This window comes from Ranitomeya imitator, chromosome 2, assembly GCF_032444005.1.
Source record: "Ranitomeya imitator isolate aRanImi1 chromosome 2, aRanImi1.pri, whole genome shotgun sequence".
Lineage (NCBI taxonomy): Eukaryota > Metazoa > Chordata > Amphibia > Anura > Dendrobatidae > Ranitomeya > Ranitomeya imitator.
In genome coordinates, this window is record NC_091283.1 from 340,211,012 (window position 1) to 340,283,100 (window position 72,089).

The window sequence follows — 72,089 nt, forward strand, 5'->3', positions numbered from 1 at the left end:
CCTCTTTAAAAAAAAACCTATCTATCCTAGACCTACTGCTACCCCTATGAAAGGTGAAACCCCCGTGACCTGGGGTGTGCCGAATATGGACATCCTCCAGGCGAGCTTCACTAGCTAAACTATTTAGGGATATACTATCATAAGGCAGGCGGCCTCCGGGACCCCCCCTATCACAGGATCTTGTAATGGTGTTGAAATCCCCAACGAAGACCACCTGCCGGCTTGTAAAAAGAAAGGGCTTGATCTTCATGAAGAGACATTTGCGGTCCCACCTAGATTGTGGGCCATAGATGTTTATGAGCCGAAGCTCCTGTCCCCTCATGAAGACGTCTAATACCAGGCACCTCCCCATTTCTATCTCAATAACCCATCGGCATTCCACCTCAGCGGTCTTAAAAAGGACCGCCACCCCGCTATACTGCTCGGCCGCAAGAGACCAGTATGAGGGCCACACCTCCACTCCTTTTTAGCCTTGTGTATGACCCCCATGTCCGTTAGTCTGGTCTCCTGCAAAAACAAAATTTCAGCCTCAATCCGGGTGAAAAAATCAAAGGCCACAAATCTAGCCGCATCAGACTTTATGCTGGCGACATTAATCGACGCCAGAGTCAACGGGGTGAGTTCAGCCATCATGGGTGATTAAGTTAGACGGCCTTCTTCTTCCCCACCCCGTCATCCTCACTTTTCCCCTCCGGAGAGGGGTCTGGTTCCGACACATTTTTCCTCTTTAAAGATGACAAGGTGTCCATTTTGGTGGTGTCCTCGCCTCTGGGTTCCGGGTCAGTCCCCCCCCCCCAGAGGAGACGTCCTCCAGAGGACAGACTGCGCCGCCCCCCGAAAGCCCCCCAGGTGCCGCCCCCGGCCCTTCACCCTCGACCTCCGACTCAGCAGAGTCGTCGAGGGCCTGGAACCGGTTGGAGAGGGCAATCAGAGGGGAGCCAGTGAGCCCTTCCGTTGGCACACCTACGGTCAAGGGAGAGGGCGAAGGACCAGAAGGATTAGTAACCTTCCTTTTCCTCCTCCCCTTTTTCTTGGTACGCTGCTTTTCACCCTGTTTAACTGTCAGCTGATCCGTGACCTCCTCATCCACACTTTCATATTGGGAGGAGTTGTCGGAGTCAGCCCTGTTGTCCTCCTTCTCCATCCTCCTGATCTCCTCACACACTTCCGCCTCTCCCGGGGCCTCAGTGACAACAGCCGATGCCCCAGAGGGGGGAGCAGACATTACCCCAGTTGCCTGAGGCTCTCCCTGCCCCCCATCCTCATGGCGCACTCCCTGCCTCCTCTGGTAGGCAGGACCACGGGCTGTCTCTCCTCACTGGCCCCTCAGCCCCTCCCCCGCCACCACCACGGCAGAGGTCGAACCGCCAGAGGTTCCCCCCTCACGGCCTCCCCCCGCCCGGCCAGCAGCAGCATTCGAGAAAGAGCGAGGGCAGCGGCTGTACGGGTGACCCAAATCACCACACAGGTTACACCTTATGTCCTTACAGGATGCAGCGAGATGACCTACCCCGCCACACAAGGCACATTTCTGCACCTTGCGCTGAAGTGGCGGGAATCAACGCACCTGTGACAGACCTTCGGCTGCCCCTGGTAGAAGATCAGGATCCGGTCCCTTCCTATAAACGCTGAGGAAGGGATGTGGGTGACAGTACCCCCTGAGACCTTCAACTTCATCATGAAGGTCCAGATCCCTGACCAAATGCTGAACTCGTCCCGATTTTTTTGGGGACGTCCGTGACTTCCCCATAGCGGGAAAGCCACGTTAGGATGTCTACACCAGAAAGTGACTCGTTACAATTCACCACGGTCACTTTCTTCATGCCATTTTGGCGAGACACCGCTTGCACAGCGAAGTCTCGCCAGCCGGGCTCCCCCTTCACCAGCTCGTGATTGGACCAGAAGAGCTCAAGCCCCTCTGGCCGCATGAAACTGATGTCGAAGAAGAGGGTGGCCGCAGGATGAATCAGGGCAAAGATGTCAACCACCCCAAAGCCCATCTTCAAGAGGAGCTCTACCACCCTACTCCTGGGTGGGCAAGCTTCACTGCCCCTCCAGCGAAGACGGACTACATTCCTCCTCGCCACCCCCTGCCCGGCTGTCGGGAGGGACCATACGGTTTCCCCCTCCCTTCTATCTTGGAAGGCGGCTAGGCCGTGTCTCTCCAGCCAGAAAGACAGGTCCACCTCTCTTCCCTCTACCAAGATCGACCTCTCTCCGTTTTTAAGGGCCTCCAGGAAATGGCGCTGCAAAACGCCGTCCCCGGAACCCAGAGGTGAGGAGACCCCCGAGGAACCCCCTGAGCACCCCTCGAATCCCCTGGAGCCCCAGCCACCACAAAAGGGGGAGGGGCGGCTGGGGGGGGCAGATGGGCCAGCCTCCCCCTCACCCCCCACACTGCCTACATCCATGCCACCGTCCGTGCCACCGACATCCGTACCACCATCCGCAACATTTGTGACGCCACTCGTACCCTCCCCCACATCCCCAACACACAGCACACCATCCATACCATCATTCATATCCTCATTCGCCCCGGCCACATTCACACGGGTGTTATCTTTATTACTGTTTTTATTATTTTCAACGTTTTTTTCTTTCTTTTGCACTTTCTCTCCTGCTGGGGGCCCCTGCTGCACAGTGCTCTGTGCAGCAGCACTATTCTTCTTGCCCAGGAGTGCTGCCGCCCCTTTAAGAGCCCCAGAGCAGAGCCCTGTCAGTATGCTCTGCCTGGGCTCAGGAGCAGCAGCACCTCCTGAGCTCTCTGCGGCAGCCAACTCCATTTTTTTTCCTCCTCTATCACATGGAGCAGGGCCGGACCTTGCCACCGGACCCTGCTTCACACTGGAACCACGGGCAGCCTTACTCTCCCGGAGCACCACCAGATGAAGGTAAGTGGGCAGGGGACCCCGGCACCCCCTTGCCGGCTTTTACCCTCGTATTTGGCTGAACTTTCATTTTCGCGGTGGGCGGAGCCACCTGCAGCAGACCCGCCGAGGCCACGCCCCCTCCGCCAGCCGCGATCACAGCGGGGGGTCCCACGACCACCGAGGCTGCTCCCCCCCGCCGGCCACAAACACAGCGGGCGGGACAACAACTGAGGAGGGCACGCCCCCCCCGCATGCCACAACCACGGCGGGCTGGGCAACACTCGGGGAAGCCACGCCCACCTCACGGGCCACAGGCATGGAGGGGACAACCGGGGCCGCAGCTGGGGAAGCCACGCCCCCCAACGCCATCCGCACCGGAGACCCCGGGGTTCGCCCAGGGCCCCCCACGGTACTAACGCCAAGGGGCATAGCTCCCGCACCAGCCGCCACCACCGCCGACCCCTTCAGCACAGGCACATCCATCGCTGGCTCTGCGCACATGGGCACCCGACCTGGCCACAGACATCGCCAGGGGAGCGATCAGTACCTTGCACTGTGCCTTTAACTTTAACGCACCCTTTCCTAGTCCCCGGACAACCCAGTTCTCACCGCCGCAGATGCGGCCCGAGCTGCCTGCACACCAGGTGCCAGGCCAGCCCCCCCTGCCACAGGGGACTTGGCCCGAGCACCTCCACCACGAACACCACCACCGGCATTGCCGGCACCGCACTCCATATCACTGCCCGAATCTGAACTACCACCACCAGGCATGGCATTCCGATCCGGGCAGACTTTCCTCTCCCCGCTCCCTCGCTGCAGACCCACCACAGGGCCTGAGCCGGGGTGGGTAGCGGGTTCCGCACAACGGGACAGGGGAGCCCCGGGAAGGGGGACATAGACATATTTGTCTACCACAGACTCCTTCGCCTTCTTCTGTTTTTTCACCCTCCCGGTTGCCCCATCCTTGCAGACCTCGTCCCCAAACAGTTCGCCAAACCGTGTTGGGGACTCGATCTGCCGCACTTGCAGCAGAATGAGGCAGCCCCCCTGACTGCTGGTGCCACCACCATCCTCCCCCTCACACCCGCTTTCCTCCGAGTTACTGGAGTCTGACGGGAGGGCCACTTGCTCAGGGGCTATCCCGCTATACGATACCTGGGCGCTCTTGCTCACCAGGTCCTCAGGTGGATATGGCGCAGATGGACCACCATCTTCCTCCTCCTCCACCTGGCAGGGGTCTCCTGACCCCTCAGGAGACCCACCGGTCATGGCCCTAAACCGGTCGTCGTTCCTAAGTTTCTCCTCAAAGGGGCCGCTTCCCGCCAGGATCTCCGCTCTGCGTTTCTCCAGGGAGATTATGGACCCCTTCAGCCTCTCCACCGTGGCGGAGACCTCTGCTCTCTTTGAGGTAAGGAGCCTGCATTTTGCAGCTGCCCTGGCTCCCTTCAACCCCTCCCGAAGTAACCTCAGCCTCTTGGCGGCCTCCTCGTATTCGTAGAGGTGCGCGTGTATCCGGGAGCCGTAGTTGGTAATCAGCTCCCCTGCCACCTTAGAGCCCCATATCAGGGGGCCCACCGCCGCACCTCTACTGTCCGCCTCAACTCCTCTGGGAGGAGGAACCGCCACGGCCTCGGCATTAGGGGTCCCGGTCTTCTGGGGCCTGCGGCCCCCCAAGCTCTTACTGTTTTTTCCCATGGCTTATTGCTCCTGGGACTAGCTGGATGACACACGGGCCCTCCCAATGGTATGCAAGGCCTCCCACCCCCAGCCGGCTTTGACCGGGGGGTGGGAGCCAGGGGCCCAGCCCCGGAGCTCAGTCCCAGGAACAGTCCACTCTCCCTGGGAAGGGGTCAGGCAAGAGTCCCAGATATGAAAAACCTCCCTTCCCAGGAGCACACGGTCCACAGCCAAGCACACAGCCACGACACGGCCAGCAGCCACGGCTCTTCCTGGGTTGAGCTCAGAAGATGATGGACTGCACCAGTGTGTCTTGGTACTCCTGCATTTTACGCTCCCGGTTTAACGGTGTTATGAGGATCTAGGAGGCTGTACACCCAATAATCAGCCGTGTTGAGAATGTGGGTGATGCGGCGGTCGTTTCTCAGGCACTGCAACATGAAATCAACCATGTGCCACAGACTGCCAACTGGCCACGAAACGCTGTCCCCTGCTAGAGGCGTGATCTCTGCCTGCTCAGCATCACCCCACCCTCGCACTACACACTACTGGAGAATTGTGTAACTCCCTCCTCTGGCCAGATGTCTTCCTCCTCCATTAACTCCTCCTCATCCTCCTCACAAGGTGTCCCCTGCCTAGGCCTTTGTGAGGAACCATGTTGCGCAGACTGTCCAGAAGCAGATGGCATTTGTGACTCCTCATCCTCCACCTCTTCCACAACATCATCCCTAAGCTCTTGCAGTGTTCTTTCAAGCAGGCAGATAAGGGGGATAGTCATAGTAACATAGTAACATAGTTAGTAAGGCCGAAAAAAGACATTTGTCCATCCAGTTCAGCCTATATTCCATCATAATAAATCCCCAGATCTACGTCCTTCTACAGAACCTAATAATTGTATGATACAATATTGTTCTGCTCTAGGAAGACATCCAGGCCTCTCTTGAACCCCTCGACTGAGTTCGCCATCACCACCTCCTCAGGCAAGCAATTCCAGATTCTCACCGCTCTAACAGTAACGAATCCTCTTCCATGTTGGTGGAAAAACCTCTCTCCTCCAGACGCAAAGAATGCCCCCTTGTGCCCGTCACTTTCCTTGGTATAAACAGATCATCAGCGAGATATTTGTATTGTCCCCTTATATACCTATACATGGTCATTAGATCGCCCCTCAGTCATCTTTTTTCTAGACTAAATAATCCCAATTTCGCTAATCTATCTGGGTATTGTAGTTCTCTCATCCCCTTTATTAATTTTGTTGCCCTCCTTTGTACTCTCTCTAGTTCCATTATATCCTTCCTGAGCACCGGTGCCAATGCTGACTAGTGTATCATCTACACTCGCCATCCACGTGGAATCATCGAAGGCACGCAAAACCTGGCAGATGTCCTTCATAGTGACCCACTCACTAGTTGTGAAGTCTGAACGGCGCGCAGTGCGACTTCTTTGTGCCTGATGCAGCTGGTACTCCATTACTGCTGCTCACACAACCGCTCCAACATATGTAACGTTGAATTCCACCTGGTGGGTAGGTCTCATATGACGCGATGTTCCGGAAGGCGGAATCGGCGCTGCAGAGCTGCAATGCGCGATATTGCCATGCTGGAACGCCGCAAGTGAGCACACTCTAGGTGGACCTTGTGCAGCAGTGCATCAAGATCCGGATAGTCCCTCAAAAAACTCTGCACGACCAAGTTGAGGACATGTGCCAGACATGGGATGTGAGTGAGGTTGCCTAGGCCCAGAGCTGCCACCAGATTTCGGCCATTGTCATAAGCTACCATGCCTGGCTGGAGATTCGCTGGCACAAACCACACGTTGCTCTCCTGCTTGATGGCATTCCAGAGCTCCTGCACTGTGTGGCTTAGATTCCCCAAAGAACTTAATTTCAATATGGTCTGTTGACGTTTGGCCACGGCTGTGCTCATATCGGTCGTAACAGGTAAACGTTCACAGGTCCATGTGGAGGTGGACTGTGACGGCTCCTGCAGCGCTGATTCAGAGGAACTTGAGTATGAGGAAGAGTCAATGTGTACAGACTGGATTCCTGCAATCCTTGGAGTTGGCAGAACACGTCCAGCACCACTCGCACGATCTTTACCCGGTTCCACAACATTTACCCAATGGGCAGTGAGGGAAAGGTATCGCCCCTGCCCATGGGGACTGGTCCACGCATTGGTGGTGAGGTGGACCTTGCTACTGACGGCATTCAGTAGCGCGTTTAATGTTTCCCTCCACATGCTTTTGCAGGGCAGGGACGGCTTGCCTGCTGAAATAAAAGCGGGTGGGCACATTGTATTGTGGGACTGCCAATGCCATCAAGTTATGGAAGGTGTCAGTCACCACCAGCCTGAATGAGAGCATTTCAAGGGACAGTAGTTTTGCAATGCCAGCATTCAGAGCCTGTGCTCGGGGGTGGTTTGTCAAGAATGGCCACCTTTTCTCCCATGCCTGTGCTACCGATGGCTGTAGACTGGGCAGGGAGTGTTAGGATAACTGGGAACATGGTGCTGTGGGTGGAATTACACTGGGTCTCTGGACAACAGTGCCAGAGGTTCTTTCATGGCGATCCTGTGAGGAAGCCGAAGCAGCTGTGTGTGAGCAGGAGGAAGAGGCTACAACACGAGCTGTAGAGGTGGTAGGTGCTGCTGTTGGTTGGCCTAGGTCTTCAGTGTGTTTTTGTAACTCCACCACGTGCTTGGTCCGCACATGTTTCCACATATTTGTGGTATTGAGGTTGCTGACACTTTTCCCTCTTTTGACTTTCTGATGACACAACTTGCATTTTACAAAGCAATCATCATCTGCAACTGTGTCAAAAATCGACCAGGCACTGCAAGTCTTGGGAGCGCCCGTTTTGGCTTTTGGAAGAGGCATGCTCCTAATGGGTGCCGAAGTGGAGGCTACAGGCACCGCAGTCTTCCCCCTCCCTCTCTGGGAATCTCTTCCTCAGAGCTGCTCCCAACACTTTCCTGTACCTCACGCCATGAAGGGTCTAGGACCTCATCATCTACACTACCCTCTTCCACCAACTGCTTCTCCTGGGTAGTCTTGGCATCACAGTACGCACCTGAAAGTGGCACCAGAGTCTCATCATCAGATGCGTACTGAGGTGTGCTGACCGGAGGCACTGGCCCACCCATCTCTTCAGATTCAGAGGGACAAAGCTGTTGGGCATCACTGCATACTGCCTCTTCTTCCATTTCTCCAATGCTACTTGGCTGGCCCCTTCATTCCAAGCCAAGAGATTCAGAGAACAGAAGTAGAGATGGCTCCTGTCCTGGGCTCTCTGACTGCCTGGGAAATCTGGCAGGTGGTGAAGAGACAGATGGGTGCTCTTCAGTGCTCTGTGCCCGAGAGGATGTGGCACTAATTGAAGTCGATGCGTTAGCTGCCATCCATCCAACAACAGCTTCAATTTGTTCGTCCCGCAGCAGCGGGGTACAGCGAGCTCCTACAAAGCTGAGCATGAAGGACTGTTCTCTGCTAAAACTGGGGGATGATGAGTCACCGATGCCCGCAGTAGGCACAGAATCCCCACGTCCTCTCCCTGCTCCACCTCCACGCCCACAACCATGGGCCTTACTCCCTGCCTTCTTCATCTTGGTAGACTGATAAAGATAGGCAGAAAAGTACTAAGGGCTTAGTGTGCTTATTCCTGAACAGCTGCTAACAGGTATAAGGAACACTAATTTTATCAAGTGTGGACTAGACTTTAATATGAGCTAATGTGGCCTACACAACTGTAAAGTGGAGTGTTTGGTGAACTTTATAAACTTTTTTTTTGCAGAACAGACTACAGAGTGAGCTGCACTCACACACAGACCGTGCAGACAGCCGTGAACGGTGCTGCAAGGCCAAAAAAAGCTCCTTTATGTAATCCAATATAGTGTTTTTCCACAATCTAGCAGGATACGGATGGAAAGCCACTAATAGGATAAATTTGAAAAAATGTGCAGCAGGCTGCACTAATTGAGAAACGGACAATGGAACGGTATGAGGCAGTGACGCACCCTGAGCTGACTACCACCGGCTGTGGCGGCAGAATAGACTACAGAGTGAGCTGCACTCACACATAGACCGTGCAGACTGCCGTGAACTGCGCTGCAAGGCCAAAAAAAACTCCTCTATGCAATGCTATATAGTGTTTTTCCACAATCTAGCTGGATACAGATGGAAAGCCACTAATAGGACAAATTTGAAAAAATGTACAGCTGGATGCACTAATTGAAAAATGGACAATGGAACGGTATGAGGCAGTGATGCACCCTGAGCTGACTACAACCAGCGGTGGCTGCAGACCAGACTACAGAGTGAGCTGCACTCACACAGACACCTTGCAGACACCTGTGAACACCGCTGCAAGACAAAAACAAGGTTCTCACACAGCGGTTTCTAAATTAGCCTGGGTAAAGCACAATGAAGCAAATTGCTATCTCAAAACTGGCCCTCAGTCAGAACACAGCGTCCTGTCCTTAACTGAATTCACAGCAGAGTGAACCCAAAATGGCGGCGGCGACATTTATAGTGCATCATGACTTCATTTCAGCAGCCAATCACAGCGATGCCAGTAGTTACATGCCTAACATGCAGAACAGGATGTGCCCACACTTCTAAGGATTCCTCTTTGGCTGAATTCTGGCTCTTTGAATTATGGGAACTTCCGATTCCGGTATCCGATATACTGAATGTATCGGAACTCTGTAACGGAATTCCGATACCGCAAATATCGGCCAATACCCGATACTTGCGGTATCGGAATGCTCAACACTATTAGAGACTTCTTCATTCTTTGTGGCAGGAAAAACTTACAAAATAGGCATACTATCAAATACTTATTTTCCCCATTGCATATATTTTCTCCAGGTCAGAGCTATTTTTCACAGTCAACAAAATATAATTTTCAAGTAATTAATTCTTTGCACTCTAGGTATGATAATGACTTCTCGCTGTGTGGAATTTTGTTAATGTTTAAAAGGGTTGTTCTTTACTTGGACAATCCCTTCTCAATCATTATGTTTGGTCCTGTTAAAATAAAAATAATTATTCACACCTTCCATGCCAATGAGGTTCCAGCCGTGTCAGCACTTGCGTTCACGAAGCTCATGTGAGTTTGTTACGTCATGTGAGCCCTGCGCTCAATACAAAAATTCCTCCAACAATAGGGGGAAGTCAGAGAGCAGCCGCAGCTCTGGTTCCCTGTCTATGTTCAATACTTCCAAAGGCCGGTACAGTGAAGCCGTCACCGATTGTTACAGTATACAAGCCCTGCGCACAACCTCACGAGTCACCACTGAATTGGCCCTGGCAAGGGAGCCGAGTATGAGTATTTTTGTTTTAACGAGGCCAAACATAAGGAATGACAAGGTGTTGTCCTAGTAGTAGACAACAGTTTTAAGAAGTTACAACTTTTGGTTAAAATATTTCCAACATTCTGAACATGAAAATGGCTTCTCCAACGTGCCTCTGAGGTTTATTAAAGAGTTGAATTCCATGTAAAACATTCCCACATTAGGAACAGGAAAAAGGCTTCTCCCTTGTGTGGATTCTCTGGTGCCTATCAAGATGCGCTTTCCATACAAAACATTTCCCACATTCTGAACAAGAAAAAGGCTTCTCCCCTGTGTGGATTCTCTGGTGGCTATCAAGATGCACTTTCCAGTGAAAACATTTCCCACATTCTAAACAAGAAAAAGGCTTCTCACCTGTGTGGGTTCTCTGGTGTTTAACAAGAATTGATTTCCATAAAAAACATTTCCCACATTCAGAACATGAAAAAAGCTTCTCCCCTGTGTGGATTCTCTGGTGGTTAACAAAATTTGATTTGAGTGTAAAATATTTCCCACATTCTGAACATGAAAATGGCTTCTCCCCTGTGTGAATTCTCTGGTGACTAAGAAGATGCACTTTCTGGATAAAACATTTTCCACATTCTAAACAGGAAAAAGGCTTCTCCCCTGTGTGAGTTCTCTGATGCTTAACAAAATTTGATTTATGGTTAAAACATTTCCCACATTCTGAACATGAAAAGCTATTCTCTGCTGTGTGAATTTTTTGATGCTTAAGAAAAGATTCTTTGAGGGGAAAACTATTTCCATATTGTAAAAGTGAAAATGTCTTCTTTACTTCAGGAGCAATTATTTTTTTAATGCTTATTTTGTGACTTTGATTTTCCTTAGTAGTCAGTAATGAATCAGAAGACAGGACCTGTTTCAAAAGATCATATGATAGATCTTTGCTGTGAAGGGATGATGGTTTATCTGGAGTAATGGCATTGACTTCAATTGTATCCTGTGGGATCTCAAGATTATCTGATTTAAAAACTGAAGATGTCAGCTGTCCCTCTGATCTCCTTGTGCAGTCATCTGTTAAAAATAAAGCCAATTAGTTTTCATAAAAAATCCTTGAAAGTTAACATTTCTACGTAAACTGTCAAACATGACAAGTTATGTTACATACGTAATTATTCACAAAGACAATGACAGTTCACAGTCTAATAGAAAACCTCATAGGATGAACCAGTCACTCCCCTTGAGAAAGCACATGGATGAAACACGCACCAAGGCGTTTTTTTGCGGTGGCGTTTGTGAATTGGCACAACATACTATGGGTAAGCAATTGAGCTGTCATTAGCGATGCATGTTGTGACATGAGGAATAGACTCCATTGTTCACATTGAGAGAGAATAGGATGGTTGTATCTACAGGTTTACTGAGTGAAATTCACTAAGGTCCCATGTGATCCACTTTTACCCTAAAGTACTTCTTATGACTTATCACCACTGTTTTTCTTTTGTTTGGCACATCCTCATTATATACAGTACAACCTGTGGGGTCAACATAGTCACTACTCCAATACATTAATCTCCTGAGGGTGATAATTTCCAAAATGAAGTCAATTTATGGGGATTTCTACTGCTCTGGTTTTCTGCCATTTTCTCATATTAGGGCTTCTGCATATGGTATGTCCTATCTCCTCTGGGATCTGCTCCGGTGATATCTGGTTCTGTCAACAGGCGCAACCTTATTTATTCTACAGGTGGCACTGGTAATGGAGGAGACATTGAAACCAAAAGCTCTGGGTGGTGCAGTCTCTGTCCAGCCACTAAGATTAGGGTTCCTGGTTTGTAGTACTATCCAGACTGGCAGTATGTGTGTGTGTGTTGTACAGCTCCCTGATCCAGCCAATTGTAAAGCATCACACCCTACTAAAGCTCAAAGCATATTGCTGGAAGTTGTCAGATTCAGCCTTCTCCTCTGTACTTAATTCCTATGTGCTCAGCTTGTTTGTTTCCTGTTGTGACCTGGGCCCGCTTACTGACTACTCGTGTCTTCTGATTTTGTATTTTCCCTGCTCTCCTGGTACTGACTTGGATACCTGACTATTCTTGCTACATTTAGAATCACAGAACAGAACGTAACACCATGGCAAAAGCCTATGGGTGTCTGTATAAGTACAGACCCATATAGAAGAGTTAAAGTATGATAAACAAGGCAGTTCCTGGGATTTGTAAAATGGAGTAGATAGCGCCAAGCCTGATCATGGTGGCCATTTTTTGAGCTGCCAGCTGATCACAAACAGTGCCCCCAACGCATTGGGTATGCAAACTATTCCATGAAGATCTGTATTCAAATAGCTAAAGCGATAAATGTCGCTCCTTCCCTTCTTAAACCCGTCATGTGCCAGACTGTAATATACAACCGTATATAGGGTTTTGTTAGATTCAAGAGAAGATGGAAACTATCATGTAAGGTCCATTTGTTTCCCATTATCCTTTGTGAACAATTCCAAAGTTATCACCACAAAGTAACACACATCAGATTCGAAAAATGGGCCCTGATTAGGAAAAAAACACTGTCTGCAGGATGTAGTTATATAAGAGGATTTTGTGCAGTAACTACTGTAGTCAAAAACTGTGACTATAGACAATAACACATTTACGGAAATGATCAAACTCAACAATTTTCATCAGAGAAAAATGAGTAACCAGTGGTGAAACCTCTCTGGGGTAATTACAGTATGTGATTCAGTGGCTATTTCAAGCTAAACTATTGTAAGGGTCAATGTCAGATGTCAGATCAGTTTCAAGAAGAAATATTAGAAAACACATGGGTGAGCATGGATATAATCTGAGCTGCTGGATAACAGAGACTGGATGTGTTCACATAAAGAAGTGTGGTCTATTCTACGCGTTTCGAAGTTCTATGACTTCTTCATCACGAAGTACCACAAAAATACAGATACAGACACATTATAGCTTTAACCCCTTTACCCCCAAGGGTGGTTTGCACGTTAATGACCGGGCCAATTTTTACAATTCTGACCACTGTCCCTTTATGAGGTTATAACTCTGGAACGCTTCAACGGATCCCAGTGAATCTGACATTGTTTTCTCGTGACATATTGTACTTCATGACAATGGTAAAAATTCTTTGATAGTACCTGAGTTTATTTGTGAAAAAAACGGAAATTTGGCGAAAATTATGAAAATTTCGCAATTTTCCAACTTTGAATTTTTATGCAATTAAATCACAGAGATATGTCACACAAAATACTTAATAAGTAACATTTCCCACATGTCTACTTTACATCAGCACAATTTTGGAACCAAAATTTTTTTTTGTTAGGGAGTTACAAGGGTGAAAAGTTGACCAGCAATTTCTCATTTCTACAACACCATTTTTTTTTTTTTAGGGACCACATCTCATTTGAAGTCATTTTGAGGGGTCTATATGATAGAAAATACCCAAGTGTGACACCATTCTAAAAACTGCACCCCTCAAGGTGCTCAAAACCACATTCAAGAAGTTTATTAACCCTTCTGGTGCTTCACAGGAATTTTTTGAATGTTTAAATAAAAATGAACATTTAACTTTTTTTCACAAAAAATTTAATTCAGCTCCAATTTGTTTTATTTTACCAAGGGTAACAGGAGAAAATGGACCCCAAACATTGTTGTACAATTTGTCCTGAGTACGCCAATACCCCACATGTGGGGGTAAACCACTGTTTGGGCGCATGGCACAGCTCGGAAGCGAAGGAGCGCCATTTGACTTTTCAATGCAAAATTGACTGGAATTGAGATGGGACGCCATGTTTCGTTTGGAGAGCCCCTGATGTGCCTAAACATTGAAACCCCCCACAAGTGACACCATTTTAGAAAGTAGACCCCCTAAGGAACTTATCTAGAGGTGTGGTGAGCGCTTTGATCCACCAAGTGCTTCACAGAAGTTTATAATGTAGAACCGTAAAAATAAAAAATCATATTTTTTCACAAAAATTATCTTTTCGCCCCCAATTTTTTATTTTTCCAAGGGTAAGAGAAGAAATTGGACCCCAAAAGTTGTTGTACAATTTGTCCTGAGTACGCTGATACCCCATATGTGGGGGTAAACCACTGTTTGGGCGGATGGGAGAGCTCGGAAAGGAAGGAGCGCCGTTTGACTTTTCAATGCAAAATTGACAGGAATTGAGATGAGACGCCATGTTGCCATGTTTGCAGAGCCCCTAATGTACCTAAATAGTAGAAACCCCTCACAAGTGACACCATTTTGGAAAGTAGACCCCCTAAGGAACTTATCTAGATGTGTGGTGAGCGCTTTGACCCACCAAGGGCTTCACAGAAGTTTATAATGGAGATCCGTAAAAATAAAACAAAAATTTTTTCCCACAAAAATTATTTTTTAGCCCCCCAGTTTTGTATTTTCCCGAGGGTAACAGGAGAAATTGGACCCCAAAATTTGTTGTCCAATTTGTCCTGAGTGCACTGATACCCCATATGTGGGGGGAAACCACTGTTTGGGCGCATGGGAGGGCTCGGAAGGGAAGGAGTGCCATTTGGAATGCAGACTTAGATGGAATGGTCTGCAGGCGTCACATTGCGTTTGCAGAACCCCTAATGTACCTAAACAGTAGAAACCCCCCACAAGTGACCCCATATTGGAAACTAGACCCCCCAGGGAACTTATCTAGATGTGTTGTGAGAACTTTGAACCCCCAAGTGTTTCACTACAGTTTATAACGCAGAGCCATAAAAATAAAAAAATCTTTTTTCCCACAAAAATTATATTTTAGCCCCCAGTTTTGTATTTTCCCAAGGGTAACAGGAGAAATTGGACCCCAACAGTTGTTGTCTTATTTGTCCTGAGTACGCTGATACCCCATATGTTGGGGTAAACCCCTGTTTGGGCACACGGGCGAGCTCGGAAGGGAAGAAGCACTGTTTTACTTTTTCAACGCAGAATTGGTTGCAATTGAGATCGGACGCCATGTCGCTTTTGGAGAGCCCCTGATGTGCCTAAACAGTGGAAACCCCCCAATTATAACTGAAACCCTAATCCAAACACTCCCCTAACCCTAATTCCAACGGTAACCCTAACCATACCTCTAACCCTGACACACCCCTAACCCTAATCCCAACCCTATTCCCAACTGTAAATGTAATCTAAACCCTAACTGTAACTTTAGCCCCAACCCAAACAGTAGCCCTAGCCCTAACCCTAGCCCTAACCCTAATGGGAAAATGGAAATACATTTTTTTAATTTTTCCCTAACTAAGGGGGTGATGAAGGGGGGTTTGATTTACTTTTATAGTGGTTTTTTTAGCGGATTTTTATGATTGGCAGCCGTCACACACTGAAAGACGCTTTTTATTGCAAAAGCATTAAGCTACTTACTGGTAGCGGCATTTCTCGGAGGCCCATGACAGCACGACGAGAGAGGGGATCCGCCCATTAGGAACAGGAAACCTACAGATACAAAAGGGCGGTACCTCTCCCTTGCCTCAGTTGTATTTCAGAGTCTTGAGAGGACTACCGCGGTTAGTGGTACACAAAAATATACACTATATACAGATTATATACAAAATATCAGACATCTATTGGGACTGGTATCGTATTGTGAAATATATACATTTATAGGAAGTGCAACCCCCAGTGAATAGGGAGGGAACTAAGGGTGCTGTCATGGGCCTCCGAGAAATGCCGCTACCAGTAAGTAGCTTAATGCTTTACTCGGACTCCCATGACAGCACGACGAGAGAATTACAGAGATGTAAGCTTCCTTAGGGAGGGACTATGGCCTGTAGCACCCTTAACCCGAATGTGAGATCAGAGGAAGCCCCCAAATCCAACCTATAGTGCTTAAAGAAGGTGGACGGGGATGACCATGTGGCCGCCTTACATATCTGGTCGATTGATACTCCAGACTTTTCCGCCCAGGATGTAGCCATGGCCCTGGTGGAATGCGCCCTCAGATTCTGCGGAGCCGGACCTCCACCTGCAGTGTAAGCCAAAGAGATAGCCTCCCTAATCCACTTTGCAAGTGTGTACTTTGATACCCTAAGTCCCTTTCTAGGGTTTTGGAAAGATAAGAACAACGCATCATCTTTCTTCCATGTGTCAGTAATAGAGATGTATTCTAGCAGGCATCTCCTAACATCTAATGTATGGAGTAGTTCTTCTTTAGGGTTGGAGGGATTGGGAAGGAAGGATGGTAAAACTATCTCCTGTGTCCTGTGAAATCGTGATGACACTTTTGGTAAATAGGCTGGGTCCGGTCTGAGGATTATTCTGTCTGGTAGAAACTCTGTATAAGGGGATACCCTGTAGAGTGCTTGTATGTCCCCAACTCTACGGGCAGATGTAATTGCCACAAGAAAAGCTGTCTTAAGAGATAGGGCCTTAATTGAAGCTGATTGTAAAGGTTCAAACGGCTCTCTAGTCAATGCTGACAGTACTAGGTTGAGATCCCAAGGCATAGATCTATCGTTATGTATGGGTCTAGATCTAATAGATGCTTTAATGAACCTCGAGATCCAATAATTATTGGCGATGTTACATGAAAATAGAGCCCCTAGGGCCGAGACCTGTACCCTTAGAGTACTAGTGGATAGATCTAGCTCTAAGCCTTTTTGCAGAAATTCTAAGATTTGTTTTATAGGTAATCCCTCTTCTAAATTAAAATCAGAAGAGGCCAGAAATTTCCGCCAGGTTCTAGCGTAAATTGTTGTGGTTATTTGCTTTCTACTTTTCATAAGGGTCTCAATTAGACTCGGGGAGAACCCTTTGCTTTTTAGCAACGCCCTTTCAAAATCCATGCCGTTAAATGGAGATTCTTTACTTGAGGATGACTGATCGGACCCTGGTAGAGCAGATCTGGAATGTCCGGAAGTACCCAGGGGTCCTCCACTGACATGATCCTGAGCCAAGTGAACCAGGCCCTTCTGGGCCAGAATGGGGCAATCAATATAACTCTGGCCCGATCTTCTCTTATCTTCCTGACTACTAGGGGTAACAGGCCTAGTGGAGGAAATGCATACGCCAGTTGAAAATCCCATTTGATTAGAAAAGCGTCTACCGTCAGAGGATTTTCCCTGGGATTTAGGGAACAAAATTTTTTTGTCTTCCGGTTGTCCCTGGTAGCAAATAAATCTACTTCTGGATGTCCCCATTTGTGGACGATCTGATCGAACACGCAATTGTTTAGGGACCACTCCCCTTGTCTCAAGGTGTTGCGGCTTAGAAAGTCCGCTTTGATGTTTTCTTTTCCTCTTATGTGTAGAGCGGTTAGGAATAAGAAGTGATTTTCTGCTGTCTGGAACAGACGATCCGCCACTCTCATCAGTGACTCGGAATGAGTTCCACCCTGATGATTTATGTATGCGACTGCCACCTGGTTGTCCGATAGGATCTTGACATGATGACCCTGCAGATATATGAGGAATTTTTTCACTGAAAGCTCTACTGCCATTAACTCTTTCTGGTTGGAGGAGGCTGATGTTAGGGGAGGGGACCATAGACCCTGAACCATCATGTCATCCATGTGTGCTCCCCAACCCAAAGGGCTAGCATCCGTTGTTACAACACGTGTTACCTGTGACACCCAGGGAACTCCCGCTGATAAGTTTTCACTGTCTAGCCACCACCTAAGAGATGTGAGTGCTTTTGGACCTAAGGTAATCTGATTCTGCAGGGACCCCTGTAAGATTCTATCATTAACCAGCACCTCGGATTGTAACGGTCTGGTGTGGAACTGGGCCCAACGGACGGCGGGAATGCAAGAGGTTAAAGAACCCAATAGTGACATAGCCTGTCTAAGGGTCATGGATGGCTTATCAATTGCCCTAGACACCTGTTGCTGGATATGTAACAACTTGTCGGGTGGAAGACAACACTGTTGGGATTCTGAGTTTAACAATAGTCCCAAAAATCTTTGTATTTTCTGGGGCTGTAAACGAGATTTTTCGTAATTTACGATCCACCCCAGATGCTCAAGTTTGGATGTGGCTGTCTCTAGCTGAGAACGGCAATGGTCTGCAGAGCTCCCTACTATAAGAAAGTCATCCAAGTAGGGAATAATTAGGATGTCAGACTCTCGTAAGTGTGCCATGACTTCGGCCACTAACTTTGTAAACACCCTAGGAGCTGCCGATAAGCCGAAGGGAAGAGCTCTGAACTGGAAATGGCGAATCTGGCCCCCCATTGATACAGCTACTCTCAGGAATCTCTGGAAGTGTTCATGTATTGGAACATGATAGTATGCATCTTTTAGATCTACAACTACCATGAAACAGTGATTAAACAAGATTTTTATTGCTGAATTGATTGTTTCCATTTTAAATGATTCATTGACCAGGAACTCATTAAGACATTTGAGATTAATGATCGTTCTAAAAGATCCGTCTGGTTTCTTAATCAGAAAAAGAGGAGAATAAAATCCCCTTCCTCTTTCTGATTCCGGAATTTCAATCAGCGCGTTCTTGGAACATAAGTTGATAACCTCTGCTTCCAGGGCTGCTTGCTCAAGGGGGGAGGAACGTGAAGGGGTTAATTTAAATTTTTCACGAGGCCAGTGATTGAAGTCCAGTTTTAGACCTTCAGTAATGATGCCTCTGACCCATTTACTGTTTGTAGTGTCAAGCCAAGCTGAAGAGAATGCTGACAGTCTACCCCCCACAGGGATCGCTAGTCATTGGTCCGGTTTTTTCTGATCCTTTGAGGAACGGCGAAACATATATCCGTACCTCTACCGCGTCTGTCTTCCCATCTGAAACTTTCGCTAGTGGGAGAGGACCCGCGCTTCTTCCCGCGACCAAATCTCCTTCGATTGAACGGCCGGCGGTAAGATGAATATAGATTGGGGAATTTCTTTTTGTCATCCCCTGCTTTTTCCAACAACTCGTCCAGAGTTAGACCGAAGAGGTATTGTCCTTCACACGGAATGGCGCAGAGCTTGGTTCTAGACTGAATGTCACCTGACCAGCATTTCAGCCACAAGGCCCTGCGAGCCGCGTTGGATAGTCCTGCCGCTCTAGCCGCCATTCTGACAGAGTCCACCGATGCGTCCGATAGGAAGGCTGCAGCATTCTGGATGGTCGGTAGAGCCTTCAGAATAGTGTCCCTGGATGCACCGTCCTTAAGCTGAGACTCTAACTGATCTAGCCAGACCATTAATGATCTGGCTGTACATGTTGCCGCCACAGCAGGTCTGAGAGATCCAGCCGCCATCTCCCAGGTACCTTTAAGGAATATATCTGCTTTTCTGTCCAGAGGATCCTTGAGGGTCCCCATATCCTCAAAGGGTAATGAGGCTTTCTTTGACGCCTTTGCAACAGCCGCGTCCAATTTAGGAGCTTTATCCCATGTATCCACAACCGGATCGTCAAAGGGATACCTGCGTTTTAATGCTGGTGGCCCCCTTTTTTTCTGGTTTCTTCCATTCTCTAAGGATCAAGTCCTGAATCTTTTCGTTTACCGGGAAAGATCTATGTTTTTTACGATCAAGTCCGCTAAACATCATCTCCTGTTTCGAGGGTTGTGATTTAGGTTCCTCTATACCCATGGTGCCTCTAACTGATTTGACAACTTTGTCGATTTTATCCAAGGGTAGACAGAATCGTCCTGACTCCTCATCTGATGAAGAGGAGAGAGGACTGGAGAGATAGGAATTTTCCTCTCTTTCTTCCTCTGAAGAATTAGAGTCCAAGAGAGTCCTATGCTTTGAGCCTTCCGCTTGGGATAGGGACCGTAGTGATTCCCTTACTTCCAGCCGGATCATTTCCCTCAGATTTGTCGGAGTTACTGACTCTTCTGCTACCTAGGGGAGGACAATATAGGAGATAACTAATATCTGACCTAATGTCACTACCACCAACCCGCTCCTGTAGACCTCACCGTCTGCTGTATACAGGGGGCACATAGTTTTTTTGAACAAGAGTCAGGTAGAGGGACTCCACAGAGGGCACACTCCTTATGTTTAGACTTTCCCGTACTCTTCTTCCCCGGAATCCGAGGGGTTTCTTTAGTCGAAGCTCTGGATCCTTGTTCGGAAGAGCTCTTACGACTGGGCTGGTCGCCTCTATCCTTCTGTTTGGGCTTCTGACGTACCTCGTCTGGCAGCTGCTGCTGCTCACCACCACTCTCCATGACGAAATGCGACCAAAAGCAGGGATCCAACATCTCCACCTGCATAAATACCCCTTGGATCCGGTCAGCAGATGGGCCAGCGCTGTCCCTATTGATCCAAAATACAGCAGAGGGCAGGAGATCTTGCGGTCAAAACCGGCACACAGACGCGATGGGCGCCACCATCTTGGGACGACTGCGCATGCGCAGACGTCCGGCGACCCGGAAGCGGCCGCTAACCCCGCCCCCTGACGTCACTGCACCTGGAAATGCTCCAGCACGCGCTGAGAGCGGTGCAGGACGCCGGGGATGGAGCGCAGCGCTCCGGGAGCTCACCCACACGCCTGAGCCCGGCACCCGCAGCCACGCCATACCACTGCACCACCAATGGGAATACTTGCCTGCGCCAGCGCTGATGGAGGCAGGAAATCCTCCGGACTCCGCTCCCTGCTGCGAACCCCACTGCCGTGAAATCCAGCAAGGACCACCGTGGCGTCTCCAGGGATCTCCGCACCGGCCGAGGTAGGAGACCCCCCCCCGCTACCGTATTCGGCCGGCCGGCCTGGGCTCCTTCTGTAGGCATCCGTCCCCTTCAGGAACAGGAAACCAACTGAGGCAAGGGAGAGGTACCGCCCTTTTGTATCTGTAGGTTTCCTGTTCCTAATGGGCGGATCCCCTCTCTCGTCGTGCTGTCATGGGAGTCCGAGTAAAAATATTTTTTGCGTTACCACATTTTGAGAGCTATAATTTTTCCATATTTTGGTCCACAGAGTCATGTGAGGTCTTGTTTTTTGCGGGACGAGTTGACGTTTTCATTGGTAACATTTTCGGGCACGTGACATTTTTTGATCGCTTTTCATTCCGATTTTTGTGAGACAGAATGACCAAAAACCAGCTATTCATGAATTTCTTTTGGGGGAGGCGTTTATACCGTTCCGCGTTTGGTAAAATTGATAAAGCAGTTTTATTCTTCGGGTCAGTACGATTACAGCGACACCTCATTTACATCATTTTTTTATGTTTTGGTGCTTTTATTCTCAGGACTATAACTTTTTTATTTTTTTGCTGATGATGCTGTATCACGGCTCGTTTTTTGCGGGACAAGATGACGCTTTCAGCGGCACCATGGTTATTTATATCTGTCCTTTTGATCGCGTGTTATTCCACTTTTTGTTCGGCGGTATGATAATAAAGCGTCGTTTTTTGCCTCTTTCTTACGGTGTTTACTGAAGGGGTTAACTAGTGGGCCAGTTTTATAGGTCGGGCCGTTACGGACGCGGCGATACTAAATATATGTACTTTTATTGTTTTTTTTTTTATTTAGATAAAGAAATGTATTTATGGGAATAATATTTTTTTTTTTTTTTACACATTTGGAAAATTTTTTTTTTACTTTTTTACTTTGTCCCGGGGGGGGGGACATCACAGATCGGTGATCTGACAGTGTGCACAGCTCTGTCAGATCACCGATCTGAGAGCAGTGCAGGCTGCTTCACAGTGCCTGCTCTGAGCAGGCTCTGTGAAGCCACCTCCCTCCCTGCAGGACCCGGATCCGCGGCCATCTTGGATCCGGGCCTGGAGCAAGCAGGGAGTGAGGTAAGACCCTCGCAGCAACGCGATCACATCGCGTTGCTGCGGGGGGCTCAGGGAAGCCCGCAGGGAGCCCCCTCCCTGCGCGATGCTTCCCTGCACCGCCGGCACATCGCGATCATCTTTGATCGCGGTGTGCCAGGGGTTAATGTGCCGGGGACGGTCCGTGACCGCTCCTGGCACATAGTGCCGGATGTCAGCTGCGATAGGCAGCTAACACCCGGCCGCGCTCCCCCCGCCGATCGCGCTGGACGTACTATCCCGTCCGTGGTCATGGGGGCCCACCCCACCTCGACGGGATAGTACGTCCGATGTCAGAAAGGGGTTAAATAGACAAAAAAAATTCATATCTTGGCGCTAACGTGATCACCTGACAAACAGACAATGTCAAAGTTCATAGACAAGATGCGTTCACAGTTTAACCAGAAAAAAATGACAGAATAAAAATGTTATGGTTACATGGTATTAATGTAATTCTTGTAGCAACAGAATGAAAAAATAAAAATAAAACCATAAAATTGGAGCCGAGATTTTAATTTTTTTGTCTATTTAACCCCTTCATGACCCAGCCTATTTTGACCTTAAAGACCTTGCCGTTTTTTGCAATTCTGACCAGTGTCCCTTTATGAGGTAATAACTCAGGAACGCTTCAATGGATCCTAGCGGTTCTGAGATTGTTTTTTCGTGACATATTGGGCTTCATGTTAGTGGTAAATTTAGGTCAATAAATTCTGTGTTTATTTGTGATAAAAACGGAAATTTGGCGAAAATTTTGAAAATTTCGCAATTTTCACATTTTGAATTTTTATTCTGTTAAACCAGAGAGGTATGTGACACAAAATAGTTAATAAATAACATTTCCCACATGTTTACTTTACATCAGCACAATTTTGGAAACAAAATTTTTTTTTGCTAGGAAGTTATAAGGGTTAAAATTTGACCAGCGATTTCTCATTTTTACAACGAAATTTACAAAACCATTTTTTTTAGGGACCACCTCACATTTGAAGTCAGTTTGAGAGGTCTATATGGCTGAAAATACCCAAAAGTGACACCATTCTAAAAAATGCACCCCTCAAGGTGCTCAAAACCACATTCAAGAAGTTTATTAACCCTTCAGGTGCTTCACAGCAGCAGAAGCAACATGGAAGGAAAAAATGAACATTTAACTTTTTAGTCACAAAAATGATTTTTCAGCAACAATTTTTGTATTTTCCCAATGGTAAAAGGAGAAACTGAACCACGAAAGTTGTTGTCCAATTTGTCCTGAGTACGCCGATACCTCATATGTGGGGGTAAACCACTGTTTGGGCACACGGCAGGGCTTGGAAGGGAAGGAGCGCCATTTGACTTTTTGAATGAAAAATTGGCTGCACTCTTTAGCGGACACCATGTCAAGTTTGGAGAGCCCCCGTGTGCCTAAAAATTGGAGCTCCCCCACAAGTGACCCCATTTTGGAAACTAGACGCCCCAAGGAACTTATCTAGATGCATAGTGAGCGCTTTAAACCCCCAGCTGCTTCACAAATTGATCCGTAAAAATGAAAAAGTACTATTTTTTCACAAAAAAAATTCTTTTAGCCTCAATTTTTTCATTTTCACATGGACAACAGGATAAAATGGATCCTAAAATTTGTTTGGCAATTTCTCCTGAGCACACCGATACCTCACATGTGGGGGTAAACCACTGTTTGGGCACATGGTAAGGCTCGGAAGGGAAGGAGCGCCATTTGACTTTTTGAATGAAAAATTATCTCCATCGTTAGCGGACACCATGTCGCGTTTGGAGAGACCCTGTGTGCTTAAACATTGGAGCTCCCCCACAAGTGACCCCATTTTGGAAACTGGACCCCCCAAGGAACTTATCTAGATGCCTAGTGAGCACTTTAAACCCTCAGGTGCTTCACAAATTGTTCCGTAAAAATGAAAAAGTGCTTTTTTTTTTTCACAAAAAATTTCTTTTCGCCTCAATTTTTTCATTTTCACATGGGCAATAGGATAAAATGGATCCTAATATTTGTTGAGCAATTTCTCCCGAGTACGCCGATACCTCATATGTGGGGGTAAACCACTGTTTGGGCACACGGCAGGGCTCGGAAGGGAAGGCGCGCCTTTTGACTTTTTGAATGGAGAATTAGCTCCATTTGTTAGCGAACACCATGTCGCATTTGGAGAGCCCCTGTGTGCCTATGCAATGGAGCTCCCCCACAAGTGACCCCATTTTGGAAACTAGACCCCCCAAGGAACTTATCTAGATGCATACTGAGCACTTTAAACCCCCAAGTGCTTCACAGAAGTTTATAATGCAGGGCCATGAAAATAAAAAATAATTTTTCTTTCCTCAAAAATGATTTTTTAGCCTGGAATTTCCTATTTTGCCAATGGTAATAGGAGAAATTGGACCACAAATGTTGTTGTCCAGTTTGTCCTGAGTATGCTGATACCCCATATGTGGGGGTAAACCACTGTTTGGGCGCACGGGAGGGCTCAGAAGGGAAGGCACGCCATTTGGCTTTTTAAATGGAAAATTAGCTCCAATCATTAGCGGACACCATGTCGCGTTTGGAGAGCCCCTGTGTGCCTAAACATTAGAGATCCCCCACAAATGACCCCATTTTGGAAACTAGACCCCCAAAGGAACTAATCTAGATGTGTGGTGAGCACTTTTAACCCTCAAGTGCTTCACAGAAGTTTATAACGCAGAGCCATGAAAATAAAAAATAAAAAATTCTTTTCTCAAAAATGATTTTTTAGCCCGCAATTTTTTATTTTCCCAAGGGTAACAGGAGAAATTTGACCCCAAAAGTTGTTGTCCAGTTTCTCCTGAGTACGCTGATACCCAATATGTGGGGGTAAACCACTGTTTAGGCACATGTTGGGGCTCGGAAGTGAAGAAGTGACGTTATGAAATGCAGACTTTGATGGAATGCTCTTCGGGCGTCACGTTGCGTTTGCAGAGCCCCTGATGTTGCTAAACAGTAGAAACCCCCCACAAGTGACCCCATTTTGGAAACTAGACCCCGAAAGGAACTTATCTAGATATGTGGTGAGCACTTTCAACCCCCAAGTGCTTTACAGAAGTTTATAACACAGAGCCGTGAAAATAATAAATACGTTTTCTTTCCTCAAAAATAATTTTTTAGCCCAGAATTTTTTATTTTCCTAAGGGTTACAGGAGAAATTGGACCCCAAAAGTTGTTGTCCAGTTTCTCCTGAGTAAGCTGATACCCCATGTGTGAGGGTAAACCACTGTTTGGGCACACGTCGGGGCTCAGAAGGGAAGTAGTGACTTTTGAAATGCAGACTTTGATGGAATGGTCTGCGGGCGTCACGTTGCGTTTGCAGAGCCCCTGGTGTGCCTAAACAGTAGAAACCCCACACAAGTGACCCCATTTTGGAAACTAGACCCCCCCAAGGAACTTATCTAGATATGTGGTGAGCACTTTGAACCCCCAAGTGCTTCACAGACGTTTACAACGCAGAGCCGTGAAAATAAAAAATCATTTTTCTTTCCTCAAAAATGATGTTTTAGCAAGCAATTTTTTATTTTCTCAAGGGTAACAGTAGAAATTGGACCCCAGTAATTGTTGCGCAGTTTGTCCTGAGTATGCTGGTACCCCATATGTGGGGGTGAACCACTGTTTGGGCACACGTCGGGGCTCGGAAGTGAGGGAGCACCATTTGACTTTTTGAATACAAGATTGGCTGGAATCAATGGTGGCGCCATGTTGCGTTTGGAGACCCCTGATGTGCCTAAACAGTGGAAACCCCTCAATTCTAACTCCAACACTAACCCCAACACACCCCTAACCCTTATCCCAACTGTAGCCATAACCCTAATCACAACCCTAACCCCAACACACCCGTAACCCCAACACACCCCTAACCCTAACCACAACCCTAATTCCAACCCAACCCTAGCCCTAAGGCTATGTGCCCCCGTTGTGGATTCGTGTGAGATATTTCCGCACCATTTTTGAAAAATCCGCGGGTAAAAGGCACTGCGTTTTACCTGCGGATTTACCGCGGATTTCCAGTGTTTTTTGTCCGGATTTCACCTGCGGATTCCTATTGAGGAACAGGTGTAAAACGCTGCGGAATCCGCACAAAGAATTGACATGCTGCGGGAAATACAACGCAGCGTTTCCGCGCGGTATTTTCCGCAACATGGGCACAGCGGATTTGGTTTTCCATATGTTTACATGGTACTGTAAACCTGATGGAACACTGCTGCGAATCCGCAGTGGCGAATCCGCAGCGGCCAATCCGCAGCCAAATCCGCACCGTGTGCACATAGCCTAATTCTAAAGGTATGTGCACACGCTGCGGAAAACGCTGCGGATCCGCAGCATTTTCCCATGAGTTTACAGTTCAATGCAAACCTACGGGAAACAAAAATCGCTGTACACATGCTGCAGAAAAACTGCACGGAAACGCAGCGGTTTACATTCCGCAGCATGTCGCTTCTTTCTGCGGATTCCGCAGCGGTTTTACAACTGCTCAAATAGAAAATCGCAGTTGTAAAACCGCATTGAAATGCGCAGAAAAAACATGGTAAATCCGCCATAAATCCGCAGCGGTTTAGCACTGCGGATTTATCAAATCCGCAGCGGAAAAATCCGCAGAGGACCAGAATACGTGTGCACATACCGAAACCCTAACCCTAACCCTACCCCTAACCCTAACCCTAACCCTACCCCTAACCCTACCCCTAACCCTAACCCTAGTTCTTACCCCAACCTTAGTGGAAAAAAAAAAAAAAAAAAAAATTTATTGTCCCTACCTATGGGGGTGACAAAGGGGGGGGTGTCATTTACTTTTTTTTTTTATTTTGATCACTGAGATAGATTATATCTCAGTGATCAAAATTCACTCTGGAACGAATCTGCCGGCCGGCAGATTCGGCGGGCGCACTGCACATGCGCCCGCCATTTTGGAAGATGACGGCACCCAGGCAGAAGACGGACGGGACCCCGGCTGGATCGGTAAGTATGATGGGGTGGGGGGGGGACCACGGGGGGGGCGTCGGAGCACGGGGGGGGGTGGATCGGAACACGGGGGGTGGGGGTGGATTGGAGCACGGACTGGGGGAACGCTGTGCGGGCAGGCGGATCGGAGCACGGGGGGGGGACCGCTGTGCGGGGGGGGGGTGATCGCTGTGCGGGGGGGGGGTGATCGGAGTGCGGGGGGGTTTGATTAGAGCACGGGGGGTGTGATTGGAGCACAGGACCGAGGGGAGCAGACCACAGATCGGGGGGCTGGGGGGGCGATCGGAGGAGTGGGGTGGGTGCACATTAGTGTGTCCAGCCATGGCCGATGATATTGCAGCATCGGCCATGGCTGGATTGTAATATTTCACCATTTTTTTAGGTGAAATATTACAAATCGCTCTGATTGGCAGTTTCACTTTCAACAGCCAATCAGAGCGATCGTAGCCACGAGGGGGTGAAGCCACCCCCCCTGGGCTAAACTACCACTCCCCCTGTCCCTGCAGATCGGGTGAAATGGGAGTTAACCCTTTCACCCGATCTGCAGGGACGCGATCATTCCATGACGCATATGCTGCGTCATGGGTCGGAATGGCACCGACTTTCATGACGCAGCGTATGCGTCAAAGGTCGGGAAGGGGTTAAAGCTGTATTGTGTCTGTATCTGTCACGATCCATGTTTGGATCTGTGGCAGATTTGGCGTCTCAGATTAAAACTTTTTTCCTTTCAGGTTATCAGGGGTTAATACAGTTGCTCCTCCCCACCCTGGTGGCCGCTGGTGTAATTACATTGCTGCCTAGTTTGCTTTTGCAGGTGGTGACCACTCCCACCTTCATTTAAAAGGTCACCTGATGCATCAGCTGACTGTTGGTTATACAGGTCCCTTTGGATACCAACTGTGCTGAAGACTGGGGGTTGCTGGTTCAGTGGTGCTTCAGTTGAATGCAGTAATTTGGTGCCTTACTCTGCTGTGCGTTGTTTTGTGTTGCCTTTTCCCTGTGGTGTCTTAGTGCAGTGGTTAATAATACAAAACCCGGCACTGTATTATTTGCTGATTACGGTTTGGGAACCTACCCGTGCACCTCATACGGTTGTGCACACGTGTTTCTAACTACTTAGTGCAGTGGTTAGACCAGTGTTCTCACTTGCTAATTCTCTACTTAGGTACAGAAGCAGGGCAAGTGAGGGATTAGGCGTCCTGCTTGATGACGGGGTGAAAGAACCCGTATAAGGACGCTAGTAATAGCAGGGCACATCCTCAGGTGAGTGCAGGAGGTGTCCAATCCCTGCTCCTTACCGTCAGGGCCCACCATTGTTAAAGTCTCCTCGGTGTACCCTTTTGTGTTTCGCAGGTCCTTCTCCCATACCATCCTTGCCACCGGAACCTGCCGCTTGCATGGAGCGGTCACCGGAGCGTAGCGAGGAGCGGGAAAGGCGGCGGAAGGTGAGTATATAATGATTTTTTATTTTCCTTATTATTTTTAACATTAGATGTTTTTACTATTGCCGCTGCATAGGCAGCGTCAATAGTAAAAACTTGGTCACACAAGGTTAATAGCGGCGGTAACGGAGTGAGTTATCCACGGCATAACGCAGTCCGCTGGCATTAACCCTGTATGAGTAGTGACTGCGGGGAGTATGGAGAGGGTGCCGGGTGCTGACTGCAGGGGAGTAGGGAGGGACTAATCAGACTGTGGCCGTCAGACTTGGATTCCATGACAGACAGAGGCCGCTACCAATGAATATCCGTGACAGAAAGAAGGACAGACAGAAGGACCCTTCGACAATTATATAGTAGATTCAAAGAAAATTTTTTATAATAGCGTAGAGCTGATGTGTCAAAATTTGGATGGAGGAGAATGCTGAGGTCTAGAGGCAAAATGGTGATCACACGATTGTGATACGGCCAGACTAAATCACCGATAAAGCAGCCACAGCCAGTGACTGAGAAGAATCTGTGACTTCTCTGTATTTAGTGGTGACTACTCACCTGGGTAGTCATATGTGGGAATCTCCACTTTACACCGCTCATCACCACTCGCATATGTCTCTGTAGCATTAATATGGGTCAGAGCTTTACCCTGAAACAAATATTGTAAAAGTTACCGACGGATGTAGAAGTCACATTATGATCAGCTCTAAACCTGCCATCAGATCATTACTGCCCTAACTGGCGCATAGGGCCTGGCGAGCACTGGGCCCCAGCATCTCAACTGATTGTGTGTCGTCAGACGTACAGCCAGTTAAAATCTGTAGCCTTGCGGGAGATAACAAGCTGGCAGCTGATGTCAGTGGGCATGTTGCCGGCGTATGACGTCACTCTCATATGATGGTACGCTCCTCAGATGAATCAAGTGGAGGACACCGCTGGACCTCAGCCAGGTAAGGATACATTTTGTTTTGTAAAGCAGCAGTGTGAGGCTGCAATATCCTACTACGGGGGTACAATGTACTGCTATGGGGGTGCATCATACTACAGAATGCATTATGCCACTATGGGGCTGCATTATACTATGAGGTGAATCATACTATGGGGCTGCATTACACCACTGTGGGGATGCATTATACTGCAATGGGGCTGCATTATTCAACTATATATGCCAATGGGGAGCATAATAATACTATGGGGTGTATTATACTGCTATATATGACTATCAAGTGCATTTCACTTATATATGACAATGGGATGCATTATTGTTATGAACTGGTGATTTAGAACCACAATGGACCTGGTGGTTAAGAGCACTGAAAATGACCTGATAGTTACTAATAACACAGGACGAGCTGTGAGACGTGGGAACTCTGCTGACCGCAATCCCTAATCCTATCACACCACACTAGAGGTAGCCGTGGAGCGCTCCTGACCAGACCTAGGCGCCTCGGGCACAGCCTGAGAAACTAGCTAGCCTGAAGATAGAAAAATAAGCCTACCTTGCCTCAGAGAAATTCCCCAAAGGAAAAGGCAGCCCCCCACATATAATGACTGTGAGTAAAGATGAAAATACAAACACAGAGATGAAATAGATTTTAGCAAAGTGAGGCCCGACTTACTGAATAGACCGAGGATAGGAAAGATAGCTTTGCGGTCAGCACAAAAACCTACAAACAACCACGCAGAGGGCGCAAAAAGACCCTCCGCACCGACTAACGGTACGGAGGTGCTCCCTCTGCGTCCCAGAGCTTCCAGCAAGCAAAACAAACCAATATAGCAAGCTGGACAGAAAAAATAGCAAACAAAAGTAACACAAGCAGAACTTAGCTTATGCTGGGCAGACAGGCCACAAGAACGATCCAGGAGAGAGCAAGACCAACACTGGGACATTGACTGGAGGCCAGGAACAAAGAACTAAGTGGAGTTAAATAGAACAGCACCTAACGACTTAACCTCGTCACCTGAGGAAGGAAACTCAGAAGCCGCAGCCCCACTCACATCCACCAAAGGAAGCTCATGGACAGAACCAGCCGAAGTACCACTCATGACCACAGGAGGGAGCCTGACCACAGAATTCACAACACATTATACAGATACAGATGTGAAGTTTTTCTATGAGCGGGAAGTGGGACTGTGGAAGGGTCGAGTGTTGGAGGCGGAGCTGGGGTGTAGCCTGGGCAAAGTCCCAAGAGGGCCCAAAAGTTTTGACAATATGGGGCCCTGAAATTCCTGGTGGCAGCCCTGCCAGCCATCTGCATTGTTCTCATTACATATAAAACATATAATACTGGTGGATAAAACAAGGCTGAACACAGGAACTTCACAGCTGTCTACACATCATAGGGGAGATCTCATGACGCCTTCTCTCCATCTACCTGAGAGAAAGCCATACTGATAGGGAATTTAGATTGTGAGCCCCATCGGGGACAGCGATGATAATGTGTGCAAATTGTAAAGTGCTGCGGAATATGTTAGCGCTATATAAAAATAAAGATTATATATTATTATAGATTATATCTACCTGATGATCCTGAGGAACATTGGGATCTTCTTGTTTACAGTCCTGTGGAAGAAGAGGACGGGGACATCTCTCTGGTGTTGTCCTCTTACTGGATAGATCTGGAGGAAACACATACAGGGAATGAATTCATTCTTTACATACAGATAATTACAGGCCGCATGTATTTAGTCCTGTTTATTACCTGGTGATGCGAGGGGCTGGGGAACCTCCTTCATGACGTACTTGTACAAATCTTTGTGTCCTTCTAAATATTCCCACTCCTCCATGGAGAAATAGACAGCGACATCCTGACACCTTATAGGAACCTGACAAATACAATGATATCGTCATCCCCCCAATCCCGATCCCTTCATAGCATTACTGTATAATGTCCCAGCAGTGTCACCTCTCCAGTCAGCAGCTCAACCATCTTGTAGGTGAGTTCTAGGATCTTCTGGTCATTGTTGTCCTCATGGATCAGGGGGTGAGGAGGAGGCCTCGTGATTGGGCTCAGGGGTCCTCCCCATCCCTCAGACACAGGGTCCTGACACCGCTCACTAGAGGTCTTCTTCACTACTGTGTAATCCTGGTTATGGAGAGACACATTAATAAATCTCACTACAGACATTTCCAGAGTCCTCACCTCTCCAGTTCTGTCCCTCTGTTATTCCCATAGATAAGAATGATGTAATGTGACGTCATCAGAATCTCTCACCTCTCCAGTAAGCCGGAAGAGGATCTCTAGGGTGAGGTGTATTATCCTCTCCGCCATCTTGTCTCTGTCCATATCCATCTTTGATGGGTCAATCAGGAAAAGAAAAAAAAAAAAAAAAATATATAGATAAATAGATAGATAGATAGATCTTCACTGACAGGATCCAATATTGTAGAGACCTGAATGAGAAGAACACGAGCCGATGTAACATCATAAAAACCTGTGTAATAGTATAATTACTGGAGATAATAAGGGAAACATGAGATTTATTAGTTTACAATATTTAGTTTCCTTCTTTACATCTACTAATAAAATCTATATATTTAGGCCACAGACAACAAGCAGTTTCTTCCTCGGAGTCGGCAGCTGAATTCGTTTCTCATAGGCTCATCTTCCATAACGCTAATTCTCATCTCATTTACCGACACTGGAATCGGCATTAGCAATACTGCAGGAGATATTCATTACACGTGACAGGAGAAATAACTACTTCATGATGAGGACGACATCTTCATCTTCTACGGCTCTAGAAACATATTTGTCCAGAGTCCGTCACTGACTCCATCACCACCGGCCGTCTATATAAAGGTTTCCCGTCTTCCCCGCACTGTAATCTTCTATCACGTTAGATCTCAGGTCTGATTCACACACACAAGTTTGAGGCTTTTTTAAAAGCTTGCTTGTAAGAACCAAGACAGGAGATATTTGATGCCAAATTCTCCATGTACAGAGTTTTTTTTCCCTTCTGCATATGAAGTTTTTTTTAAAGCATTTTCCAGTAGGCTTCCATATATTAAATGATAGACATCAAACACAGGTATTTAAATGTAACAAAATAAAATTGAAGATGGCAGTACTATGGGAACATTATACTGTCTGGGGTCCCGTACTATGAGAGTAATACATGTTTCCTTGGTTTCTGTATTTCATAGTTGGGTCTTTTGTATCTATAAACAGAAAAGGAACAAAACCATTGTGATTCTTATAAAATGTTATATTTAGGTTTTTTTTTGTTGTCTCCTTATAACAGCCCCACAATCTGTGACTCTTCAGGGTAAAGGGGCACTTTTCCGTGTTTGTCAGAACTGTCCAAGGGGGGGGCGTGGTTTCCTAGGGGAAGGGAGCAGACGTGTTCCTTAGGAGCTCCTGCCAATTCCCCTAAAAAAGCTACCTAAAGCGTACTAAAAAGTGGACTTTTGACTCCTAAAGCATTTATTTCATGCCAGGAGCTAATCAAGCTAAAGCTAATTTTTAATATGAGAGACCCTGTTTGGAGCCGGAGAGGAGCAGGGAGGAATGAAGCCCTGACAAGACATGGAGAGACTCAGATCAGATCAGCAACTACAAAGCCTGGACCTCCCCGCACCCAGCACAAGCCGAGGCTGCGGGAAACACCGCGGCACAAGAAGATCCTGACCGGCAGGTCTAACACCGCCACCATGGCTCCGGACCAGTCACGCAGCGCTGAGGACAAGGGACGGGACAAAGCGGCCACTAAGCCAGCCGGGAGCGGAAGCAAGATGGCGCCCGCGCCGCAGCAGCTGAGGATCAGCGCTCTGGAGTTTGTGCCGGGGCTGCGGTCGGCAGGGGAACCACAGCCACAGGACACAGCGGCAGCGGGACTGGCCCGACAACCGCCACCATGCCAGTAAGAAAGCGGGAGCCAGCTGTGGAACTTCCCTAGAGACAGGAGATCGCAGGGGGAAGGGGAAAATGGCGGCAGATGCCGGCTGCGATAATCAGCAGGGGGATGGGGAAGGCCATGATCGCGGCAGGAATTATGACACCAGCAGCAGGCCTTTCATACTGACAAACGGCCACCAAAGGAAGAAACTAAAACCCCTCAGTTTACCCATAAGGACGGGGACCAATGATAAAAGCTGTGCCACCCAGCCCATATATGATGCGGTGAGCGCTACACCGCCCCAACACCGCGACGGTATGCTGCAGCCCCATGCATCTCAAAGGAGGTGTGCCACCCCTAATTCCCCTGATAGCTGCACGAAACTTACAGGGAACATACAGGGGGACATTATACATGGGGACAAACCGGATAAAAGACACTATAAAGCACCATCAGCGCTGATAAGCAGTGACAACTCTATTGATGACTTCATAGCTTACTTGGAGAAGCGTAGATTTTCATATAAAGTGGAAGATCTACACGCTCATACAGCCAACACTGACAATGAGACTCTGTCGAATCGCTCGGACGGCTCTAACAGTTCACGGGAGAATCTGGGGAGCATACATTCAGAGGAATTTTTTTATAGATACAGACTCATCTGATCATGAACTCAGTGACTTTTCTGACGAAAGCTCATCTTCATACTCCTCTTCGGAAAATGCGTCTTCACATGATTATTTTAAGCCAGCTGGAAACTCCAACCCCGAGTGTTTTTCTTGTTTCCTATCCCAAATAGTTGAGATTCCTGCGTCGGATGACCATCCCACAGAAGGTTTCATGATCATGATACTTAAAGCTTTCCTAATCTCAATGGACTCTTTGCCCCATAATAAAGCTAACCACAGAGTTATACTGGATGCCCTCAAAATTGAATGGCCCGAGTCCATGATGACAAATAACCCCAAAGCTACAGAAACCTTTGTTAAAAAGATCATCCAAGACATACTAATGACAGCGGCCATTGATAACCACTCCGCTCCATCCAGAACCTCTGATAAAGCTAAATGCGATACTTATAAAAAAAAAAAAGTAAACCCAGCACTACGCAAACTCTTCCCTCACTCTCAGAAATAAAATCCAAAGAGACATCGCCTTCTTCAGATCAGATCTGGACAAGTACAAGAACTATAGGAGAAAAAACAACGTCAAGATTAGAGGAATTTCTGATTCGATCCAAACTTCCCAACTTAGGAGTTCCTGGTACCCATGGGAGCCATCTGATTGATAAAGCATTCAGAATCCGCAGACCGCTTTCTCTCTCGCACGAATTAGCAACCGATGTCATAGTGTCATTCTACCCAAATTGGTTGAGAAATGCCCTCCTCGACGTGTCAAAGGAGCAAAAATTTCTCTCATCCCCATAAAAGAAACTCTACAAAAAAGGAAAGCAATTTCCCAAACCACACGCGCTCTTCTACAAGCTGGGATTCCCTATACCTGGACTAGGTCCTCAACCCTCCGAGTGAAATACGCCTGCAAACTTATCCATATACTCTCTCCGGAAGAGGGAGTTGTTTTCCTTAAAGGTGCTGGAATCAAAATCTCAACGGGCTCCTCCAGACATTTCTCTACAAAAAACCTGGGTCTCCTGGATACTCGCTCCGGTTGTCCTGATTAAAAGAACTCTGTTATTTCTTCACTACTATAAGAAGTTTTTTCACTTTCTTAACTACTTCTAAGAACTGAACTTTCCCCCCATTCAGTTTAGGGTTGCCTTAGGGGTACTTCCAGACATGACGGGCCTACGTGTACAGAATAATATAATGTACTTTTACTTTAATTAACTTGTTTTTCTGACAGGTCTCTAGGTTCACTTTAAAGCCTTGTTTAGCTACAAATAACTACGTAATCTTCGAAAGCATTTATACAGTGGGGCAAAAAAGTATTTAGTCAGTCAGCAATAGTGCAAGTTCCACCACTTAAAAAGATGAGAGGCGTCTGTAATTTACATCATAGGTAGACCTCAACTATGGGAGACAAACTGAGAAAAAAAAATCCAGAAAATCACATTGTCTGTTTTTTTAACATTTTATTTGCATATTATGGTGGAAAATAAGTATTTGGTCAGAAACAAACAATCAAGATTTCTGGCTCTCACAGACCTGTAACTTCTTCTTTAAGAGTCTCCTCTTTCCTCCACTCATTACCTGTAGTAATGGCACCTGTTTAAACTTGTTATCAGTATAAAAAGACACCTGTGCACACCCTCAAACAGTCTGACTCCAAACTCCACTATGGTGAAGACCAAAGAGCTGTCAAAGGACACCAGAAACAAAATTGTAGCCATGCACCAGGCTGGGAAGACTGAATCTGCAATAGCCAACCAGCTTGGAGTGAAGAAATCAACAGTAGGAGCAATAATTAGAAAATGGAAGACATACAAGACCACTGATAATCTCCCTCGATCTGGGGCTCCACGCAAAATCCCACCCCGTGGGGTCAGAATGATCACAAGAACGGTGAGCAAAAATCCCAGAACCACGCAGGGGGACCTAGTGAATGAACTGCAGAGAGCTGGGACCAATGTAACAAGGCCTACCATAAGTAACACACTACGCCACCATGGACTCAGATCCTGCAGTGCCAGACATGTCCCACTGCTTAAGCCAGTACATGTCCGGGCCCGTCTGAAGTTTGCTAGAGAGCATTTGGATGATCCAGAGGAGTTTTGGGAGAATGTCCTATGGTCTGATGAAACCAAACTGGAACTGTTTGTTAGAAACACAACTTGTCGTGTTTGGAGGAAAAAGAATACTGAGTTGCATCCATCAAACACCATACCTACTGTAAAGCATGGTGGTGGAAACATCATGCTTTGGGGCTGTTTCTCTGCAAAGGGGCCAGGACGACTGATCCGGGTACATGAAAGAATGAATGGGGCCATGTATCGTGAGATTTTGAGTGCAAACCTCCTTCCATCAGCAAGGGCATTGAAGATGAAACGTGGCTGGGTCTTTCAACATGACAATGATCCAAAGCACACCGCCAGGGCAACGAAGGAGTGGCTTCGTAAGAAGCATTTCAAGGTCCTGGAGTGGCCTAGCCAGTCTCCAGATCTCAACCCTATAGAAAACCTTTGGAGGGAGTTGAAAGTCCGTGTTGCCAAGCGAAAAGCCAAAAACATCACTGCTCTAGAGGAGATCTGCATGGAGGAATGGGCCAACATACCAACAACAGTGTGTGGCAACCTTGTGAAGACTTACAGAAAACGTTTGACCTCTGTCATTGCTAACAAAGGATATATTACAAAGTATTGAGATGAAATTTTGTTTCTGACCAAATACTTATTTTCCACCATAATATGCAAATAAAATGTTAAAAAAACAGACAATGTGATTTTCTGGATTTTTTTTTCTCAGTTTGTCTCCCATAGTTGAGGTCTACCTATGATGTAAATTACAGATGCCTCTCATCTTTTTAAGTGGTGGAACTTGCACTATTGCTGACTGACTAAATACTTTTTTGCCCCACTGTATGTACCGTACATTGATACGCCTGTCTTATCTTTCCCATTCCCTGTCTTACAGGGAATTATCTACCCTTCCCCTTTACCTAGTTTCCCTACGCCTTTCCCCTTACCTTCATAAAAATCTGCAAAATCAATAAAAATTATTGGAAAAAGAACTGTCCGAGGATTATTAGAGGGGATAGTTTTTCCCCCCAATTAGAAGGGACACCTGTGGATATTGGGGTCTTTACCTGCTACAGTTATGGTGTGGAGCCTCCACCTGCAGAACCGCACTCCACATAGAATAATGGGGCCTCCAGCACCGACCTCCACCCGCAGAGCCACACTCCACAGAGAATAATGGAGCCTCCAGCACCGACCTCCACCTGCAGAGCCGCACTCCACATAGAGAATAATGGAGCCTCCAGCACTGACCTCCACCCGCAGAGCCGCACTCCACATAGAGAATAATGGAGCCTCCAGCACCGACCTCCACCCGCAGAGCTGCACTCCACATAGAGAATAATGGAGCCTCCAGCACCGACCTCCACCCGCAGAGCCGCACTCCACATAGAGAATAATGGAGCCTCCAGCACCGACCTCCACCCGCAGAGCCGCACTCCACATAGAGAATAATGGAGCCACCAGCACCGACCTCCACCCGCAGAGCCGCACTCCACATAGAGAATAATGGAGCCTCCAGCACCGACCTCCACCCGCAGAGCCGCACTCCACATAGAGAATAATGGAGCCACCAGCACCGACCTCCACCTGCAGAGCCGCACTCCACATAGAGAATAATGGAGCCTCCAGCACCCACCCGCAGAGCCGCACTCCACATAGAGAATAATGGAGCCTCCAGCACCGACCTCCACCCGCAGAGCCGCACTCCACATAGAGAATAATGGAGCCTCCAGCACCGACCTCCACCCGCAGAGCCGCACTCCACATAGAGAATAATGGAGCCTCCAGCACCGACCTCCACCCGCAGAGCCGCACTCCACATAGAGAATAATGGAGCCTTCAGCACCGACCTCCACCCGCAGAGCCGCACTCCACATAGAGAATAATGGAGCCTCCAGCACCGACCTCCACCCGCAGAGCCGCACTCCACATAGAGAATAATGGAGCCTCCAGCACCCACCTCCACCCGCAGAGCCGCACTCCACATAGAGAATAATGGAGCCTCCAGCACCGACCTTCACCCGCAGAGCCGCACTACACAGAGAATAATGGAGCCTCCAGCACCTACCTCCACCCGCAGAGCCGCACTCCACATAGAGAATAATGGAGCCTCCAGCACCGACCTCCACCCGCAGAGCCGCACTCCACATAGAGAATAATGGAGCCTCCAGCACCAACCTCCACCCGCAGAGCCGCACTCCACATAGAGAATAATGGAGCCTCCAGCACCGACCTCCACCCGCAGAGCCACACTCCACATAGAGAATAATGGAGCCTCCAGCACCGACCTCCACTCGCAGAGCCGCACTCCACATAGAGAATAATGGAGCCTACAGCACCGACCTCCACCCGCAGAGCCGCACTACACAGAGAATAATGGAGCCTCCAGCACCTACCTCCGACCTGCAGAGCCGCACTCCACATAGAGAATAATGGAGCCTCCAGCACCGACCTTCACCCGCAGAGCCGCACTCCACATAGAGAATAATGGAGCCTCCAGCACCGACCTCCACCCGCAGAGCCACACTCCACATAGAGAATAATGGAGCCTCCAGCACCGACCTCCACCCGCAGAGCCGCACTCCACATAGAGAATAATGGAGCCTCCAGCACCGACCTCCACCCCCAGAGCCGCACTCCACATAGAGAATAATGGAGCCTCCAGCACCGACCTCCACCCGCACTCCACATAGAGAATAATGGAGCCTCCAGCACCGACCTCCACCCACAGAGCCGCACTTCACATAGAGAATAATGGAGCCTCCAGCACCGACCTCCACCCACAGAGCCGCACTCCACATAGAGAATAATGGAGCCTCCAGCACCTACCTCCACCCGCAGAGCCGCACTCCACATAGAGAATAATGGAGCCTCCAGCACCTACCTCCACCCGCAGAGCCGCACTCCACATACAGAATAATGGAGCCTCCAGCACATCCCTCCACCCGCAGAGCCGCACTCCACATAGAGAATAATGGAACCTCCAGCACCGACCTCCACCCGCAGAGCCGCACTCCCCATAGAGAATAATGGAGCCTCCAGCACCGACCTCCACCCGCAGAGCTGCACTCCCCATAGAGAATAATGGAGCCTCCAGCACCGACCTTCACCCGCAGAGCCGCACTCCACATAGAGAATAATGGAGCCTCCAGCACCGACCTCCACCCGCAGAGCCGCACTCCACATAGAGAATAATGGAGCCTCCAGCACCGACCTCCACCCGCAGAGCCGCACTCCCCATAGAGAATAATGGAGCCTCCAGCACCGACCTTCACCCGCAGAGCCGCACTCCACATAGAGAATAATGGAGCCTCCAGCACCGACCTCCACCCGCAGAGCCGTACTCCACATAGAGAATAATGGAGGCTCCAGCACCGACCTCCACCCGCAGAGCCGCACTCCCCATAGAGAATAATGGAGCCTCCAGCACCGACCTCCACCCGCAGAGCCACACTCCACATAGAGAATAATGGAGCCTCCAGCACCGACCTCCACCCGCAGAGCCGCACTCCCCATAGAGAATAATGGAGCCTCCAGCACCGACCTCCACCCGCAGAGCCGCACTCCACATAGAGAATAATGGAGGCTCCAGCACCGACCTCCACCTGCAGAGCCGCACTCCCCATAGAGAATAATGGAGCCTCCAGCACCGACCTCCACCCGCAGAGCCGCACTCCCCATAGAGAATAATGGAGCCTCCAGCACCGACCTCCACCCGCAGAGCCGTACTCCACATAGAGAATAATGGAGGCTCCAGCACCGACCTCCACCCGCAGAGCCGCACTCCACATAGAGAATAATGGAGCCTCCAGCACCGACCTCCACCCGCAGAGCCGTACTCCACATAGAGAATAATGGAGGCTCCAGCACCGACCTCCACCTGCAGAGCCGCACTCCCCATAGAGAATAATGGAGCCTCCAGCACCGACCTCCACCCGCAGAGCCGTACTCCACATAGAGAATAATGGAGCCTCCAGCACCGACCTCCACCCGCAGAGCCGCACTCCACATAGAGAATAATGGAGCCTCCAGCACCGACCTCCACCCGCAGAGCCGCACTCCACATAGAGAATAATGGAGCATCCAGCACCGACCTCCACCTGCAGAGCCGCACTCCACATAGAGAATAATGGGGCCTCCAGCACCTACCTCCACCCGCAGAGCCGCACTCCACATAGAGAATAATGGGGCCTCCAGCACCTACCTCCACCCGCAGAGCCGCACTCCACATAGAGAATAATGGGGCCTCCAGCACCTACCTCCACCCGCAGAGCCGCACTCCACACAAATGGCCGCTCTGTGTGCACAGGACCTGTGATGAGGTCACAGGAGGGGAGGAGTCAGGGGTCACATGATCAGGGGCCTCAGTGTATGCAGGACTCTGCTGTGCTGGTTGTCATGGTGCTGGATGAGGGGAAGTTTATGCGAGGTCAGGAGTTGTTTAGGGCGGCTATGTGCACATGCTGCAGATTTTGCTGCGGATCCGCAGCTGTGGGTCCACAGCAGTTTCCCATGAGTTTACAGTACAATGTAAACCTATGGGAAACAAAAATCGCTGTACACATGCTGCGGAAAAAAACATGCAGAAACGCAGCGGTTTACATTCCGCAGCATGTCACCTCTTTCTGCGGATTCCGCAGCGGTTTTACAGCTGCTCCTATAGAAAACCGCAGTTGTAAAACCGCAGTGAAATCTGCAGAAAAACCGCGGTAAATCCGTGATAAATCTGCAGCAAAAACGCAGCGTTTTTGCCCTGCAGATTAATCAAATCCGCTGTGGAAAAATCCGCAGTGGACCATTATACGTGTGCACATAGCCTACCAGTGTGGATATAGCAGAGCCGTGTGGGCAAGGTGTACAGAGCGGAGAAACGTGTGTACAAGGTGTGCGGAGCCGCATGTTTACGGGGTGTAAGGAACGGAGCCGCATGTGTACCAGGTGTATGGAGCGGAGCCGCATGTGTACGAGGTGTACAGAGTGGAGCCTCATGTGTACCAGGTGTACGGAGCAGAGCCGCATGTTTTCGGGGTGTAAGGAATGGAGAAGCGTGTGTACGAGGTGTATGGAGCAGAGCCGTGTGTGTATGGTGTGTGCAAGGCAGAGCCCCGTGTGTACGGAGCAGAGCCGCATGTGTATGGGGTATACGGAGCAGAGCCATGTGTGTTCTACGTGTATAAAGCGGAGCCGTGTGTGTGTGCGAAGTGTACGGAGCGGAGCTGTGACTATAATCAGCCTTTGGGGGTAAATGGTTTTCTAAGCCGGTGTCACACTCAGCGTAGGGAAATATGGTCCGTATTTTACAGGCATAATACGCAGAAATGTTCCCAAAATAGTGATCCATATATCATCCGTAGGAAGTCGGGGGGGGGGAGTGGGGGGCAGCGTATTTTGCGCATGTACTTCTGCGTATGTAATCCGTATGACATCCGTAATGCGTTATTTTCTCGCAACCTTACAAAATTGACATTTAACGGTTTTCAGGCCTGGATTTTATTAAAATCATCATCACCAACCCTATTTAAAGCCTCTGCAACAGGTGGCACACTCCCATCTGGCCATTTTGTGGGTGTGCATCTGTTGGTGTATTGTTATGTTGGCACCATGTCTGAGTTGCTGCATTTCACCACAACTCAGCGGGTGTTATTTATCTGGGTGTTGTCTCGTCGCTTTGGTCAGCCATTCCCCGTGATAGTGCATCTGCGAAGGAGGACGCGAAGGAGAAGAATGTGGGTGCATCCACTTTTGAGACAACGCGTCAGTAAAGGACATTTTCAGAGGCTGTATAGAGCTCTGCGGACACATCCTGACAAATTTTATCTTTACTGTCGAATGTCAATACCAGTCTTTGATATCTTGTTGGAGACAGTACGTCCAGGACTAACATTTCAGGACACCAGGATGCGAAAATGTATATCCGCAGAGGAGCGTCTTCTCCTTACCTTACGGTCAGGGCCGGCTCCAGATTTTTGAGGGCCCCGGGCGAAAAAGTCTCAGTGGGCCCCCCCCCTTTAACACAAACCACGATTCATGATGCACAGATACAGCATAGAAATATAGGTGTAGTACAATGCCATATTAATAGCCCACGTAGTATATAACAGCCAACGTAGTATATAGCACAGCCTGCCACGTAGTATATAGCAGCCCACGTAGTATATAGCAGCCCATGTAGTATATAGCACAGCCACGTAGTATATAGCACAGCCACATAGTATATAGCACAGAGATGTAATATATAAAACTGCCCATGCAGTATATAACACAAGCCATGTAGTATATGGCACAGCCTGCCACGTAGCATATAACAGCCCATGAAGTATATAGCAACCCACGTAGTATATTGCTCAGCCACGTAGTATATAGCACAGCCACCTAGTATATAGCACAGCCACCTAGTATATAGCACAGCCACGTAGTATATAGCACAGCCACATAGTATATAGCACAGCCATGTAGTACATAGCGCAGCCCACATACTATATAGCACAGCCCACATACTATATAGCACAGCCATGTAGTGTAGTATATACAGACAGTAGTCTACAAGTCCCAGCATCAATCACTCAGGTGCCAAACTGTAGGTCTGCCTTTGCTTCAGGAAGGAAGACTGCTTCACTTTCACCGTCATGGACACCCACATGTGCTGCAGGTCTTTGCTCATGCTGCTCATGTGTAAGAGGGTGGTGCTGTTATGGACAATAAGAAACATGCTGTCACTTTAAGAGGCTGCATCCCCTTGTATGGTGTGATGGTATGTTCGGCTTTTCTCCCCTGCTCTTATGTTTGTAATGAACTGGTCGGTGCTGTGTGCAGGGGGTGGAGCTGAAGCAGCGTGTAGAGGGAAAGTTTCAGAGAGAACTGAGAGAATTTTGTGCTGTTCTGGCTGCAAGGAAGAGTTGTTGGCTGCAAGAAAGATTACACAGCTTGAGACGAACTGCGTTTGTGAAATAGACTTTCCCTTTTACAGCAAAGGTTGGCTGTTCTGTGCTAGTTTGTGAAGCCACGAAGATACTGAGAAGGGTCATATAAAAAATTACCGCACACTCGATACTGGTATGATGCAAAAAGGTATATGCCAATTTTATTCAAGAAGACAAATCAAGATATTGGTTGCCACATAAGTAAGGTAGACAATGAACCCGACGTTTCGACCCTCCCGGGTCTTATTCATGGGGTTACTAGAAAAGTAAAGAAACCGTATAAATAAAATATAACAATATATGGCAAGATTACATTATATACAAAATCATATACATTAAATCACCAACAAAGGAGAAAAAGGGGAAAACAGGTAAGACAAAACATTATGTACATAGCAACTAAATCTCAGGTGGTCGTACGACAAGGAACAGCGGAAGCCATTGTCATATGAATCGAGGATCATGGTAATAGACTGTATAAAATTTACCTCTAGTCCTTGGAAATACACGCATAAAGGTGGCAGTAGTAGGGAAGAGCAGACGACCCCTTTTAGTATTAAGGCATAACCTATCGCAGTGACAAGATTATAATATTAATGAAAATAAAGGCAAAGTGTGTGACAACATCCTCCTCATGTAATGGGTATAAGACACGTGACCCTGATGGAGTAGTATCTGTAATGAAATAGGCAGTAGCGGGCTTACCGCAATGGACAAAATGCCGTCCCTATGAATAAGGATCCCACTAGTAGTGCTAAAGCTAAGGGGTACTATGTAATAGGGAGTGCCCACAGGAGTACAGAGCGGTCAAGTACAGGTAATAGCAGATACCTTGTGATGAGGCCAGTAAGGGCTGCTGTCCCGGTTAGAGAGGGCTGAAGGGCCGTAACAGATACGTTAGGTCTGTAAATGAGGAAAGAGTAGTAACCATGGGTTGCTGGTGTCCGGTAGTGACTGGCAGAGCAGGGAGAGAAGGGAGAGATGGCTGCGCAAAATACCTTAAAATGGTTGGTCTGGAGATCAGCGGCGCATCCCGCGCCCTGCTGCATAGTCCTAGAGGGAGGCTTGAGGAGTGGAGAAGGGAGGGAATGCCGCCCTAAAATACCGCCGGACCGGAAGTCCCGGACCGGAAGTGACGCGGTGACTGAGCCGCGCATGCGCAGATGGTATACCTAGCGAGAAAGGGCAGAGTGCTGCCCAGAAGTGGGAGTGTAACAGCGTTACTAGGAACGCTGAGGGCAATGGGAAAGGGGATGGCTCGCACTACTGGATATTGTATGGGAGTACCAACAGAACGTGGGCACTGTAGGGGGAAGAGACGGGTGTGTGTGGGGTATGGAAGTATAGAGGGGGTGTGGAATGAGATCTGACATGGAATGAATGATAATGAAAGTGAAACAGAAATAGAACCAAGGTGAGCTGGCATGAGGAAAAATATGGTAAATGGACTGAAGGCAAAACGAAAATGAAAAGTAAAAAGGTAAAAATTGAAAAATTGAACAATAAAAATAAATGGAAAAAATAACAAATAAAAAAAGGAAATAGGAAAATAAGAAAATAAAAATCGAAAAGGGAAAATGAAAAAGAATGAAAAAATAATGAAAAATAAAATAAAATAAAAACAAAACCGGAGAGATAAATATAAGAAAACTCACCTAATGGGAAGTGGGCTCAACGTGTCTGGAAGGTAAAGTAGAGGATTAGTAACATGTTACAGTAACCAGTCGATTTCCCTGTTAAGACCCTTAGGACTTAGGGTCTCTAATTTGTGAATCCAGAATGCCTCCCTCATTTTGAGTTGTCTGATATGGTTCCCCCCTCTGCGGGGTCTAGGGACCTGCTCAATGACTTGGTATTTGAGTTGTGCCACCGTGTGCCTACACTTGATGAAGTGTTCAGGGACAGGTAGCCAAGTCTTATTGCAACGAATAGTGGACTTGTGGCTCGCTATACGATCTTTCACATGCTGGGTTGTCTCCCCTACGTATAGGAGGCCACACGGGCATTTTATGACGTAGACAACGAAGTTCGAATTACACGTATAGTAGCCACGAATCGGGTACGTTTTGCCTGTCCTGGGGTGTGTCACACTATCCGATTTAATCACGTTGGAACACGAGGCGCAGTTGAGACATGGGAATGTCCCTGAGCGATGTGGGGTCAGTGTAGTCTGATTAGTTATGGGGTGTAGACTACCAATGTCTGCCCGAACCAACTTGTCCTTAATGTTAGGGGCTCTTCTATTGCACATGAGAGGTGGTGCAGAAAAACTAGTAATACTGGGGTAAGCTTTCCTCAGGAGAGGCCAATGCTTATTAATCACTCTCTCAATTTTTGGCATAAAAGGATGAAACGTGTGGACGAATGGGACCCTGTTCTCATTGGTATTGTTAGGAGATGTAGATCGTGGTTGTAGGACCCGTGCTCTTTCTTGGTCGAGTAGACGTTGTGGGTACTTCCTCTCCCTGAACTTCTGGGACATGTCCTCTAAACGTGTGGGGAGTATATCTGGATGTCAGATATGAGGCACACATCAACTGCTATTTGCGTTACATAGATGACATCTTCTTTATCTGGACAGGGTCCACTGATACACTACAGGCATTCCACCAAACGCTCAATTCTATCTACCCAGAACTACAGTTTACTATGCACTTTGACTCGACTCAGATCTCCTTTCTGGACACTCTCGTCCGGAAAGATGACCAAGGCCTTCTATCTACTGACCTTTTCTGTAAACCAACAGACTGTAACAGTCTTTTGCATTATTCCAGCAGCCATCCAAAGGCCACACGAAATAGCCTCCCTCGATCACAATTTTCCAGGGTAGCTAGAATTGTCTCCAATCCAGATATACTCCCCACACGTTTAGAGGACATGTCCCAGAAGTTCAGGACGTTGTGGGTACTTCCTCTCCCTGAACTTCTGGGAAGCGTTTGGTGGAATGCCTGTAGTGTATCAGTGGACCCTGTCCAGATAAAGAAGATGTCATCTATGTAACGCAAATAGCAGTTGATGTGTGCCTCATATCTGACATCCAGATATACTCCCCACACGTTTAGAGGACATGTCCCAGAAGTTCAGGGAGAGGAAGTACCCACAACGTCTACTCGACCAAGAAAGAGCACGGGTCCTACAACCACGATCTACATCTCCTAACAATACCAATGAGAACAGGGTCCCATTCGTCCACACGTTTCATCCTTTTATGCCAAAAATTGAGAGAGTGATTAATAAGCATTGGCCTCTCCTGAGGAAAGCTTACCCCAGTATTACTAGTTTTTCTGCAGCACCTCTCATGTGCAATAGAAGAGCCCCTAACATTAAGGACAAGTTGGTTCGGGCAGACATTGGTAGTCTACACCCCATAACTAATCAGACTACACTGACCCCACATCGCTCAGGGACATTCCCATGTCTCAACTGCGCCTCGTGTTCCAACGTGATTAAATCGGATAGTGTGACACACCCCAGGACAGGCAAAACGTACCCGATTCGTGGCTACTATACGTGTAATTCGAACTTCGTTGTCTACGTCATAAAATGCCCGTGTGGCCTCCTATACGTAGGGGAGACAACCCAGCATGTGAAAGATCGTATAGCGAGCCACAAGTCCACTATTCGTTGCAATAAGACTTGGCTACCTGTCCCTGAACACTTCATCAAGTGTAGGCACACGGTGGCACAACTCAAATACCAAGTCATTGAGCAGGTCCCTAGACCCCGCAGAGGGGGGAACCATATCAGACAACTCAAAATGAGGGAGGCATTCTGGATTCACAAATTAGAGACCCTAAGTCCTAAGGGTCTTAACAGGGAAATCGACTGGTTACTGTAACATGTTACTAATCCTCTACTTTACCTTCCAGACACGTTGAGCCCACTTCCCATTAGGTGAGTTTTCTTATATTTATCTCTCCGGTTTTGTTTTTATTTTATTTTATTTTTCATTATTTTTTCATTCTTTTTCATTTTCCCTTTTCGATTTTTATTTTCTTATTTTCCTATTTCCTTTTTTTATTTGTTATTTTTTCCATTTATTTTTATTGTTCAATTTTTCAATTTTTACCTTTTTACTTTTTCATTTTCGTTTTGCCTTCAGTCCATTTACCATATTTTTCCTCATGCCAGCTCACCTTGGTTCTATTTCTGTTTCACTTTCATTATCATTCATTCCATGTCAGATCTCATTCCACACCCCCTCTATACTTACATACCCCACACACACCCGTCTCTTCCCCCTACAGTGCCCACGTTCTGTTGGTACTCCCATACAATATCCAGTAGTGCGAGCCATCCCCTTTCCCATTGCCCTCAGCGTTCCTAGTAACGCTGTTACACTCCCACTTCTGGGCAGCACTCTGCCCTTTCTCGCTAGGTATACCATCTGCGCATGCGCGGCTCAGTCACCGCGTCACTTCCGGTCCGGGACTTCCGGTCCGGCGGTATTTTAGGGCGGCATTCCCTCCCTTCTCCACTCCTCAAGCCTCCCTCTAGGACTATGCAGCAGGGCGCGGGATGCGGCGCTGATCTCCAGACCAACCATTTTAAGGTATTTTGCGCAGCCATCTCTCCCTTCTCTCCCTGCTCTGCCAGTCACTACCGGACACCAGCAACCCATGGTTACTACTCTTTCCTCATTTACAGACCTAACGTATCTGTTACGGCCCTTCAGCCCTCTCTAACCGGGACAGCAGCCCTTACTGGCCTCATCACAAGGTATCTGCTATTACCTGTACTTGACCGCTCTGTACTCCTGTGGGCACTCCCTATTACATAGTACCCCTTAGCTTTAGCACTACTAGTGGGATCCTTATTCATAGAGACGGCATTTTGTCCATTGCGGTAAGCCCGCTACTGCCTATTTCATTACAGATACTACTCCATCAGGGTCACGTGTCTTATACCCATTACATGAGGAGGATGTTGTCACACACTTTGCCTTTATTTTCATTAATATTATAATCTTGTCACTGCGATAGGTTATGCCTTAATACTAAAAGGGGTCGTCTGCTCTTCCCTACTACTGCCACCTTTATGCGTGTATTTCCAAGGACTAGAGGTAAATTTTATACAGTCTATTACCATGATCCTCGATTCATATGACAATGGCTTCCGCTGTTCCTTGTCGTACGACCACCTGAGATTTAGTTGCTATGTACATAATGTTTTGTCTTACCTGTTTTCCCCTTTTTCTCCTTTGTTGGTGATTTAATGTATATGATTTTGTATATAATGTAATCTTGCCATATATTGTTATATTTTATTTATACGGTTTCTTTACTTTTCTAGTAACCCCATGAATAAGACCCGGGAGGGTCGAAACGTCGGGTTCATTGTCTACCTTACTTATGTGGCAACCAATATCTTGATTTGTCTTCTTGAATAAAATTGGCATATACCTTTTTGCATCATACCAGTATCGAGTGTGCGGTAATTTTTTCTATGATTGACTTGACCACACGGTCGGTTTACCAGCACCTCATTGTCCCATGACCTGAGTGCACACCATTTACCCTATTTAGATACTGAGAAGGGGACTTACAGTTTCCAGGAGCATCCCTAGGATCCAGAAGCAAGGAGAAGACCACGCTTTGCAGAGCTGACAGGAATCCGTGCACACCACCGTTTTGGACTTCGGGGGCCCCCTGGGACTGGACCTGTGTCCCCAACATCACCGTGAGTTTGTTCCTGTATGGTGCACCAGGGAGGGCCTAGTGCAGGCTTCAGTAGTTAGAGCATGGTAGCCGTGTGGTCTGCGTAGTAAAGGCCAGGGAGGTTATATGCAGAGTAGCATCGATATTTATTTTATTGTGTAAAGTTGCTTGTGAGACAGATTCTGAGTTTGTAATTGTTGAAGCACTGTGCTATTTTACAGACAAGATAACTCATGTGCATTATCTTTTGTTATTGTAAACCCCTGTTTGCACCTTCCTTGTCCCTTCCATTCCCTGTCTCCCAATAAATCTATCCTTTGTTGTTTGCACCTCATCTTGTGTACAGTAGTCTTCCTGCACCGTGGTGGTCCCCCGGCCATCGCTTCAAGTGGCGCTGCGAGCAGGGTACTGTCACCAAGATGGAGGCAGCAGACAGCAATGGCAGGAATGCTAACATTAATGGGGATGCTGTGGGCATTGGTGGAACCCCTGCAAGGACACTCCCTATGGGCACCATATTTAGTGTGCTACCAAAGTTTGACGGCAAGAATATGCCACTGTCCGACTGGATGTCCCAGCTGCAATGCACCCTGAAGATTTATAACATCAGCCCAGACCTTGAAGCGGACATTGCTTTAACTGCCCTAGAGGGGGAAGCCCGCAGAAACATCTGCCTACAACCAGAACTCACCCGCAGTACCCTGAAGGAGCTAGTGAAGTTCCTGAAAGAGATCTACGGCGAGACTGCTAGCGCGGGACATCTTCGCGCCAAATTTTTCTCTAGGCTGCAGCGGGAAGAAGAAGGAATTTCTCAGTATGCAACAGCACTGCAAGAAGTGTTTGAAGAGGTGCAGAGAAAGGAGGCAGATGGATTTGGCGGCATGGGCTCTAAAGACAGGATACTCCGGGAGCAATTAATTCTGGGACTATACAGCACATCCTTGAGGTGAGCACTGTCAGAACGGGTCCGGGCAGATCCAGCCCTTACGTTTCGTCAAGTTCTGGTGGAAACAGTGGCCCGAAGTAAAGAAGAAAGCTATGCGTCTGGAGTGATGCGTGTCCAGGGCGCCAATTCCAGAGGGGACCCAAACCATCAAGAGGTGCTGGTCCAGGTAGTGCAAGACTTGTAGCGGTCCCTTGTTAACGTGCAAGAGAAACTGACCCAGATGGAGCGAAGAGTGGGGGAACTACAAGAGACTGACCCACCATACTCATGCAACCATTCTTCAGCCCGATCGACAAGGGATCAGTGGGAACAAGCCCCCTCCCGTCAGGCATCGGCGGCACGAGGACAGGCTCGAAGTACCCCTCGTCGAGGAGGAGGCATTCAATGCTGGGAGTGTGGAGGACGGGGGCACCTTGCCAGAGAGTGTCAGAACTATACTCAAGGCCAGTGGAAGCCGCCGTTAAACTACCAACGCCCGCAGTAGTGCGGCACTCTGCGGGGGAGGCGAGAAGAGAGGCCGCTCCATATCATAACGAACACTTGATCGCTGGGAGCCCCATCCTACGTGCTGAATTTGAAGGAGTTCTGGTGGATTGCCTGGTAGACACCGGGTCACAAGTGACAACGATGCCAGAAGCGTATTTCAAGCCAAGCCAGAAAAAGAGACATTGATTCGCTTGTTTGCTGCCAACCAACAACCGATTCCGGTCACAGGGGTCGTGTGGATGAATATTCGAATCTGTGGGCAAGAAGTTGGAAGAAAAGGGATCCTGCTAGTCCCTGAGCCTGTCAAGGAAGATGTGCCTGTAGTACTGGGAATGAATATACTATGTGAACTCGATCAGATTATGTTTACCAAATGGGGACCTGGATATTGGAAGAAGGCTACTCCACATAAGCCTACTCAAGAAGCCCTTCAACGACTGATCCGCGTCTGTGGGACGCAGAAGAGTGTGCCATCTTATCATACGGTAGGGGTCATCCGGGCTCCTGGTAAAGAACCTGTAATCCTACCTCCAGAGCGAGAGACTATAGTATACCTTCCAGTGGGGACTCACCGCAACCTTGATGGGTTGGAAGTGGTTGTTCAGCCTGTGGTAGGCGGAGGAGTGGATCAAGAAGTCATGATAGCTCGTACGATAGCTGTGGTCCAGCGAGGACATGTCCCCATAAGAGCTTTGAATGTGAGCCCCAGGGAGGTCACCTTGCCACGAGGGACAGATCTGGCCCTGGTATACCTACATAAGGGTGAAGTGGTGAGTCAGAAGGAGATGTCTTTATCACCGAAAGAAGGCGTGGGGTGGACCCTAGCAGTTGCTGCGGGAGACGAAGAGACACCATCCCCGGAGTGGAGTGGACGGGTCATCCTTGAGCAAATGGAAGTGGATGTGAAGGCTATGGGCCCTGAGCATGTGCAAGCAATAGAAACTATGCTGTGGGAAAATCAGGCCACATTCGCCTGTCACGCCGAGATTTTGGCTGTACTGAAGCCATCATGCATGAGATCCCGACTGGGGAAGCTTGTCCAATTCGAGAACGATACCGGCAGATCCCGCCCAAGATATACCAAGAGGTGAAAACATTACTGAGGCAGATGCTGGATTCAGGAGTGGTGCAGAGTAGTCAGAGCCCTTGGGCAGCCCCGGTGGTGCTCGTCAAGAAAAAGGATGGGACCATCCGGTTCTGTGTAGATTACAGGAAACTCAATGCCTGCACTGTTCGAGACTCGTATCCGTTGCCCCGCATCGAGGAATCCTTGACAGCGTTGGGGAAAGCCAAGTACTTCTCCACCCTGGACCTAGCAAGCGGATACTGGCAAGTAGCCGTGGCAGAGAAAGACAGAGAGAAAACTGCCTTCATCCTCCCTATGGGACTGTTCGAGTTTAACCGGATGCCCTTCGGGCTCTCCAATGCTCCAGGCACCTTTCAACGGCTGATGGAAAAGTGTTTGGGAGATTTAAATTTCGAGGCTACCCTGATCTATCTGGATGACATCATTGTGTTTTCATCCTCATTCGAAGACCACCTTGCGCGGCTTGGACAGGTACTCGGAAGACTGCGGGCTCATAACCTGAAGTTGAAGCCAAAAAATGCCACCTCTTCAAGAGGGAGATCGAGTACCTAGGCCACATATTGTCACAAGATGGGGTTCTACCCTCGCCAGAAAAAGTGGCTACTATCCAGAAGTGGCCAGTCCCTCAAACAGTGAGAGAACTCCAGGCCTTCCTGGGACTCGCGGGGTACTACCGCACGTTTGTTAAAGACTTCGCGAAGGTGGCAGGTCCTCTGTTGTGAATTCTGTGGTCAAGCTCCCTCCTGTGGTCATGAGTGGTACTTCGGCTGGTTCTGTCCATGAGCCTTCTCTGGTGGATGTGAGTGGGGCTGCGGCTTCTGAGTTTCCTTCCTCAGGTGACGAGGTTAAGTCGTTAGGTGCTGCTCTATTTAACTCCACCTAGTTCTTTGTTCCTTGCCTCCAGTCAATGTTCCAGTATTGGTCTTGCTCTCTCCTGGATCGTTCTTGTGGCCTGTCTACCCTGCATAAGCTAAGTTTTGCTTGTGTTACTTTTGTTTGCTGTTTTTTCTGTCCAGCTTGCTATATTGGTTTTTCTTGCTTGCTGGAAGCTCTGAGACGCAGAGGGAGCACCTCCGTACCGTTAGTCGGTGCGGAGGGTCTTTTTGCGCCCTCTGCATGGTTGTTTGTAAGTTTTTGTGCTGACCGCAAAGCTATCTTTCCTATCCTCGGTCTATTCAGTAAGTCGGGCCTCACTTTGCTAAAATCTATTTAATCTCTGTGTTTGTATTTTCATCTTTACTCACAGTCATTATATGTGGGGGGCTGCCTTTTCCTTTGGGGAATTTCTCTGAGGCAAGGTAGGCTTATTTTTCTATCTTCAGGGCTAGCTAGTTTCTCAGGCTGTGCCCGAGGCGCCTAGGTCTGGTCAGGAGCGCTCCACGGCTACCTCTAGTGTGGTATGATAGGATTAGGGATTGCGGTCAGCAAAGTTCCCACGTCTCAGAGCTCGTCCTATGTTATTACTAACTATCAGGTCACTTTGTGTGCTCTTAACCACTAGGTCCATTGTGGTTCTGAATCACCAGTTCATAACAGTACTGGAGGCCCAAAGTACTAATGCTTCTCAATAGAGGGAAAAGAGAACTTCTGAGACCATTTTTTTTTCTCTGCACTGTGTTTTGTCTTTCTTTTCCCCTAGACATTTGGGTGGTTCAGGACACAGGTGTAGTGATGGACATTAAAGGTCTGTCTTCTTGTGTGGATCATCACACTGCAAGAGTACAAAATATTCAAGACTTTGTGGTTCAGAATTCTATGTTAGATAAAAGGATTCCTATTCCTGATTTGTTTTCTGGAGATAGAGCTAAGTTTCTGAGTTTTAAAAATAATTGTAAACTGTTTCTGGCTTTGAAACCCCGCTCCTCTGGTGACCCAGTTCAACAAGTTAAGATCATTATTTCTTTATTACGTGGCGACCCTCAAGACTGGGCATTTTCCCTTGCGCCAGGAGATCCTGCATTATGTAATATTGATGCGTTTTTTCTGGCGCTCGGATTACTTTATGATGAACCTAATTCAGTGGATCAGGCAGAGAAAAATTTGCTGACTCTGTGTCAGGGTCAGGATGAGGTAGAGATATATTGTCAGAAGTTTAGGAAGTGGTATGTGCTCACTCAATGGAATGAATGTGCGCTGGCAGCAATTTTCAGAAAGGGTCTCTCTGAAGCCCTTAACCCCTTCATGACCCAGCCTATTTTGACCTTAAAGACCTTGCCGTTTTTTGCAATTCTGACCAGTGTCCCTTTATGAGGTAATAACTCAGGAACGCTTCAATGGATCCTAGCAGTTCTGAGATTGTTTTTTCGTGACATATTGGTCTTCGTGTTAGTGGTAAATTTAGGTCAATAAATTCTGTGTTTATTTGTGATAAAAACGGAAATTTGGCGAAAATTTTGAAAATTTCGCAATTTTCACATTTTGAATTTTTATTCTGTTAAACCAGAGAGTTATGTGACAAAAAAAAATAGTTAATAAATAACATTTCCCACACGTCTACTTTACATCAGCACAATTTTGGAATCAAAATTTTTTTTTGCTAGGAAGTTATAAGGGTTAAAATTTGACCAGCGATTTCTCATTTTTACAACGAAATTTACAAAACCATTTTTTTGAGGGACCACCTCACATTTGAAGTCAGTTTGAGGGGTCTATATGGCTGAAAATACCCAAAAGTGACACCATTCTAAAAACTGCACCCCTTAAGGTGCACAAAACCACATTCAAGAAGTTTATTAACCCTTCAGGTGCTTCACAGCAGCAGAAGCAACATGGAAGGAAAAAATTAACATTTAACTTTTTAGTCACAAAAATGATTTTTCAGCAACAATTTTTTTATTTTCCCAATGGTAAAAGGAGAAACTGAACAACGAAAGTTGTTGTCCAATTTGTCCTGAGTACGCTGATACCACATATGTGGGGGTAAACCACTGTTTGGGCGCACGGCAGGGCTTGGAAGGGAAGGAGCGCCATTTGACTTTTTGAATGAAAAATTGGCTGCACTCGTTAGCGGACACCATGTCACGTTTGGAGAGACCCTGTGTGCCTAAACATTGGAGCTCCCCCACAAGTGACCCCATTTTGGAAACTAGACGCCCCAAGGAACTTATCTAGATGCATAGTGAGCCCTTTAAACCCCCAGGTGCTTCACAAATTGATCCGTAAAAATGAAAAAGTACTTTTTTTTCACAAAAAAATTATTTTAGCCTCAATTTTTTCATTTTCACATGGACAACAGGATTAAATGGATCCTAAAATTTGTTGGGCAATTTCTTCTGAGTACACCAATACCTCACATGTGGGGGTAAACCACTGTTTGGGCACATGGTAAGGCTCGGAAGGGAAGGAGCGCCATTTGACTTTTTGAATGAAAAATTATCTCCATCGTTAGCGGACACCATGTCGCGTTTGGAGAGACCCTGTGTGCCTAAACATTGGAGCTCCCCCACAAGTGACCCCATTTTGGAAACTGGACCCCCCAAGGAACTTATCTAGATGCCTAGTGATCCCCTTTAAACCCCCAGGTGCTTCACAAATTGATCCGTAAAAATGAAAAAGTACTTTTTTTTTCACAAAAAATTTCTTCTCGCCTCAATTTTTTCATTTTCACATGGGCAATAGAATAAAATGGATCCTAAAATTTGTTGAGCAATTTCTCCCGAGTACGCCGATACCTCATATGTGGGGGTAAACCACTGTTTGGGCACACGGCAGGGCTCGGAAGGGAAGGCGTGCCTTTTGACTTTTTGAATGGAAAATTAGCTCCAATTGTTAGCGGACACCATGTCGCGTTTGGAGAGCCCCTGTGTGCCTAAACATTGGAGCTCCCCCACAAGTGACCCCATTTTGGAAACTAGACCCCCCAAGGAACTTATCTAGATGCATACTGAGCACTTTAAACCCCCAGGTGCTTCACAGAAGTTTATAATGCAGAGCCATGAAAATCAAAAATAATTTTTCTTTTCTCAAAAATGATTTTTTAGCCTGGAATTTCTTATTTTGCCAATGGTAATAGGAGAAATTGGACCACAAATGTTGTTGTCCAGTTTGTCCTGAGTACGCAGATACCCCATATGTGGGGGTAAACCACTGTTTGGGCGCACGGCAGGGCTCAGAAGGGAAGGCACGCCATTTGGCTTTTTAAATGGAAAATTAGCTCCAATCATTAGCGGACACCATGTCGCGTTTGGAGAGCCCCTGTGTGCCTAAACATTGGAGATCCCCCACAAATGACCCCATTTTGGAAACTAGACCCCCAAAGGAACTAATCTAGATGTGTGGTGAGCACTTTGAACCCTCAAGTGCTTCACAGAAGTTTATAACGTAGAGCCATGAAAAAAAAAAAAAAAAATTCTTTTCTCAAAAATGATTTTTTAGCCCGCAATTTTTTATTTTCCCAAGGGTAACAGGAGAAATTTGACCCCAAAAGTTGTTGTCCAGTTTCTCCTGAGTACGCTGATACCCCATATGTGGGGGTAAACCACTGTTTAGGCACATGCTGGGGCTCGGAAGTGAAGTAGTGACGTTTTGAAATGCAGACTTTGATGGAATGCTCTGCGGGCGTCACGTTGCGTTTGCAGAGCCCCTGATGTGGCTAAACAGTAGAAACCCCCCACAAGTGACCCCATTTTGGAAACTAGACCCCCCAAGGAACTTATCTAGATGTGAGGTGAGCACTTTGAACCCCCAAGTGCTTCACAGAAGTTTATAACGCAGAGCCGTGAAAATAATAAATACGTTTTCTTTCCTCAAAAATAATATTTTAGCCCAGAATTTTTTATTTTCCCAAGGGTTACAGGAGATATTGGACCACAAAAGTTGTTGTCCAGTTTCTCCTGAGTAAGCTGATACCCCATGTGTGGGGGTAAACCACTGTTTGGGCACACGTCGGGGCTCAGAAGGGAAGTAGTGACTTTTGAAATGCAGACTTTGATGGAATGGTCTGCGGGCGTCACGTTGCGTTTGCAGAGCCCCTGGTGTGCCTATACAGTAGAAACCCCCCACAAGTGACCCCATTTTGGAAACTAGACCCCCAAAGGAACTTATCTAGATATGTGGTGAGCACTTTCAACCCCCAAGTGCTTTACAGAAGTTTATAACGCAGAGCCGTGAAAATAATAAATACGTTTTCTTTCCTCAAAAATAATTTTTTAGCCCAGAATTTTTTATTTTCCCAAGGGTTACAGGAGAAATTGGACCCCAAAAGTTGTTTTCCAGTTTCTCCTGAGTACGCAGATACCCCATATGTGGGGGTAAACCACTGTTTGGGCACACGTCGGGGCTCAGAAAGGAAGAAGTGACTTTTGAAATGCAGACTTTGATGGAATGGTCTGCGGACGTCTTGTTGCGTTTGCAGAGCCCCTGGTGTGCCTAAACAGTAGAAACCCCCCACAAGTGACCCCATTTTGGAAACTAGACCCCCCAAGGAACTTATCTAGATATGTGGTGAGCACTTTGAACCCCCAAGTGCTTTACAGACGTTTACAACGCACAGCCGTGAAAATAAAAAATCATTTTTCTTTCCTCAAAAATGATGTTTTAGCAAGCAATTTTTTATTTTCTCAAGGGTAACAGGAGAAATTGGACCCCAATAATTGTTGCGCAGTTTGTCCTGAGTATGCTGGTACCCCATATGTGGGGGTAAACCACTGTTTGGGCGCACGTCGGGGCTCGGAAGTGAGGGAGCACCATTTGACCTTTTGAATACAAGATTGGCTGGAATCAATGGTGGCGCCATGTTGCGTTTGGAGACCCCCTGATGTGCCTAAACAGTGGAAACCCCTCAATTCTAACTCAAACACACCCCTAACCCTTATCCCAACTGTAGCCGTAACCCTAATCACAACCCTAACCCCAACACACCCCTAACCACAACCCTAACCCCAACACAGTCCTAACCCTAACCACAACCCTAATTCCAACCCTAAGGCTATGTGCCAACATTGCGGATTCGTATGAGATTTTTCAGCACCATTTTTGAAAAATCCGCGGGTAAAAGGCACTGCGTTTTACCTGCGGATTTACCGCGGATTGCCAGTGTTTTTTGTGCGGATTTCACCTGCGGATTCCTATTGAGGAACAGGTGTAAAACGCTGCGGAATCCGCACAAAGAATTGACATGCTGCGGAAAATACAACGCAGCGTTTCCGCGTGGTATTTTCCGCACCATGGGCACAGCGGATTTGGTTTTCCATATGTTTACATGGTACTGTACACCTGATGGAACACTGCTGCGGATCCGCAGCCAAATCCGCACCGTGTACACATAGCCTAATTCTAAAGGTATGTGCACACGCTGCGGAAAACGCTGCGGATCCGCAGCAGTTTCCCATGAGTTTACAGTTCAATGTAAACCTATGGGAAACAAAAATCGCTGTACACATGCTGCAGAAAAACTGCACGGAAACGCAGCGGTTTACATTCCGCAGCATGTCACTTCTTTCTGCGGATTCCGCAGCGGTTTTACAACTGCTCCAATAGAAAATCGCAGTTGTAAAACCGCAGTGAAATGCGCAGAAAAACCGCGGTAAATCTGCGATAAATCCACAGCGGTTTAGCACTGCGGATTTATCAAATCCTCTGCGGAAAAATCCGCAGAGGACCAGAATACGTGTGCACATTCCTAACCCTAACCCTACCACTAACCCTACCCCTAACCCTACCCCTAACCCTACCCCTACCCCTAACCCTACCCCTAACCCTAACCCTACCCCTAATTCTTACCCCAACATTAGTGGAACAAAAAAAAAATTCTTTATTTTTTTTTATTGTCCCTACCTATGGGGGTGACAAAGGGGGGGGGGGGGGTCATTTACTATTTTTTTTATTTTGATCACTGAGATAGGTTATATCTCAGTGATCAAAACTCACTTTGGAACGAATCTGCCGGCCGGCATATTCGGCGGGCGCACTGCACATGCGCCCGCCATTTTGGAAGATGGCGGCGCCCAGGAAAGAAGACGGACGGACGCCGGGAGGCTAGGTAAGTATAAGGGGGGGAGATCAGGGCACGGTGGGGCGTCGGAGCACGGGGGGTGGATCGGAACACGGGGGGGTGGATTGGAGCACGGGGGGTGGATCGGAACACGGGGTGGGGGATCGCTGTGCGGGGGGTGGATCGGAGCACGGGGGGATTGCTGTGCGGGGAGGATCGGAGTGCGGGGGGTTTGATTGGAGCACGGGGGTGTGATTGGAGCACGGGGGAGCGGACAGGAGGACGGGGGAGCGGAGCACAGGACGGAGGGGAGCGGACCACAGATCGGGGGGCTGGGGGGGCGATCGGTGGGGTGGGGTGTGTGCACATAAGTGTTTCCAGCCATGGCCGATGATACTGCAGCATCGGCCATGGCTGGATTGTAATATTTCACCAGTTTTTTAGGTGAAATATTACAAATCGCTCTGATTGGCAGTTTCACTTTCAACAGCCAATCAGAGCGATCGTAGCCACAGGGGGGTGAAGCCACCCCCCCTGGGCTAAACTACCACTCCCCCTGTCCCTGCAGGCCGGGTGAAATGGGAGTTAACCCTTTCACCCGATCTGCAGGGACGCGATCTTTCTGTGACACAGCATATGCGTCACAGGTCGGATTGGCACCGACTTTCATGACGCATACGCTATGTCACAGGTCGGGAAGGGGTTAAGGATGTCATGGTGGGATTTCCTATGCCTGCTGGTCTGAATGAGTCTATGTCTTTGGCCATTCAGATCGATCGACGCTTGCGTGAGCGTAAAACTGTGCACCATTTGGCGGTATTATCTGAGCATAAACCTGAGCCTATGCAATGCGATATGACTTTGACCAGAGCTGAACGGCAAGAACACAGACGTCAGAATGGGCTGTGTTTTTACTGTGGTGATTCCACTCATGCTATCTCCGATTGTCCTAAGCGCACTAAGCGGTTCGCTAGGTCTGCCACCATTGGTACGGTACAGTCGAAATTTCTTTTGTCCGTTACTTTGATCTGCTCTTTGTCATCCTATTCTGTCATGGCATTTGTGGATTCAGGCGCTGCCCTGAATTTGATGGACTTGGAGTTTGCCAGGCGCTGTGGATTTTTCTTGGAGCCCTTGTAGTATCCTATTCCTTTGAGAGGAATTGATGCTACACCTTTGGCCAAGAATAAGCCTCAGTATTGGACCCAATTGACCATGTGCATGGCTCCTGCGCATCAGGAGGATATTCGCTTTTTCGTGTTGCATAATCTGCATGATGTGGTCGTGTTGGGGTTGCCATGGCTACAAGTCCATAACCCAGTATTGGATTGGAAATCAATGTCTGTGTCCAGCTGGAGTTGTCAGGGGGTACATGGTGATGTTCCATTTCTGTCTATTTCATCATCCACCCCTTCTGAAGTCCCAGAGTTCTTGTCGGATTACCGGGATGTATTTGATGAGCCCAAGTCCAGTGCCCTACCTCCGCATAGGGATTGCGATTGTGCTATCGATTTGATTCCTGGTAGTAAGTTTCCTAAAGGTCGACTGTTTAATTTGTCTGTGCCTGAGCACGCCGCTATGCGGAGTTACGTAAAGGAATCCTTGGAGAAGGGTCATATTCGCCCGTCGTCGTCGCCATTGGGAGCAGGGTTCTTTTTTGTGGCCAAGAAGGATGGTTCGCTGAGACCTTGTATTGATTACCGCCTTCTAAATCAAATCACAGTCAAATTTCAGTACCCCTTGCCGCTGCTGTCTGATCTGTTTGCTCGGATTAAGGGGGCTAGTTGGTTCACCAAGATAGATCTTCGTGGTGCGTATAATCTTGTGCATATTAAACAGGGCGATGAATGGAAAACAGCATTTAATACGCCCGAGGGCCATTTTGAGTACCTGGTTATGCCATTCGGGCTTTCTAATGCTCCATCAGTATTTCAGTCCTTTATGCATGACATCTTCCGAGAGTACCTGGATAAATTCCTGATTGTATACTTGGATGATATTTTGGTCTTCTCGGATGATTGGGAGTCTCACGTGAAGCAGGTTAGAATTGTGTTCCAGGTCCTGCGTGCGAATTCTTTGTTTGTGAAGGGGTCAAAGTGTCAATTTGGTGTTCAGAAGGTTTCATTTTTGGGTTTCATTTTTTCCCCTTCTACTATCGAGATGGACCCTGTTAAAGTTCAGGCCATTTATGATTGGACTCAGCCGACATCTCTGAAGAGTCTGCAAAAGTTCCTGGGCTTTGCTAATTTTTATCGTCGCTTCATCAATAATTTTTCTAGTATTGCTAAACCATTGACTGATTTGACCAAGAAGGGTGCTGATGTGGTCATGAGTGGTACTTCGGCTGGTTCTGTCTATGAGCCTTCTCTGGTGGATGTGAGTGGGGCTGCGGCTTCTGAGTTTCCTTCCTCAGGTGACGAGGTTAAGTCGTTAGGTGCTGCTCTATTTAACTCCACCTAGTTCTTTGTTCCTTGCCTCCAGTCAATGTTCCAGTATTGGTCTTGCTCTCTCCTGGATCGTTCTTGTGGTCTGTCTACCCTGCATAAGCTAAGTTTTGCTTGTGTTACTTTTGTTTGCTGTTTTTTTCTGTCCAGCTTGCTATATTGGTTTTTCTTGCTTGCTGGAAGCTCTGAGACGCAGAGGGAGCACCTCCGTACCGTTAGTCGGTGCGGAGGGTCTTTTTGCGCCCTCTGCGTGGTTGTTTGTAGGTTTTTGTGCTGACCGCAAAGCTATCTTTCCTATCCTCGGTCTATTCAGTAAGTCGGGCCTCACTTTGCTAAAATCTATTTAATCTCTGTGTTTGTATTTTCATCTTTACTCACAGTCATTATATGTGGGGGGCTGCCTTTTCCTTTGGGGAATTTCTCTGAGGCAAGGTAGGCTTATTTTTCTATTTTCAGGGCTAGCTAGTTTCTCAGGCTGTGCCCGAGGCGCCTAGGTCTGGTCAGGAGCGCTCCACGGCTCCCTCTAGTGTGGTATGATAGGATTAGGGATTGCGGTCAGCAGAGTTCCCACGTCTCAGAGCTCGTCCTATGTTATTAGTAACTATCAGGTCACTTTGTGTGCTCTTAACCACTAGGTCCATTGTGGTTCTGAATCACCAGTTCATAACAGTCCTCTCAATGAGTTGCTGAGGGGGACCGCTGGAGTGCCGAAGAACCAGCACATCCCCTGGGCACAGGGACAACACAAGGCCTTCCAGGCTATAAAGAATGCCCTTACTTCGGCCCCGATTTTGGCCTACGCAGTCTTCGATCAACCGTTCCTGTTGTACACCGATGGTAGCCTTCATGGACTCGGTGCAGTACTTTGTCAGATACAGGATGAACATGAGAGAGTTATCGGGTATGCTAGCAGGACCCTGCGAGACAGCGAAAAAAACCCTCACAATTACAGCTCCTTCCGATTAGAGCTCCTGGCCCTGGTGTGGGCCATGACAGAAAAGTTTGCAGGCTTCCTGACAGGTACCAAAATTCAAGTTCGAACAGACAATAATCCCCTGGCCCACCTTGAGAATGCTAAACTGGGGGCCTTAGAACAACGGTGGATGGCTCGCCTGGCCAAGTTCAACTTTACCATCCGTTATCGCTCTGCAAATGCGGATGGGCTGTCAAGAGTGCCTGTGGAGACTCCAGTGGGGGATCTTGATGAGCAACTTGAAGAGGAGGAAACCCCAGACTTCAATAAGTTCAAGCCCCCAATGGTTGTGGCCCAGTCAAGAAGGGAGGCCTGCGCATTACCCCGGTCCCTGGGGAGAACAAATGATTAATGGGGACACGTTCAGGATGAAAACGAAGGGCTGAGACAGATGAAATGGTGGGTAACGCAAAAGCAGAAGCCTGGCAAACAAGAGAGAGATAATCTGGACTCTGAAATGAGGAGTGTGTTGCACCAGTGGGATAGACTGGAAGTGCGAGAGTCAGTACTATATCGTAAGAGGCAACAGCCAAAAGATATGGAAGTAAGGTGGCAAGTGGTCATCCCAGGAAGAATGGCTCAAGAAATAGCTAAAGAAGCCCACGAATTCGGAGCGCACTTCGGCCCCACAAAGACCTACCAATGGTTGCAGCGGTATGTGTATTGTCCCCGGTTGGAGCTTGTGGTGGAAGAGGTTTACCGGCAGTGTCGAGTATGTGACCTCATTAAGAGTACTGAACAGAGGGCACCCATCCAGACCATACAAACTAAGGAACCGTTGGAAGTCTTGATGATCGACTATCTCCTCGTGGGACACTCGGCCCGGGGGCTGCAATACTGTTTGGTGATGACCGATCATTTCTCTAAGTTCGCAGTCGTCACTCCGACTAGAGACCAGACTGCGGAATCGGCGGCGCGAGCCATCTGTCAAGACTTCATCCGGGTGTATGGGTGCCCAAAGCGCATCCACTCCGACCAAGGCGCATGTTTCCAAGGCAAGGTGATGGGAGAATTGTATCCCATGTATGGCATCGAGCGGTCCCGGACCACCCCTTACCATCTTCAAGGCAATGGAGCTTGCGAACGCTTCAACAGAACCTTGCTTCAGATGCTGAGAACATTGGAGGAGGATAAGAAGGTGTGTTGGCCAGACTATTTGCCAGAATTGGTCTGGACCTACAACAATCGGGTCCACTCCACCACGGGTTATACCCCCTATCTACTGTTGTTTGGAAGAGCTGGACGAGAGATCATTGAGCTGAATTTGGAACAGCCAGAGGAGCTGATGGAGTGAACTGTCACCTCATGGGTAAAAGAGCATCGGCAATGTTTGCAAACGATACAGCGGTTGGCGGGTCAGCAACTGCAAGAAAAAGAATATACGGCCTGCAAACTGACTCAAGAGTTACCGCTCCAGCCTGGAAACCGGGTATTGGTCAGAGAGAAACGCCCTAAGGGAAAACTAAGTGAGAGATGGGAAGTACAGCCGTACAAGGTTATCGAGTGTATGCTAACGGCCCTGTCTACAAGGTACAGATTGAAGATGGGGCATCCGCCCCTAGAGTACTTCACAGAAATATGCTGCGGCCTTGCTGGTCTGAGGTCTGTTCTATGCCATTGTCGCCTGAAGGCGCCACTCCACTTCCTGAATCTGTCATGCCTGATGACCAAATCGATGATGAGTGGTGGACCGTCCCTGACACAGTAGGGGGTCCTCAGCTGCCCAGAGACGGTAATCCCATGGATGTACCACTCCTCCCTTCACTATCTGGTTTTTAATTACATCTATTCACACTTGGTTCCGGCCAACCCATATGTAGGCTTTGCTGAGAGAGGTGTCCATATTCACCCAAGCATGCAGACATTAGCCTTCGGTAAGTGTTCACATTTGGACAGGGAGGTCAGGTACCCATCAGTTTTTTAATGGGACCACCTTGACGATGGTTGATGGGCTCACACTATTTGGCCAAATTCTGTGCTAAGCGTCTCAAAAAAATTTTTCCCTAATGTTCAAAAAGCAATTTTGCTATTCATATTTCATGTATTTCATATTTGACGTGTTTTGGCACGATAGAGTGCAACCTTTTTTTGTATATTGGAAAGGAAGTTAGTCAGAAGCTGACTGGGTTGGATTCAGGCAACATCCCGTGACAGGGAGTGTTGCAGGGAGAAGATTCAGGGGGGTCCCTGTCAGGCGTGGGAACCTGGCAGGTACCTAGCGACTAGAACAGAACGTTATGGAACCGCGCCTGCACACCCCGTGGCGGTATCCTAAGAAAGAGACACGAAGCGAAGGATATTGTGGAACAGTGAGAAACAAGATCAAGCACAAAGGAGAGCCAGTAGGATTCGTGCCCGGAGAACGGCAACATCCTACTGAGGCACGTAGCCGGTGGCCGGAACACCGAGGAAGTAACTGACTCTATGCCTTACTTCAAACTCCGCAGGACAGTTAATTATAGGTTGGCTGTCTACCTTACATCACCTAAGCAGACATAGGGGGCAACGCATGGAGAGGGGCATCTCTAGGGTCCCGGAAGAGCTCCGAGCCTACCCGTCAAACGGGTGCGTCCTAGCCATAACATACCTGGGGGACGGAGAGCTAGAAAGATCTGGAACGAATTAGAAATAATGAACGAACGAACAAGAACAGAAGTTGTGAGGACTATTCCGAATGCTCAGCAGGGTAGCACTACAACACACAGGCGCTAGTGGTAGGCAACAATTTCTACCTGCAAAGGGAACTCTGGATGTGCCTTCGGACCAGCCGGTCTCAGACAGCCCTGTTAACCGTGCTCTGGATTGAGGATCCTGAAGTCTTCAGTAAAGAGGTAAAGAGACTGCAACCTTGTGTCCTCGTTATTGTCTGCACCTCACACCATCACCATCCACCTTACTGGGAAGCCCTGGGGACATACTTCGCCTGTGGGAAGGTATACCATCTAGCTGCCATTCCATCACCCCAGCGGACCCCAAGCAGCGTCGGTCGCCCTGACCAAACACCACAGGTGGCGTCACGAAACCATGACAAACTATCATCACCCCTTTTATTGGGTGCCCCTTAGCAGGGTCACGGACCGGGTCCAGCCACCGTGACAACCCCAGAACTGAGACAGAAAGGACCGGTACCGAGTAACCCGTGGCCCTGTGTCTGGGGGCGCTCTAACTTGGTGTCATGAACAGGATTGTACTTAAGCCTGAAGAATCAGGTCATGTGTGCCTTGGAACTGTGATTGAATTGTGTTTGAACCGTGATTTATTGCAAGGACTGTGTATTGCTGATTGCCGCAAGATTCCCGCCAAAACCGCCGCCATTACAGCGCCACGAGGAGCGCAGGAGAAGAAGAAGGGCGTGGAAGTGGGCGTGAAAGAACTGAAGAGCGCGAACGACAATGACCGCCCAGTCTAATTATTTCTGTACCTTGAGGACGTGTCCGTCAGCGGCCGAGATCCGCCTCCTGATTCTCAATGGAGGGCAGAGACAGAGAAAGCGGAACCGTCCACGAAGGAGAGAGCAGGAAAGAGACCAGGAAGCGACCCATGGGGAAGATGCCATGGCCAGTCGCTCAGACCCAGAATGCGGGGTTGAAGCAGAGGGCTCCTCCGGCTACCTGGACAAGCACAGCAGCCAGATCTCCACGGCTGGGACCGGTCTCCTGCAGAGCGAGATGGAGGATCTCATGGAGCAGCTTCTCCAGTGGCGGCTGGAGACCAAGGCCTCGTACCAGGAGGCACCGGCGGAGGAACCCCCGACACCGGATCCTTTGCCATCACCGGAGCCGGCTGCAAGGGAGGAAGCCGCATCGGCCGGTGAGTCTGCTGACCCCGTCCCGCAGGCGGAGGACCTGCTGATAGGCCTCGTCACGGCACCCCCTTCCCCTGGGCCCCACACCCGTCAGTGCCTTCCCCACTGGGGCAGGGCCACGGGCATGGAACACTCCCTAAAGGCCCCGATCTCGCCGATCACCATGCCAGGCGAGGTCTATGCCGAGCGCACAGTATGCCACTGGGTGAACCCGGGACCTGACTTCATGGGGTTCCCCGGAGTGAAGACGCAGGAAGGGGAGGTGGTGGAGGTCCTTAGCTGGGAAGAATACCAGGCCCAGCTGGATCGGCAGTGGGAGGAGCAGGAGAGGAAGTACCATGCCCAGCGAGAGGCCCATTACCGGCGGGACCTCGCGGTGAAGGACCGGGCCTGCAAGGACCGCACCACCCACCAGGCCCCGCGCAGGCAGGGCACCGTTGTGGATTTCAAGCTCCGTGGGGGATGGGGCTTCATCAAGGAGCCGGACCTGTATTCCGAGGTCGTCGTCAACCGGAGGGATGTGGAGTCCCATCTCAGAGAGGGCCACCCGGACCGGGACGAGGTAACCTACACTCGACACTTTGGGGAAAGGGGGTGATTCGCCCTGAATGTTCACAAGCGGCAGGGCCCCGTGACACCATCAGACAAAGCGTCGGAGAAGCCGTCCCCTGTGGCAAGGGTGCCCCCTTGTGACCGGACCACTGCCATTACCAAAACTATGGTGGTGACCCCCACGTGCACCATCGTTAAGACTACCACCTGCACCATGGACACCACTACTACCGTGGTTGCGGAAAGCCCCACCTCAGGAGTGGTTAGTACCCCGGCTGTTGCGAGGTTCAGAACCATCGCCACCCAGACCCCTGTCTGGAGCAAAGGATCTCCTGTGACCACGCCGAGTGCCCATGGGTGCCCGGGTGGGTGGCCCCGCCCACTACTGCTTGCGGAGCTACAACCACCAACATCAAAGAAATAAACCTAAAAAGCCCGCATTTGTAAATAGTTAACCTCTTGTTTATCTTGTTACTTGCTGCTAAAACCCGTAGGGGTTAGAGAGAGAGTCCTCCTGAGAACCGTAGAACGATAGTTGGTTGCCGATAGAAAGACAATGACAGTAGGCCCAGCCAAGGAGCTAGGCGGTCCTGCATTGGTGAAGCTAGAAAGAGAAGAAAAGTTGAGTTTGTATTGTAGTACTTTATAGTAGGCCTTTAGTGGGTTCAGCTTATGCGCCCTTAAAGGAAAAGTTAAATTATTGTTCAGAATTTGCACTTAGTAGAATACCCGGCAGGGTACCAGAAGTTATTTATAGTCAAAATGTTATTTAAAAATATTTAACCTTGTTTTGTTTGTAACGTTCAAGTGTCCTCACCTCCCATAAAGGGAAGCTTTGTTATATTTACTTGTTTCAAGCATTCCAAAATTTTGTATGTCTTTTGCTAACATGTATTGTTGTTCTTCTTCCCAGTCCAGGAGTACTGGATTTAACCAGGGGGGAGTGCAGCGCCCCAGAGACCTGGTCGTTGCAGTATGACGCTCTGCCGCTAAGGGGAGTGACAGTACGTCTGATGGCACTAAAGGAGTACTTCTGACCAGGTATCACCAGCACACATTACACTTCACACTCCAGCCACTAGGGGGAGAAAAAGGCTTTATTTATTGGGCCACTCCTCACACTGGTAAAACTAGGGCTTGGATAGGAAGTTAGTCAGAAGCTGACTGGGTTGGATTCAGGCAACATCCCGTGGCAGGGGGTGTTGCAGGGAGAAGATTCAGGGGAGTCCCTGTCAGGCGTGGGAACCTGGCAGGTACCTAGCGACTAGAACAGAACATTACATTACGGAACCGCGCCTGCACAGCCCGCGGTGGTATCCTAAGAAAAAGACACGAAGCGAAGGATATTGTGGAACAGTGAGAAACGAGATCAAGCACAAAGGAGAGCCAGTAGGAGTCGTGCCCGGAGAACGGCAACATCCTACTGAGGCGCGTAGCCGGTGGCCGGAACACCGAAAAAGTAGGACAGTTAATTATAGGTTGGCTGTCTACCTTACATCACCTAAGCAGACATAGGGGGCAACGCGTGGAGAGGGGCATCTCTAGGGTCCCGGAAGAGCTCCGAGCCTACCCGTCAAACGGGTGCGTCCTAGCCATAACATACCTGGGGGACGGAGAACTAGAAAGATCTGGAATGAATTAGAAAGAACGAATGAACGAGAACAGAAGTTGTGAGGACTATTCCGAATGCTCAGCAGGGTAGCACTACAACACACAAGCGCTAGTGGTAGGCAACGATTTCCACCTGCAAAGGGAACTCTGGATGCGCCTTCGGACCGGCCGGTCTCAGACAGCCCTGTTAACCGTGCACTGGATTGAGGATCCTGAAGTCTTCAGTAAAGAGGTAAAGAGACTGCAACCTTGTGTCCTCGTTATTGTCTGCACCTCACACCATCACCATCCACCTTACTGGGAAGCCCTGGGGACATACTTCGCCTGTGGGAAGGTATACCATCTAGCTGCCATTCCATCACCCCAGCGGACCCCAAGCAGCGTCGGTCGCCCTGACCGAACACCACAGGTGGCGTCACGAAACCTTGACAAACTATCATCACCCCTTTTATTGGGCGCCCCTTAGCAGGGTCACGGACCGGGTCCAGCCACCGTGACAACCCCAGAACTGAGACAGAAAGGACCGGTACCGAGTAACCCGCGGCCCTGTGTCTGGGGGCGCTCTACTTGTCCTGCCATTCGGATTTTCCAATGCACCAACAGGATCTCACAACTTTCTGAATGATATTTCTCTGATTACATTGGGAGATTTCTTGTGATTTCCCTTGATGATCTGTAATTTTCTCTCCTGATTTGGATTCTCACCAGGAACATATCCGTGTAGTATTACAAAGATTGGGGGAGAATTGAGAATAGCATAAATTGGCCAATTCATGTGTACCCGAAAGCCATGATAAGGCGATACTCGTTGCTGGGAACCTGCCAAGTGCGAATCCTCTCCTAGACTGAAGTCTACATTTATATGGGAAGGTAGGATCCTGCTCTAATTAGAAATGTAGGCTTCTGCCTAAGAGAGCATTCGCATTAGGCAGGTAACTAGCAACGAGAATCGCCTTATTGTGGCTGCCAAGTACCCATGAATTGGCCAATTTATGCACTAGGTATTCTCAATTTTTCCAATTTTCTAGAATAGTAATGCAATTCAAATTTCCTATATTTCATGTTTGCATGCTATATCACTACAGAGTGCTACTGTATTTGCTGGTTATATATGGAGATATGGAGATGGCTACTCTTAGTAAGCACCTGTTCACATCTGTTTTCTGTTTACGAAGTAACGTCAGTCCTTTTTTTCCAACAATCGATTTTTATTAAAGAATGATTCAAATAACAAACAAGAACATTGTAAGTAAGTAATCAGTGTGTCAGCGGGCACCATCCAATCAATACACAAACTGGGATCACCTAATGCATATCAAGTTAAACATTACACAAAAGAAGAAAGAAGTATATGCAAGAAGTCAGGGATCATCAAGATAATTCAATGTCAAATACAAAATTTTATTACAAGACCAAAGACAAAACACAGGGTCACAGAACACAGAGAAGTACTTCCGGGACACAGTGCGCATGCGCAGTAATGCTTTTCGGCTTTGCCCGCAGTTGGGCAAAGCATACGGCGTGTGCGCGAGGCAAGATTGCTTTGCGCACGTGGAAACTACTCAAATTCCTGAAAATATTGCGGACATCGGGGAAGGATGGGGTGGAGGAAAGAAAATGAAACACGGCCTATCTGACCGGACATAGGGCATTTACATAGCCCACCAATTTGAGGTGACAGATTAACTTTAACTCTAACCCAGTCAGGTAGTCGCCCCCTAGAGCAAGCAAGCTGGCTATGTAGGTGCATGGACCATTGCGTATCGACACACGGTGTTTTCATGGATCCAAATACCGTATATACTCGAGTATAAGCCGACCCCCCTAATTTTGCCACAAAAAAACTGGGAAAACTTAATGACTCAAGTATAAGGTGGAAAATGCAGCAGCTACTGGTAAATTTCAAAAATAAAAATAGATACCAATAAAAGTAAAATGAATTGAGACATCAGTAGTAGGGTTGAGCGAAATGGATCGTTCATTTTCAAAAGTCGCCGACTTTTGGCAAAGTCGGGTTTCATGAAACCCGACCCGATCTCTGTGTGGGGTCGGCCATGCGGTACGCGACTTTCGCACCAAAGTCGCGTGTCGTATGACGCGCTTGGCGACATTTTTTCAGCCAATGAAGGAGCGTGGGCAGAGTGATGACATAGGTCTTAGGGGCGTGGACGCCTATCGTCATCTTGTCGCTTGTGCGCTGTAGCGATTTGCAATGTGTAACACCAGCTTTTCTGTTCAGGGACGGAGGGGAGAGAGAGAGAGAGAGAGAAAGAAAGAAAGAAAAAAAAAAGAAAAGAAAAGAAAAAAAAATTCCCATTGACTTTGCATTGGGTTTCGTGTTTCGGTCGATCCCCGACTTTTCGCCATAATCGGCCGATTTTACTCGACTCGACTTTTGAGATAGTCGGGTTTCGCGAAACCCGACTCGATCCTAAAAAAGTAAAAGTCGCTCAACCCTAATCAGTAGGTTAAGTGTTTTTGAATATCCATATAGAATCAGGAGCCCCATATAATGCTCCATACAGTTTATGATGGGCTCCATAAGATGCTCCATATTAAAATATGCCCCATATAATGCTGCACAAATGTTGATTATGACCCCATAAGATGCTCCATACAGACATTTGCGCCCATATAATGCTGCACATGGCCACATAAGATGCACCTTACAGACATTTGCCCCCATATAACGCTGCACATGGCCCCATAAGATGCCCCATACAGATAACTGCCCCATATAATGCTGCACATGGCCACATAACATGCTCCATACAGACATTTGCCCCCATATAATGCTGCACATGGCCCCATAAGATGCTCCATACAGATAACTGCCCCATATAATGCTGCACATGGCCGGATAAGATGCCCCATACAGATATTTGCCCCCATATCATGCTGCACATGGCCGGATAAGATGCCCCATACAGATATTTGCCCCATATCATGCTGCACATGGCCGGATAAGATGCCCCATACAGATATTTGCCCCAATATAATGTTGCACATGGCCACATAAGATGCCCCATACAGATAACTGCCCCGTATGCTGTTGCTGTGATAAAAGAAATAAAAAAATTACATACTCACCTCTCCGGCCCCCGGCACTTGCTATGCTCACCACTCCCGTTCCACCGCTGACTGCTGCTGTGTCTTCCCCATCCTCTACGCCGACGTTCAGGAAGAGGACGGCGCGCACTAATCGCGTCACCGCGCCCTCTGACCTGAGCGTCACTGCAGAGGGGACACAGAAGACACAGCGGCGCCGACGGTGGCACGAGGAGCAGGAGAGTATCCCTCACTGCCCTGATCATACTTACCTGCTCTTGGTGCCGTCGCGGCTCATCTGTTCCCCGGCGCTGCATATTCTTCCTGTATTGAGCTTTCACAGTTACCGCTCATTACAGCAATGAATATGCGGCTCCACCTCCTATAGAGGTGGAGCCGCATATTCATTGCTGTAATGAACGGTACCATGTGACCTATTAGTACAGGAAGAATATGCAGCGCTGGAAGAAGCAGGGACGTGCAGGGACCGCGCCAGGAGTAGGTGAGTATAATTAGATAGCCCCCGCTCCCCCTCCCCTGCCGACCCCTGCGTATGACTCAAGTATAAGCCGAGAGGGAGACATTCAGCCCAAAAAAGTGGGCTGAAAATCTTGGCTTATACTCGAGTATATACGGTAGAAACGAGCGAATACAATACGCAAGCGCAAATCATGCGAAAACTGGAAGTCAATATTCTATAGATGGAATAAGTGTTTGTAAATGCCAAAGTGCAATTAAATGTCAACTTATCCGCACGCATGTTAAACAGTATTTGGGCATCATTACAAAAATCAAAGTACAAAGTAAATCATCTCAAGAAAGAATGGTATCTCAGAAAGAGAATAGAAAACGACCACATTAGTAAGTATAAAATTTGTCCAAAGGTACAATAGTTTTCAACAGTGTAAATCTGGTGAATAGAATTGTATTCATACAAGTAACACACAAATGCAAAAGTATGTAAACGTGCACATGAAGCACAAACATCAGTATATGTCGGTTACACACTCAGAAGGATAAGTAATCAAATGAATTAGAGCTACTGGATGGATATCCACATGATATACATAGTAACATAGCTATTAAGGTTGAAGGAAGACTTTAAGTCCATCTAGTTCAACCCATAGCCTAACCTAACATGCCCTAACATGTTGATCCAGAGGAAGGGAAAAAAAAAACCATGTGGCAAAGAGTAAGCTCCACATTGGGGAAAAAAATTCCTTACTGACTCCACATAGGGCAATCAGACTAGTTCCCTGGATCAACACCCTATCAAGGAATCTAATGTATTTAAACTGTAACATTATACTTTTCAAGAAAGGTATCCAGTCCACTCTTAGAGGGAACCCTGTCACCCCCAAAATCGAAGGTGAGCTAAGCCCACCAGCATCAGGGGCTTATCTACAGTATTATGGAATGCTGTAGATAAGCCCCCGATGTATTCTGAAAGATGAGAAAAAGAGGTTAGATTACACTCACCCGGGGCGGTCCCGCTGCGGTCCCAGTACGATGGGCGTCGCGGTCCGGGGCCTCCTATCTTCTTACGATGACGTCCTCTTCTTGTATTCACGAAGCGGCTCCGACGCAGGTGTACTTTGTCTGCCCTGTTGAGGGCAGAGCAAAGTACTGCAGTGCGCAGGCGCCGGGCCTCTCTGGCCTTTCCCGGCGCCTGTGCACTGCAGTACTTTGCTCTGCCCTCAACAGGGCAGACAAAGTACGCCTGCGCCAGAGCCGCAGCGTGAATACAAGAAGAGTATGTCATTGTAAGAAGATGGGAGGCCCCGGACCAGACCGCAACGCCTATCGGACCGGACAGCTGCGGGACCGCCCCTGGGTGAGTATAATCTAACCTCTTTTTCTCATTTTTCAGGATACATCGGGGGCTTATCTACAGCATCCCAGAATGCTGTAGATAAGCCCCTGATGCTGGTGGGCTTAGCTCATCTTGATTTTGGGGGTGATAGGTTCCCTTTAAATGTTAGTAATGAATCACTCATTACAACATCATACGGCAGAGAGTTCCATAGTCTCACTGCTCTTACAGTAAAGAATCCGCGTCTGTTATTATGCTTAAACCTTCTTTCCTCCAGACGTAGAGGATGCCCCCTGTTATGGACCTGGTGGTTAGGAGCACCTG

General features: G+C 48.1%; 1 protein-coding gene and 1 long non-coding RNA gene across 2 annotated transcripts; both read right to left on the bottom strand.

Annotated features, from left to right (window-relative positions):
- Window positions 1-10,004: 10,004 nt before the first annotated feature.
- LOC138663681 (oocyte zinc finger protein XlCOF8.4-like) lies at window positions 10,005-39,802 on the bottom strand. The gene is made up of 7 exons (XM_069749976.1): window positions 39,752-39,802; window positions 31,174-31,251; window positions 30,865-31,044; window positions 30,661-30,784; window positions 30,480-30,577; window positions 28,517-28,607; window positions 10,005-10,909 (listed from the first exon to the last, which is right to left on the bottom strand). The coding sequence occupies exons 2-7, from the start codon at window positions 31,249-31,251 to the stop codon at window positions 10,056-10,058; spliced, it is 1,425 nt and encodes a 474-aa protein (XP_069606077.1). The 5' UTR covers window positions 39,752-39,802; the 3' UTR covers window positions 10,005-10,055.
- A 3,098-nt stretch (window positions 39,803-42,900) lies between these two features.
- Window positions 42,901-43,486, bottom strand: LOC138663684 (uncharacterized). The gene is made up of 3 exons (XR_011318224.1): window positions 43,411-43,486; window positions 43,244-43,315; window positions 42,901-42,980 (listed from the first exon to the last, which is right to left on the bottom strand). It is a non-coding gene; the product is annotated as an uncharacterized lncRNA (long non-coding RNA).
- Between the last annotated feature and the right edge of the window lie 28,603 nt (window positions 43,487-72,089).

Coding starts and splice junctions, on each gene's coding strand:
- LOC138663681 (XM_069749976.1), bottom strand. CDS start 31,251: ATGGATATGGACAGAGACAAGATGGCGGAGAGGATAATACACCTCACC. Junction 31,045..31,173: donor TCTTCCGGCTTACTGGAGAG/GTGAGAGATTCT, acceptor CTCCATAACCAG/GATTACACAGTAGTGAAGAA. Junction 28,608..30,479: donor ATGTTCCTCAGGATCATCAG/GTAGATATAATC, acceptor TATTTGTTTCAG/GGTAAAGCTCTGACCCATAT.